Here is a 70,246-nt window from a genome sequence, read left to right as displayed (position 1 = left end):
TTACTTTCAGAGTGTCCCCGGTACTCTGCTTGTACCAATGGACTTCTTTACGAATGGTCTCAATCGCTGGCAGATTACATGGAATGGTTACAGTCTCCCCAAGTTGAACTGTAGTTACTGGAACAAGTGTATCTAATTTCATAGAAAACATATACACATAAACAAATATAAAGGAGTAAGTCGTAAGGAAAACCACCACGCAAACAACATACACGTATGAGAAAACCTACACAGAATAAGTAGATACTTACATCCTCGGTGAAGAACAAGCAGTATAACCCATAACACGATCATCTTGCGAATGTCTTTTCTTATATACATTGTAGGTTTTTCACTGACTGTAGGAGGTATTATGACTTTTATGTCACACTGTCAGATGGACCTGACTGGTTATGAAGTGCACTTCCTGTCATACTGGTTCCTTCCAGGTCTTTGAGGAGTATGTCACCTCTTCTTTATCCAGTCACTCACTTTTTTTCAATTTAAATCCTTTTTCTAATTCTCATCTTGAAGTTTTTCATCTTTGCTAAAAAAAACAAAAACATCAGCTCTCTGCTCTTATCATCATCTTTCAGCAAGTTTTCCAACTAAATGATTTCATTGGTTATTTGTTCTATGACTGGCAACAACTCATTACAGTTTTTTTGAATCCATTAGATTCTTTCAACTTAAAAATAATAACAATGATAATAATAATTATCTTAAAATGTAGTTATGTTTGCGGGTTTAAGTCCTATCTTGGAAAATCTTTGAGCTTTTTTCAATCACTGATTCCTTTCATATTCACTTCCTGAATGATTTAGCCAGTAAAACTAGGTTCTGTAAGTTCTGTTTTCATATTTACAGTTCCTTTGACTACGATGACCTGGATGACTGAGAACCTTCACAGACATGTTTCATATTTACCTGGGTTTCCATGCACTGCCTTATCTGAAAGTGAAGACATTAGCATACATTTTGAATTCTCTTATAAAATCATATTTATTTCTCAATAAGATCAGTGCTGTCCATTTCTGGCTAAGTTGTCAGCACAATTCCAGGTCATCTACAGAAATAATCTGATCCTGCAGTGGTTAAATATTTAAGTGATAGTTAGGAGTTAAGTCAAGTCTGAAATGCTTTGTAGTGTTTTTATTTCCCTCTATATTATATTCTGTTTACACAGGACATGATCAAATTATTAATAGATTGTTTTCAACTTCATTGTTTATTGAATGTTGTCATTGTGCAAAGCATATTTACAAACTCCACATTATCAGTGAAGACCCACCCAGTCAGCTTGTCATTCACCTAAGCAGGAAGAAACATATGTACCAGCATATAGATCTGACAAGATAGTTGTGGTCACACGCTCCATCCTCTACACTCACTTCAGAGCACCACTCAGTGTCAGAAAAACACAGTGACCTGACAAGAACACCTGACAGTTCTGATTCAACTGAGATACAAACACCAAAGTGATAGAAAAATCTTATGTACTTAAGAGAAAGAACTGCTGGAAACCTAAAGACCGCTGTGTTTGGGCCTTCAAGCAAGGGTGTAAATAAGGTCTCAAGGAACCATACTGAGCACAGTTAGTTGTTTCCAGTCACATTTTATGACTTCAGATATGAACAGAAGTAGATTTCTGATGCTGAATGTTTTTAACACATGATTTGTGAATTCACTTAAATGTCATGTCATATCTGGTGAAAGGTCATAGTGAGATCTGTTCTGAGTAAACAGCTTCAGTGGTTGGTAAAAGCATGGAGAAAGTGCTGCCAACCTTCATCCATCATCGATGTAGCTGTTAAATCTGGGCTGACTTGTTCTTGTGACAGTGAGAGTCACCTCTCACTCATGACACTGTCGTGGTCCTGGGTCTTCAACACAGTGTTTTGAGTTTTGTTTTGGATCCATGATTGACTGTATTTCGGTTCAGGCTTTGTACAGTCTGGTCTTCAGTTTAGTTCTTCCTAGTGTCTCTGAGTTTGTTATGTATATTTGCAGTTCATAGTTTCTTGTTTGATATTGTTAGTTTCCTTTTGTGGCTATGCTTTGTCTCCTGTGGAAGCGAGTTATGTCTCCCCAGGCATGTTCCTGTTTCTGTCTATTCTCTCTGTGCTCTCCTGTGGTTGTCTGGTCTCCCTGTTGTGTTTAGTGAGTCTTGTTCTGACAGGTTAGTTGTGTCTCTGTGTTTAAATAGCCTGGCTATTGATTGAGTTCAGATGCAACATTGCGCTAAAGTCTTTAGCCAAGCTTTATTTCTTTAGAATTTGTTAGGAAAGTGGGATATAAGTAAAATGTTTTTTTAAAAAGATGTGCAAACATTCATGGAAATACAGTTTAGAAGGCATAAACTAAGTTTGTATAATTCTCACAAGCTTGAAAGACAATTGGTATGACCACCCTTATACTTCAACACAACTCTCTTAGATGAACTCTATTAGATATTTAAGTTGTCTTCAGGAATAGTTCTCAGGTTTCTTGAATGACATTCAATGCTTTGGATCTTGGCTGTCTTTTGCTTTGCTTTGCTTCTGCATTTTCTGTTTTCTGTTTTTTTTATTTTTGGGGATAAATGGTTTATAATACACAAAGCAATTAAATATTAAGAGTTACAGTTAACATATGTAACTTCTTTATGCTGACAGAACAGCGAGTTCCACTGCTCCGGTCCATTTAAACTCAAAGTGGGCTGTATGTAGCCCACAATGTAAAATGAGTTCAACACCCCTGCTGTGGTGATTTGATGCTAAACAAATTTGAGTTGAACTGAAAATTTTGAGATATTCATAAATGATGACAAACACAATAACAAGAAAACTCTTAAGACATTTTAATACAAGAAGAATACAACAATAATAAAGCTATGGAATAAAGCTATTTTTAACAACTTATTGCTGTACATTTATGTATCCTTCTCTGACATGTAGTTCCTCTGGTTGAATACATCAGCAATTACCTGTCCATCTTTAGCTCTATAGCAGATCATTAAAGTACAGTTAGTAGTAATATAAAACCAAATTAAGCCATGTAATAAAACTGCATGAATGTAAGCCGATCATTTAAAAAAAAAAAAAGTTCATATCAATGAGAATCTCAACAGGAAGCTTGGTTAAACAAAAAAACAAACAACAAGAAAATACAATCTACAATTTTCAAATGTTTGAAAGTTGGACAGAGAGAAAAACAACCAAGAAAAGCAATAAATGTTCCCAACCAGACTAGACTGGCAGTGTTGCAGGTCAGGGCTTATCCTGAGGCATATACATGTGCGCACATTTATATTAAAATGCAGTTAATCTCAATACATTTAAACCCACCGCTATGATAGGCAGTGACATGTGTCATGACGACATGATTTATAAAGAAAGATAAGATATAAAAACCAATTAACTCTAAACAAACATCCGCTACATAATTTCATAAGGAGGGTAACTAGAACTAATCCAATCCAAAAGCCTTGGCCATGTAGATCTGCTTCTCAACTGCCTTTGCATCCTCTATTTTCCCTCTGTCAGCCTTCATCATTGTAAAGACAACAGCAGAAAACATAGACGTGTCCTTATTGTGGGGAAATAGGGTACATAAAAATATTAGAAATATCAAAATGTAAAAAATCTTAAAAAATCACTTAAGATTTAGGAAAATAATCCGACCATTAAATACTTTACCTTTTGTCTTTTCTGATCGCTGCATTTTTTCTGCAGGACAGTGGCTTGATTATAGAACATACACATTACAATTAATTCAAATGTAAGATTAATTAACTTTTGTTTTTCATAGAGAACTGTGAGTAACTTAAGTTACCTTTGCAATGATTACTGCTGTTTTTTCTAATCGAATAAGTGAGGACAGCAGTAACAATGAGAACGAAGACAGTGCACAGCAGAAAAATAACTATACTGGCCATCAGAGAGCAAATGTTGGTTTCTGGAATGACAATAAAAGTGAAAAACAAAGTTAGAAATGACTAAAAAAAATGATGTTTTATTTCTCCTCATGATGAAATGACAGTGAGCATAAAATCAAATTTTGTAATGCCTATTTAATGAATTAATAATCACTTTTAATTAAACATACTCGCATTATGTCATGATATGTTTTTTTAGAAATCATACCTATTTGCAGTTGAGTTCCATCTCCAAATAATATCGTTCCACATGTGACAACAGCACAGTAGTATGTGCCAGCATCAGAGGAGCTGACCTTCTTAGAGAAGTGATAAACACAGCTCCTCTGAGTGTCTGATTGCTTCTTACATTCAGTTTGATTCTTTCCATCAACATAGATGATATTTGGATGAGAGTTTTGTCCTCTGAACCAGAGGACATTGAGATCTCCAGGACACATCTTGTTATCAGAGTCTGAGAGGACTGAACAGTTGAGAGACACAGAATCCCCTGCACGGACTGGATCTAATACCGTTGGCCACTGACGAACAGTAACGTTTCTCTGGGTGTTCCCTGTGTAATAATAAAAAACAGTGTTTAAAAATTACCTCCAAACACAATTTCAAATTTTATCGAAAAATAAATGATAAAGGTGTTTCTTTAAAAGGAAAACGTGGAATCAATTTGCAAACACATTAAAATACCTAATATGATGTTTAAACTTGACATTTTAAATTCATATATAATCTACAGTTATTTTTCCCACCATGTGAAAAAGTTATTTTCACTAAGATTTATTACCTTTACATTGTTTTAGGTGGTTAAGTATTTACAGTGAATCCAAAAGGCTGCAATCACATAATTACCTTTTAATAACAAATACGTCGCACTCCAAGTATTCACATTCCATTCCATGACTGCACAGTGATACATTCCTTCATCTTGTGGGATTGTCCTGAATATGGTCAGACTGCTGATGTTCTTATTGTCTTTTACTTCCAATCTTGAGGCATTAAACCCTTGTCCATACTGAGGATGTGCAGTTTGCCGCAGTGTCGCAATCAATTTGAGAGTTTCCCCTGCTCTCTGCTTGTACCAGTGAATTTTACTGCTTAAATCACCAGGAGGTAAAACACATGTCAAAGTTACAGGTTCACCAAGCTGAACTGTGGTCACTTGATCCAGCGTTTCTGAAGTAAACATGTAAAGAACAAAACATGTGAAACACTATAGGAAATTAGTCCAGAATGTAACCAAGTTGGACACAAAAAAACATCATTAACCATTACACATCTAGGTGCATTGCAGATTCCTAAATGACAAAAAGAAAATAGATCATAATTAGACAGAACTCACCTCCTTGGTGAAGAAGAAAGACAAGTGTTACCCAAATCAGAGTCATCATGGCAATGTCTTTACTTGAAAACATTTCAATATTTCAGTGACAGAGGGAGATGATGCGACCCAGACCATCACTTTCTGATTGGTTATCGCAGTCTTTACAGTCAAAGCCTATTTCCTGCCACACGGGTATTGTCCTGCATTGTGTGAAAAGAAGGAGAGACTAAAAATCTGTGACAGCACAAAACTGTTTATTACTATTGTGGTAACACATTTTCTTTGATTCAAGTTTTGCAGAGCCAACTAAACCATCAAAAACCCAGTACTGTTGAGCATGCTTTGTAGTAGACCACTCTGTGGGGTTTTAGTGTAACATGAAAATCTTTCATTTTGAGTTTGTCATTATTTTAACTTTGAACTTATAATCCAATATGAGCCAAATGTGATTAAACCAAGGAGAGATGTTTAAAGTCTTATCTAATACCATCATTTCACCTCTTTCACATAGTGAAATGCCAATAAGGTGTCACATCGGCTGCAGCAGATGGTGGAGAATGGAGAGTGAGTGGAGACCCAATTGCGGACAATGGAGATTGAATTGAATATAAACAAAAGTGAGCCTTTATTTCTGGCTGCACAAAAAATAGAAAAAAACAACAACAAAAGGAGACCAAGATTAAACTAACAAAACCTAAACTGGGAAAAGCTAAACCAAAAACACTGGGTGCATAAAGAAAAGTACAAAAACCTTAAATGCAAAACCTGACACTTGGGAAACATGAAGAAAGATGAGCAGACAGTTCAACAACAGGCAGCAGAAAACAGAGGACTAAATATACAGAGGATAAAAAAGGGAAAACACATAGAGTATAGCAAGCCGATACATAGCAGAAAGCAAGCAAAGCAACAACCTTAAGCACAGACAGCAGAGCAACACAGAGATGGACAGAAAGTAGCAGCAGGAAAAAAGAGTGCTGGGGTGTCCTCTGGTCCACTAATATATAGGGACCAGTATCCCCACCCCCTCCTGCTGGGTAATTTTCCCACGCACCCAAAAACAGCAGGTGCAGGATAAAGTACGGGCCAAGGCCATTTCCCAGAGGGGCACCCTTAGTTTAAACCTTTGCTTCGCTTTCTCATAGTAGGCCACAACATGGTCAAAAGTTGCACATTAAGCCTAATTATTAAATCTAATTATTAAACAAGCAGTCACTAAGTGGCATAATCTGATATTAAACATGTACATAACACTTGACCTAACTACAAAGGTTACATGCTTAACATGACGACTATCACATATAAAACACTCCAGTGTAGGTTTATAATGTGTGTGTGTGTGTGTGTGTGTAGGTGTGTGTGTGTGTGTGTGTGTGTGTGTGTGTGTGTGTGTGTGTGTGTGTGTGTTATATTGTATGATTCTTAAGGTGATTTTATCGTGATGTGTTCAGTATCTCTGTTACAATGTTACTGTTTTGGTTGTGCTGCATGAAAGACGTTGAGTGTGTATTAGGGGGGAATTAGTTACTGGAGCTGGAGAGTGAGTTATTCAAGAGAGCTCAACAGCATTAATTGCCCTGTTATTGTACAACCTTAATAAACCATGGTGAAGAAAAATGTCTTGTGTGTGAGACTCTATGTGAAAGTTCAAATATATATGTTCAGTGCAGATAGTGTATATAGTTACATAGGTATACATGTCATCCAAAAATCCACCACAAAAGCAAAACTAAACACAAGAGACTATCAAAATAAATCAGGAAACATTAGCCACACACTAAGATGTTGGCTTGACACATGGTGCGGGGAAGAAACAGACATGGAAACATAACTGACTGGGAAGACAAAAAGGAAACGCAGAAAACAGACACAGGAGATAAACAAACATGAAGACAAGGGAGACTAGGCACGAAACGTGGAATACAGGGGAGGCACAGTAACAGAACCTAAAGACTAGAAACTACAAAATATAATCAGAGAATAACTGAGGAAACTAGAAATACAAACAACTACATGAAAAACACTATATCAAAGAAAATTCATAAACCAGAAACACATAACACTAGGTCCACAGACACAGGACCATGACATAAGGTCCACAACAAGTACAAGCCTCAAGACGGCTTTCTAGGCTCCAGTGCTTTTTCTTCATCAAGGATGTGAGAGCTCTTTAATTTTGCACAAAAATGTTCTAAAGTCAGAAGTTACATGTCAAATAGATTTGTGGAGAATAACAGAAAATAATTTTGCATTTGAGAATTCCCACATTGTACAATTATTTATTTTTTATTTAGTTCATTTATAAAAATCCAAATCACAACAACTATCAACTCAAGGCTCTCTGTATTGTAAGCAGTGTTGGGTGTAATGCGTTACTAAGTAACGCGTTACTGTAATTAAATTACTTTTCCACTGAAAAAGTAGAGTAACTAATTACTGTTCATTTTTAGGTATTTTAATTACAGTTACTTACAATGTACTTGCGTTACATTGTAAAATAATTAAACTCGCTGAATATCATTATTTAATTTCAATAATTTATCTTCTAAACGTAAAAGTAAACTCTGCCGCTTTAACATCGCTGTAGTGCAGGTGCACGTCATTTTGCGCCAGTTTGCTGCATAGTCGTATTCTAAAGCGGAAGATGTCGGACTCGGCTGAAGCGTGTGGCTGTTTTATGAAATGGACATATTCCCGTCTCTTCACTTTTTTGAAACAAGCAGACAAGAATATTACAGTAATATGTAAGCTATGTCCTGGGGAGAAAAAACTATCGGCCGCTGTTAATAGCACGAGTAATCTACTGAAGCGCCTGACACAGAGCATAGACGACCACTTCTGAGTGATCCTTGTTCATCATCCATGGATAACACCGCGGAAACTCCTGCTAAGCAGGCAAAACTTGATTTTACTTCAGCAGCACAGAAAGCGTCTGAAGGTGAGCTTAAAAAATGATTGCAGGCTACATTGTGGAAGAGATGCTACCGCTGCGTGCTGTAGAGTCTCCGTCTTTAAAAAAAATTATTTATTATTTAAAGAGTTTAATTACTATTCTTTGTACACTCAAGATTTATAGGGATTTTAATGAGTATTTAGTTTAATTACTTATTTAGTAATTAAGTTACTTTTCTGACACAGTAATTAGATAAGTATTTTAAATACAATATTGACTAAGTAATTAGTAATTAGTAATTAATTACTTTTTTAAAGTAACTTACCCAACACTGATTGTAAGCGCTTTATATTTACATTAGAGAGAAAACCCTAAGAATTACATGACTCCCTATGAGCACTTGGTGATATTGGGAAGAAAAAACTCTCTTTTAACAAGAAGAAACATCCACAGAATCTTTCTGAGATTTCTGATCTTATAAATCTCATCTAAACATTGTCTACAATAGTGAGAGACGCAATTAATAGGAGAAAACGCTGTCCTTGAGAAGGGATGTCTTTGTTGCATCTTTGCGACTAAACTAATGTTGGGACTTACTACTGCCTTTTGGCCACATATGTGAAGAAATTATTTGGACAGATTTGCAAGCTGCAAATCCATGATGTGAATTTCCAAGTGATCTTATAGTACCACTAACAGTCAGACGTTGCTGCCATGTAATGTGGCCAAAGAGGAACAAAGGGGAAGGTGTATATACTGTATGTCATATGAATTCATATTTTGGATTCTAAAACATTTTGCAGTTAAAATCACACTGTGGATATTCTAGATATGTATGTCTAGAGATGTTTCTTGCATAAACACATGTTGATCACATTATGTGTTTATCTAAACTTACAATGAGCAAAACCTTCCATGGACAGAAAAAAAACTAAAGCAAATCAAATACATCTGTTTTGAAGGAGATGGTCATAGACTTCAGGAGGAAGTCACCCCCTACACCACTGGTGAACATCCAAGGAAAAGACATTGAGACAGTGGACTCTTACAAGTACCTGGGTGTTCACCTCAAAATAAACTGGACTGGACTACAAATACAGACGTCCTGTATAAGAAGGGCCAGAGTCGACTCCACCTGCTGAGGCAACCGAGGTGCTTCGGAGTCTGCAGGACTCTGTTGAGGACATTCTATGACACTGTGGTAGCATCCACCTTTTTCTATGCAGTGGCCTCCTGGGTGAGCAGATGCACGAACAGGGACAGGATTGACAAACTGGTGTGGAGGTCTAGCTCTGTGCTGGGATGTCCACTGGAGTCTGTGGAGCTGGTGGGCGAGAGGATGTTAGTAAAGCTAGCATCCATACATGTGTGTGTGCACGTACATGTCTGTAGTTATAGATACTTTTAGCTATCTATTACTTACATAGTAATAGTAGTGGTAGAATAGTTACATTTATTTCATATCCATAACGCATACTATTTATGCGTGTACACAGAGCCTAAGCTACCGTTGTATATAGTGTATTATCTTATTTATTTTGTATTTTTTCTTCTGATGTCTGTACCTGAGCTGAGATAACCCACAAATTTGTGCCAATTTCTCATCTTATCTTATTTTATCTCTGTCAAAGGCCCAGGACCAAGACAAAAGTGTTTATATGTGACTGTGTTGAGTGCAATGAGGTGAAATCCTTACTCAGGAAAGCGTAGTAAATGTATTAAAAAGAATAAAATAAAACATTTTATTCTTTTGTTTTATGTTGCATGTGCTTTTCCCCCAAAAATATACAAGCCTTTTTTTTAATTGTGCTATTGAAGCACTTATTTAAGGTATCTGTCACTTTAAGGTGTGATGGCTGACATAAAAACAGCTAGTTCTGTCATGGGAATGTGAAGGCTGAGGTGAATCAACCACGGCAACTATTAATTTGAAGTAATTCACAATCAGTGAGATGAAATCATCATAATATACTACATAATACCACTCATTTAATAAATCATAATTTTATACATAAATTATACATAAATAATGAGGACAAACAAGCAAACAGGAAACATCATGTTTTCAGTTTTTATATTAGTTTACTTTTAGATGAAGATTACTATAAACCAACCCACAGACACTCATAGATACACTTTTACATTTTGCATTTAACTTGAGAATAAACACTTTCTTCAGTTTCCAGTTCATTCTTCTTCTTTCCTCTTGTACAGGTAGCTTTCCTTCCAGAGAAGTGAAGAGCAGCATAGTTCAGATCATGTCCACTTTCAGCCTATACAAAATAATATAATATTTTTTTTTTTTTACCTCATAGAATCATTTTAATAAAGTTAAAAAAAGATTTGGTCATAGTACTTACACTGTTGTCCACTGTTTGGCATAAATCACTTTGCCTTGCTTGTGAAGAGCTGTTATCTGTGTGTTACAGTGACAAAAATAGGCATATTATCTATTTTGTCTGATTTAGAATTTTAAATTAAAGGAGTATTTTGTTTTTCTCACATTAAAGGAAAACTTGCTCCTACAACAACATTTACTTTTAAATTGTTCGCATGATGCTCTTGGGCTTCGGCAACAGATCAAAATAATATTGACAATCACAGAAATGACCAAGCAGGCTATTGTTATCACCAGTGCAGGAAATTCAGAACCTCTTCTTTGTTCTAGAAAACCAATAAGAGAAACAATAAGTAATTCTGGCAATAACAAGGAAGCTTATATGTCATGATTTACTTTTTAAAAAATAAAATCATACCTTGCAGTTTAGCTGCTTTTCCAAACAATATCTTCCCACATGTGGCCACAGCACAATAGTATGTCCCGGTGTCTGAGGAGCTAATATTTTTACTGTACTGATAAACACAACTCTGCTCTCTCACAGATCTCTTCTGACATTCATCATGTCTGTTTCCATCAGTGTAGATGATGCTAGGATGAGATGGATTTGATCCTTCTCTAAACCAGAACACACTGAGACCTCCGGAACATGTCTTGTTATCAAAATTAGAGAGGAGTGAACAATGAAGAGTGACTGAGCCTCCTGGAGGGGCTATCTTCTCTTGAACAACAGAATAGTTTGATGTTCTCTGGGTGTTTCCTGTGTAATATAAATATATTAACAAATGTGATTATAAAGTACACTGAAAGACAAATAGTTTGAGTTTTAAAAAATATAGACCAAACGTGTCTTACATGTAAATGTAATGTTTTCAAAACATGCTCATTCATAAACTATTTTCTTTAGTATTTAATTTTAGCTGCTGAAGCAAACTTTTATAGAATAATCACATTATTACCTTTTACTAACAAATATGTCGCAGTCCATTTGGTATCTTGGAGCCACGCTGTGAATCCACAGTGATACATTCCCTCGTCCTCTTGTCTTGTCCTCAAAATGGTCAGGTTGCTCAAATTCTTGTCATACTTAATATCCCATTTTGAGTTGTTGAACTCAGGTGCAAAGGCAGGTGCTGCAGAGTCCTTTACTGTCCAAATTCTTTGCAGAGTGTCTCCAGGACTCTGCTTGTACCAATCGACTCTACGGCTGTACACGGTCTTAGGCAGGTCACACAGCAAAGTTGCAGGTTCACCGAGCTGAACTGTAGTTACTGGAATAAGTGTGTCTAATTTGAAAGAAAATGTACAAAATCTAAAACATTAAGTCACAATGATGCAGGAAAACCACCATTGTAACAGCATACATGTATGGAAAAAACACCCAGAATATAAAAACACTTACATCCTCGATGAATAGCAAGCAGTGCGACCCATATCACAATCATCTTGGCAACATCGCTTTTTAGGGAGCTTGTAGATATTTCAGTCAGTGTAGGAGGTATTTTAGCACAAACCTTTTATGTCACATGTGTCAGATGAATCTGATTGGTTATCACAGAATATAGATTCAAGGGCACTTCCTGTCACATTGCTCTCTTCCAGGCTTCTGAGGAGTAAATCATCTCTTCCTTATTCATTTGCACATTATTTCATTGATGAAGTAAATTTCTTTCCCAAAAAAATGTTAGGCGCTTATTTATAGTTATTTCACCTTTCCTATCCAATATCCATTTTCTGCTTTAATCTGTCAGCAAATTTTCCAAATGATTTTACTAGTCTTTTGTTCCCGCTACTGTCAATTTTCATTTAAGTGTTTCTGAATTCATTTACTTGATTATTTCCACTTGCAAAGGCAAAAAAAAAAAAAAAGGAAATACAAAAAAATCAAAGTTTGCTTTCACTTATAGATTACCGAAGTTTTCATTTCCTGTGTGGTTAACTTTATTCAGCAAAACTAGGTTAAGTTATGACGTCAGCTCAAGTCGACAATTGTACAATAATAAAAACATCTTAGAAAGTTCATTTTCTAGGTTTATCTGGGTTTAGGTGCTCTGCCTTACCCAAAAGTGAAGACACTTACATACATGTTGCATGCATTTATTTATACAGCAATTAAAAGTTCCTGAATTCTAAAACTTAACTTGGTCTTAACTACAGCTTGTACAAATTACTCATTGCCATTTTCTGATGACAGATCGTTTATTGAATCTCAGAGCTACTTAGTGGGCTAAACATATTTCCAGCAAGAGATATCCTGCCATTTTGTTTTCTTGTAATTCACTCTGGAAGTGTGAAAACTGCAGTGGGAAAAAAAAGTAACATATTTATGGTTTGTGGTTTACAAATCACAAAAAGATAAAATACTTCACATATTCTAATCATTGATTCAAGACTAGGGAGGAGACACAAACCCAGCCTAAGATGGTCACATGCTAGTTTACTTCTAGTCTACTCCCAATGCCGGAAAAATGGATGGGCTGCATCAAGAAGGGCACCTGGTGTTACAACGTTACCAAATAAAAAATGTGGACAGATTAACATAATTGACATAAAATGTCTCTTTTTCAGAAATTTCTGTAGAAGATACTAAAAGAACAAGAACTTTTTATGTCACTTAGTTGTTTATCGATTAGCTAATTACTTCACACTCACTGGTGTAGTGTGAAGGGCCATGATAGAGCAGAAGTTCACATTTTGCATAGCTCTAGTGTGGGCCAGATAGATGTCTGTGCTGTGTCGATGCTGGGGCCCCAGGCAAGATAGCACACAGACACAGCGAATCACTGCTCCTCACGTTGGGTGCTTTGTTTTTTACTTTTTCTACGTGTATATGTGTGGGTGTGGGTGTTTTTTACTACTATACATCGAGTAGATTCTACTTAGAGGACCTTCTGAGTTTGGGATTACGCTGTGCAAGGAACATTACATCAGACTATCACCACTTCCACGGCATTCCGGAGGACATAATAAGAACTCCAGGGTCTCCATGGTTGGTTCTTCCCAAAGAAGAAACGTAAACAAAGGAGGCAGAAGTGTGGCTTTAGCCCGCTAGCACGGCTAAAGAAACAACCATTTAAGCTACTGCTTCCGAGTATCTTCCTCTCCAACGTCAGGTCCATAACCAACAAAATAGACGAACTGAGATTACAGACTGCAGTCAACAAGTGTGTACGGGACAGCAGCATTGTACTACTCACAGAGACTTGGCTGCAGCCATAATTCCGGACTCGGCTATTGAGCTAGCAGGCCGCATGGTCCATGGTCACAACTAGAATGGCTACCCTGCTGCTGCAGGGCCAGGGGCAGTCTGCTTGTCTCCACCCCGGGGAAAAGGGTAACATCTCCTGGGTCTAAGTGCAATTTCCTGCTCTGGGGGTGAGGTACCTGGACCTGGGGTATAGAGTATGTTTGGGGAGTGTGATTGTGTGTACAATGTCCATTTGTGTCTGTCTTTACGTTGGGTGAGTGCTGAGTATTTGTATATGTGTGCATGAGCGTGGGAATGCCCGTTTGTGTCTATGTGTGCCTGTTTGCCTGTATCTATATGTCACCTCTCTGGGAACATCTCAGGCCCTCCAAAGTATGGAGGCCTATCTCCCCTCACCATACTTCCTGCCGGTGGCTGATGCCCTCAGGGGTCGGTGCGTTGGTGGTTCTTGGTGTCCGGGGCTGGGCGCTCAGGTATGTACCGGCTCACTCTCGGTGGCTGCATGGCGGGGCCTGGCGCCCGTGGCTCGGTTGGGCCTCTTCCGGGGTGTGGGGGGCCGTCAGGCCTCCAGCCTCTGGCTCGGTTCACTCTGGCACAGCTGGATACCGGCAGAGTCCGGGGGCATGCCACTGCAGCCCCCTCTGACTTCTGCTCCGTGGTTGCTGGGTGACCACTCATCTGGGGCTCTCCTCAGCTCCTCCCAGGAGGGTGGCACGGATGGCCCTCCGATGGTCATCCTTGGGCTCTCGCACTCCGGGGCCTCTGGATGTCCGGGGCCTGGACCTCCTCCATGCCTGCTTCATGCCCTGGGCTACGGGGCTATGGCTCCCCACACCCTCTAACAGATCGTTACGTGGAGAAACCTTTTGAATACAAGCGCTCTGATCCACACAGATGTACACAGACACAAACTACACCTTTGTTGGCTGCTACCTCAAAGCACATTGTGCGCTGTCGGTCCTGCGTGCTGCACAACAACATTCAATATTTAGTATTTACTGTTAGTTACTGTTAGCTAGATTAATGCAATGGTGCTGTGTTTATTATGTTGCTCTCTTTTTTTGCTTGTTCTCTCTTTTTTTCGTTTTTTTCTCTCAACAGGTAATCTGGGAGATTTTTTTTCATTTTAAGTGCCCTTTCTCACTGTCCCCCTTCCCCTCTGTTTTTCTGTTCCTTCAGCTTTCTTTCTCCCTTTCCTATCCCCCAGCCATGTTTATCCCATCTGTAACAACTGAAAATAAAATAAAATAAATTATAACAACAAAGGTCAATCAAATGGACCAAAACAGCAAGGCCATGATGATCCACTTGGTATAGTAAATCCTTTGGGTATCTTTGTTAGCTTTCAGACATGGACTGGTAAATGGATCGGTTCTTATATGGCGCTTTTCTACTCTTCTGAGCACTCAAAGCAACGTGTGCATTCACCCACTTTCACACAAGCACATTTTCTTAATGCTTTCTAACTAACATTCACACGCACATACTCCGATGGATGCATCGGAGAGCAATTTGGGGTTTGTATCTTGCCCAAGGATATTTGGCATGCAGACTAGGAACCACCAACCTTCCGATTAGTAGATGACCTGCTCTACCTCCTGAGCGTATGGGTGTGGGTCTCCAGCTGCACCACGGCACACAAAAAGGTGCTTCAGAGGGTCGTTAATATGGCCCAAAAATCATTGGACATCCTCTTCCCTCCCTGAAGGATCTGTACAGCACTCGCTGTCTCAAGCGGGCACAGCATCCTACTGTACACACCCAGGACACCAGGTGTTGAAGCTGCTGCTGTCTGGCAGGAGATTCAGGCTGCTGAGGTCCCAGACAAACAGACTCAAGGACAGCTTTTACAACAGGGCAATAGCCCTAATCAGTGCTAACACCTGACCTGTTTGGCTACCTCCCTGGACTTTTTGGGGGTTAACAAGAATAACAATAATAATATTTATATTTATAGCAAGGTGCAATAATAATAATAATAATGTGCAATAATAACACTGTGCAATAAACATACACTTAGTCTTTTTTTTTATTACTTAAGTTACTGTGTTGTGTTGTGTTCTATTATGTTGTGTTGTACGTAGTCCCGACGTGGGACAGTTTTCCAATTTCATTGTACTATTGTAGTGTGTATGACTGTGCAATGAAAATAAAGTTATCTTATCTTTATGTTTGACACACAAGGCATACAGTCTTATAATGTTAATTTAGTAACTTCTGGTTCTATTCAGAGTAAAATAAAGCCAATTCAGTACCATTTGGCAACCTTATCAGCTGTCCATATTATAATGAATATCGTAAAGGAGTTTAATATAGACATTTTTGTACCACAACAGAATTTTATTAAAATGCTACAGATTCTAAAATCTACAAGTCACTAAGTCACCACAAATTTAAGGTGGACACCATAGATTTTAGATTTACCATTAAAAATCTGATAAAATATGAAATATAGGACAAAATCTATTTCTCACTTTGGTTATGCTGTTGGATCATGGGGGAAAAAATGTGTGGCGAGGGTGTGGTCACTGGCTCAGCTGCAGGAGATGGGTGGTGCAGTGAGCTCAAGGGGCAGTGCCAGGGAGGTTGGTGGGGCAGGTGTGTAGGGTTTTGTTAATGAGCTCGTTCTCTCTTCCTTGTTGATTTAGTGAGGCTGGAGTGTAGTGGATGAAAGTGTGTATGGGAGTGCAGAGGAAAAGCTGCATGCGTAGGTACCAAACTTAAAGAACTGTCATCAAGATGTGGGACAAAAATAAAGAAGCAATAAGCACGGACAGTGTGTGTATTTGTGGTCCTTTCACAAAATGTATTTTCAAAACCAATAAGATACTGCAGTTAAATTGACCTTTTAACCTTTGCAATAGGAAACCTCATCATTTTACTTAATATGTTCTGTAGGGCTACAGAGAGTCTTTAATCACAAGAAAACTAGTAAACATCTTTGCTTTCTTAACCACTCATAATCACTAATAACTTAACTTATAACCCATGCAATAAAAACTCTCCACAGAACACACTATACAGGACACAGGATGTTACAAATGGGCCTTACAGGCTCAAACATATTGCCTGCACTACACAGTCAATTTTTTTGATAGCTTAATGTATGTTAGGTGGTCTTGTATGCCTGTCCAGAGGTTCTGGCGGAGGATATATAAAGACCGAGCGACATTGTTTAGCTGCTGTATTCCAATTTCACGCAAGCTGTGCATCTTAGGTGACGTGAGTGAATTACATATGGAAGCAAATACATCACATACAGTGCTTATTGCCCTATGCATTGCTAAGAAAATTATGCTCATGAATTCTCATGTTTCACCTCCTGGTGGGACATGTTTGGGTTCAGTGGTGGTTCGGTGGTTCGGGCATCTAACAACTGGCTCCTTTCGATGTGAAGGAGCAGTGGCTCTACTCTGAGCCCCTCCCAGATGGCCGAACTTCTCACCCTATCTCTAAGGGAGAGGCCAGCAACCCTTTGGAGGAAGCCCATTTCTGCCGCTTATATCCACAATCTCGTTCTTTCGGTCACTACCCACAGTTCGTGACCATAGGTGAGGTTAGGGACGTAGATCGACCGGTAAATTTAGAGCTTCGCATTTACACTCAGCTCTCTCTTCAGCACAACAGACCGGTACAGCGTCCGCATGACGGCAGCCGCAGCACCAATCCGTCTGTCCATTTCCGGCTCCCTTCTCCTGTCACTCGTGAACAAGACCCAGAGATACTTAAACTCTTCTACTTGGGGCAAGAACTCGTCCCTGACCCAGAGTGGGCACTCCGCCCTAAGGACCATGGCCTCAGACGTGGAGGTGTTGATTCTCATTCTGGAGGCCATCACCCGATGAAGCCAACAGAACCACATCATCCGCAAAAAGCAGAGATGAGATTCTGAGACCACCCAAGTGAAAGCCTTCCGCCACTTGGCTACGCCTAGTAATTTTGTCTATAAAAATTACGAACAGAATTGGTGACAAAGGGCAGCCCTGGTGGATCCAATCACCCGCCAGGAACGAGTCTGACTTATAGCTGAAAACCTTTAGGACTGTCTCTGGCTTAAGGAATACAATTTGTTTTCATCCTGGCTTTTTTTTATTGTTTAACTTTTTTGTGTAAAATAGTTAGTTTAACAAGATTTAAGTCAGTAACTTAAATCTTGTGACTGAGATGTGTTCAAAATACAAAGCTTATGGCTAAAAACATACAGGTTAAAGACCAAACCCCCACAAACATTAACATTTTGTGTTATTTTATTGTAAGTAAAGTACCTTTCGGGGTCAGCACATCAGATCATCTGCCTCCATCTCACCCTGTCCCTAGTATCCTACTGTGTGTCACTGGATGACCTCTAATTTCCTACTTCTAAATGTGTCGAACCAGATGCTTATTTTGGATTACATTAGCTTGCTCTCCAGTAACAGTTTAGGAGTCATTTTTGATCTGTGTATGTCTTCCAACATCCACATTAAACACATATGTAGAAAATAGGTAGAAAATTAGAAACCTCCTATATCAAAGTGATGCTGAAAAGCCAGTTCATACATGTATTACTTCTAGGTTGGACTACTGCAATATTAATATAATATGCATATTAGTATTTGAACTATTGAATAAATGCTCTCTGGAAGGCCTTCAGTTGATCCAGAATGCTGCAGCAAAATTAGTGACTCACATACAACCTACAATAAATAATTTCCTTTGCCCTGGCCACTTCTAAACAACAACAAATGCACCACTTAGACATGCTTTTACCTTTGCTGATTCTTGATTCTTACAGTTTATTTATTGTAAAGTCCCAGTACCAATATTTTAACAATATTTTTTTTTACTGTTTATTAATAAAAACTGGTTAAAATGCAAAAAGTATCCAGATAATAAAGTTTATTTATATATATTTATAACAAAAAAGGGGAAAACAATATTCACATAAAAGATCTCATAACAGATGTTACTCCAGGACAGGAGCCTTGACAGCAGCATAGATGCTGTCTTCCTCTGTTGGTTTTTTATGTTTTTCCGCTGATTTACTCACTTTTTTAAAAGTTGCTGTAGAATATACCAACGTATCCTCATCTGTCTGAGGAAGCAGAACATGTTAGAGATTAAAACATGCATGTAACTAACAGCTTTTTTATATATTTAATTACCTGTGGAATTTCCTGATCACCACCTGAAATTCCATTTGTTTCCAGAGCAGCTGCAGTTGTAAAAAAAAAAAAAAAGAGAGAGAGAGAAGGAAATGAAACATTAAAATGAGCTAACTTTTGCCAAATATGGTTTGACAGATTGATGTACAGTGTGTGTAATTTTGCCTACCATTAGAGTACACATGTGAATTCGTCTTTAGTTTTTTGATGGAATAGAGTAGAAAGGCTATAACAATCACACTTATAGCCAGAGTAGCGATAAACAGGTAAAAAAATATGTTGTCCCTTTTTGATTTGCTCCTGTCGACTGCTGCCATGGAAAGAAAAGACGTAAATCATAGAAATTAAAAATGATTAATAGTATTAAAAAGTTTGGGGGGTTTCGTTTTGTTTTGGGTTGTTTTTGGTGGGCGGGGAGTTGATTAGGTATTACAGAATCTTGGCTGAAAAAACAAAATATAATCAAATGCACAGATTTTCTATTTCTGGCATTATATTAAAATGTGATAGAATTACCTGCAGTATCGCCTTTTTTATCCCCAGAAGATGACTCTACACATGTGGCCACCGCACAGTAATATCTCTGAGAATCAAAAGAGCTGAAATTTCTGAAGTAGCTGTAGAAACATGTCTTTGCTGAGAGTTCCTCTGGATTCTTTTCATATTTATCTTCACCATTAACACAACTATAATTTAAATCCAGGTGTGACTGATGTGATTTGGCACTTAAACAGAATATCCTCTTATCAGTGGGACAAGTTTTATTCTGAAAGTCACGGAGAATCAAACACTGCAGTGTCACTGTGTGATCCAGATGAACAGGATCAGATGGGAGAGCTGTAGTGAAAGCAGGTTCTGGTCCTGAGAAATGGAAACAAATAAAACAATGTAAAAAATTGCTTTTTTTTAAAGATACCTTGCATGACCAGCCATTTCATTTTGTACAAATTCACTCTTCTTCCACAAAAAACAAGTTTGTGTGTTTCCGTCTGACCAGATGCCAGTTTTCTGCACCACTTTTCCAATGTCCTTACACTTATCATGACACTGTGTTTATGTGCTAAAAGAGTCCTTGTAGTCTTTGTTACTAAAACCAAAACTGTACTCGCTACATTTCAACTTTTCCCCTTAAAATGGTATTAGGATTGTTTTCTCCAAAAAGATGTTTAACTTTGATCTCAAATTTTGACTTCAATCTCAAAGTGATCAATAATAATATTGGGTATTTTTCTCAATGTGGACTTAATATTCTGTTGTAGTGAACTCATACATAGACACACATATAAAGAAATAATCTATGAAACCTTACACACACAATGTGCAAGCATGGATTTAGGAATTTAAAAAAATCTTAAATTTTTTGTCTACTTACCTTCTATTTTCAGGAATGTTCCTTTTACAAATATTAAGTCTCGACTTAATGTTTTCACACAGAAGTAAACTCCTGTATCACTTTCCTGTACTTTTGAAATATATAAATCAAATATTCCATCCTCTGTTGCAGTTCTAATGCGCTGATCAACTCTCTGAGAGCTAAATGACCTTCCAAAGATTTTAGGAAAATTTCCAGAAACAAGCTTGATCCAAAATAAGGTTCCCATAGACCTGCGGGGGCATGTCAGCTTTATATTCGCTCCAACATGAGCAGTCTTTGTCTCAAAAGTCTGCTCTTCTGAGCAATCTGAAATAAACCAAACAAAAAGTCAGCCCAGTCAGTCATTAACAAGTAATGGAATCATCTACACTTCAAAAATATATCAGCAGCACAGGCCTTTACTTATACTTACACACAACACTGAGCATCAGCAAATAAAATATAATCCTCATTTCTGATGTTCTTTCTTGATACTGCTGGGATGCAAACTTAATTAAATGATTTGTCTAAATATAATCATATCGAGTGGGAGGAAACAATTTCAGAGCACTCTGATTGGCTTCTTGTTAAGTTGTTTCACTGCATTACAGGAGTGGAAACAATGTCAAATGTGTTTCCAGCATAAGCACATGAAACAACACCAATTGTAAGCCGCGTCATCTTATATTTGTGGGTTTCTCAACCTGAAACCTAGAGAAAGCAAGAAAGACAGATTGGTTTAGACTGTGCCAGCTGGAAGCATATGTGGAAGAAATGATATAGAACTTCACACACACCTACAAATGAGACAATATGATAAACATAAAGTACATTATGTATTAATGTTACTATGTCAACTACTGTTTATAGATTAAAAAGATCTCAGATTGAGATTCTAGGTGGATTTTACGCTTTATTATTCCATTCATATTTCCGTGATTTTAAGAAGCCCTCACGTTTTACAGTCTACGTGTCACTGTTCAGCCAGATTTTTCAGATTTTCCATGCAGTTTTAAAAAAGGGTCCTGTTTTGTTTGGCTGTGGAACTATGTTAAAATTGATACTGATGACTGAACTTAATCCACAGATCTGTTTGGTTAAGTTCAGTGATCTCTCGCTCCCTAGCCACCAGCTAGGGAGAGAGAGATCAACGTGTCCAACTTGTCCTATGTCAAAGTTAAACAACTAAATTAAAATAAAATAAAATATAATTTTTAGACTATGACCTTTGCCATGGCAAACAATCCATTATGAAAGCATGCTACATGACAGGCATGCTATGAAACTAATCATTAGGTTGTTGGTTCAGTGTTTTAACCCATCCATTTTCTTCCACTTATCCGGAAGTAAAAGTGCTTAGGTTGCGGGGGGAGCAACCTAAGTAGAGAGTCCCAGACCTCTCTATCCCTAGCCACCATCTAGCTTGTCTGGGGAACAGACAAGCTAGAGATCTCCAGCATGTCCAGTGCCCTGGGCCTCCTCCCGGTGGTACGTGTCCAGATACTTCACTCAGGAGGAGCCCAGGCTATCTGATTCCCAGGATTGTCAGATAGCCGAACCACCTCCTTACTTTGATGTGGAGGCATCGCGGGTCTACTCTTACTGTGCATCGCTGGAAGTGGATGAGATATGCATATGCCGAACTCTGATTGGTTAACAAGTCATCCAGATTAGGGAAGGGAGCCACAGTTGAGTTCATAAAATATATAAAACACAGGCAATGTAAACTGCCTCCATCTGGGAACAGAGCTCTCTGCAAGCAGATAAACCATGCCTGGACTTTCAGCAAACTCTGAACACACTCTCACTGCTTAACTCCCATTTGGATTTAAATGTACCAGAAACATGTTCTGTTTTTTTTTCTTGTGCTAGGTTTAAGCTTAAATTTCAAAACTTAAATTTTAACTACTGATTTTATCTACTGTTTTTTTTAATCAATTCTAATCATGCTTTTTATTTGTTTTTGTTTTTAATGTCCCTGTAAAGCACTTTGAATCACCTTGTTGTTGAATTGTGCTATATAAATAAACTTGCCTTTCCTTGCCTAGGTTACTTTAGTGAAACTCAGCGAAGTAAGTTTATAGTGCCAGCATTAAAAGGTTAAAGAAAAATAATTGTTAGAATATGCAAATCTCCCAAACAGGTCAGGTGCATTCATGGACTGCCTGTCAGGGCATCAAAGAACCAACATCAATGGACACCTTATCAGTATTTGGTGCCCTGGGTTAAAAAGATTTTTCTTACAGAATGGATTTACAACTCTTAACACTCTATCCAGTCTTTAAGTCTGACATACTTAGCCATGTCTGGTCAAACGATTACTGCGGCATCACTGAGAGTTGAAAAACTGTCTAAATTCTTTCATCTGTAATAAAATGATCAGCGTTGCTGCTCTACGAGTAAGTTTAACATCCAGGCATCCATGAAAACAGAATTTATGAAATTTAACAGAGTTAGAAGTTAGCAGGGAGTTAGCTTGCTAGTTTCCATCTAAATATAATATACTGTAATGGGAAAATTCTAGTTAACCCTCACATTTACAGTAGGTTTAGGTGGTTAGAATTTTACTGTATGATTTTTGTATAACCTTTTGTATACCCTGCTTAAAATGAAGTATGTGTCAACATGACCTTGTGAAAACTGCTTAGCTAGGCCTAACAATGTTTCACTATGTTATCTGCTAACTGTTTTGCTCAAAAGGATGAAGTGCACGGCCAGCGCCAGGTGCTGGCCTGGGAAAGGATAGTGGGAGTCTTCATTGTTCAGCAATGGCCCGGGTTGGATAAAAGACTGTTGTAAATGAAAAGATACACAGAGTTTGTGCGATGTTATAAAAAGGGCGCTGCGACGCCCCAGGGGCAGAATGCTCATTACTATGAACCTGTTATGTTTTGATGTGTATGTGTGTTCTCCTGAGCGCAGTAGTTTGATCACAGCTCTTTCAGTGTTGCAGACTTTATTTACAAAATTCCATGACAATACCATGATCTGTGTGAGGGATTTCTGAAACAAATTAAGACATACAGCTCTGCTATCACTTCCAACATAACTGAAGACAGAAAACTAAACAACAGTGACATTTGTAGGGTTACTAAAGTTTGGCTAGCTAGTATATAATGATGCGCTACCTGATCGCTAGTGACACAGCTATGTTAGCATAATATAAACAGTGAAGCTGGAGGACGAACGCTAACTTTTGTGAGGTTAAGGTGTGGTTAGGGACAAATGCAATTGCATGGCAGGATGCTGTAAATGCACCAAACTTCAGTCAGGAGAACAACTAAGATAATCCATCCATAATACAAGGTTAGTCATTAATATACTGCTGCATGGGCTGGGGTGTAGTTACATTGTAAGGTTTTAAAAACTGAGCTTTAAAATGAACAGTGATGATAAAAACCGAGAGAGGCCGACAGTGATCACCTACTGTTTTTAGGGGCTTCAGATTAAATAGAACAACATACAAAGCATTAAAACATGTTAAAAGCACAACAGCCTTATTAAACACAGGAAGCAGGATTCATCACGTCATCACTTAAAGACCAGATAACCTGTAAGACTGCTCCAGATTCTTGAGAATCCCCAAAGAAGGAGGAAATCTGATGGAAAAAAATGTGTTGATTACATGTTCATTTTAGTTTATGTACCACAAATAGGATTTTCATACATATATGACCCATCAAGAACTGTAGATGTATGATTCCCCCAGTCAATAATCAAATAGTATATAAAAAGAAAACAACAACCTGGGTTATGTTTGTACAAAACAGAGGATTTAAGTAAAATTCTCATTTATCAAGTCAGTGTAGCATTGTACAAAGTTTGGTTTTGTTATCTAACTCAATTTTCCCTTCAGCATAGCTGTACAGGGTTTTGCTTTCTTTTTTCTAACTCATGGGTTTAAATTTTATGAGCACTTCAAATGATGTAGTTTCTCAAGTTTTGATATACGGCTAAGAAAGTTCTTAGATTTAACGCAGAGAAGGCTGCTAGCTGGCTGCTAGGCTTTAGCTTGAACTAATGTTAGATACTCACCAGTTCACTTTTTTGTCCCACTGCATCTGCAAATTTACTGGGACACCAGTTATGTTAAACAGAAATAATAAGATAGAAGACACTCAAACTCTCTTTCATCACTATCAAGCAATCATACTTATTATATTATTTTTAGGACAAAGAAAGCAGCAAAAAGTCTGACACTATAAATGATTCACTTGCATCAAATAATTCCCAAAATTATGTGTGTAGGTTTGAAGCAAAACTACTCTGTACCTACAGGCAGTAAAAAATATAATAAACTGTAGACTGTAGAAAACTGTAGAAAATCTTTAAGTGTGGAGTATTTTGTGTTAGCACTGATGTATTTTTGACCACAAGCCATAATGGTCTGACAGTGTAGTTGTTTATAAAAGGTTGTGCAAAATCACATCATCATTGGTTCAGTTTCAGTCAAAGCTAGAAATCTGAATGTTGTATCTCACAGTCCCGCTCACAGCCTACATTTTTAGTCTGCCTCACCACTATTTACTGCCAAAGAGAGAGAGAGAGAGAGATGAATACAAGCTGGAGTTTTGCTATGCAGTAAACTGGTGATCCACTGACACTTTGCTGTGCCCAGCTTCTAATTATTTTAGGATAATTGTAATGAACAACACTGAATATCTTTGTTTAACCCACCCCCCAAAAAAGATTTTTCTTTACATAATCTTTTGCAGCAAAATGCAGAAACAAATTCACAGCAGTCGTCACTGACAAACAAATGATGCATGGAAACTTTGCAGCATGCATTTCTGTGGTTGGGCTTTCAAAAAAGGTGTGAGTACAAAGGGGCTTTTCTTCCTGTTTCGCTCTCGACCATCTCAGGAAGCTGGCCTTGAAGCACTGTTTTATCAGTTTTTAAAAAAGCATGTAGAATGACGTTATATAACCGTTACAAGTATTATCCATACCAAAACAGCACAGAAAAGTAGTTAAAGGATAAACAAAAAGTGCACATGATCACCTTCTCAGTTACACTGACCACTTTTATCACACTTATTTGTGGTTGTTCATAGCTGTTGATGGAAGATAGGAAGTGTCAATCACTCCCCCTACCCCAACTGGGCCTCTTTGTCAATATCTTAAAATGTTTGCTTCATTGCTGACTGTAGGTATGAAGCTTTGGTATAGTGTGTTGTCACACACCTCACTTAGCACAGAGGTGGGCAAGTGGCTTGTCCAAACTATTGATGAACAAATCAATAAGTATACATTTAAAAAATCCGTTGTTTAGCTAAAACGAATCTCCTGAAGCCTTCCTGTAGCTCTTCTCTCACTTCATATCCTGTTTAAGCTCACAGTGAGGCCTGTTCTGAAGAAACGCCTTCAGTGGTCGGTCAAAGGGCGGAGAAATGGCTTACCGCAGCATTTGTCTGTAACAGTAGCTGTTGCATGTGCAACTGCTTATTATTCTCATGAAAGAAATGTAGAGGGCTTTCAGAGAGTGCGATGAAACCTAAAAGAAACAAGTATTTTAAAACATTTTTAACAAAGAGATTAATTATTTTAATGACACAAAATGTCATGTGTCTATTTACAGCTGTGGAAGTCTGTGGTGGATATATCTGCAATGCTTCAGTCAAACCAAACTCTTAAATCAAATAAATTATTATCCATCATGGATCATTTTAAGCACCCTCTGAACCACTTAATGGACAGGCATTACTTTCTCTAATAGACTGATTCAGTTCTGCACACCAAGGACAGAAACAGCGAAAGTTACTTAAACCAAAAGAAGCACAAGTACCAGCGTACAGAGTCAACGAAGTCATTGCGGTCGCATTTTAATCCTCTGCACTCGCTTCAGAACACCATTCTTACGCAAAGAACAAATTAACCTGGAGGTCATAAGAAATTTTTGACTAAAGTGGGGATGCATGTTTGAATAAATCTATAAAAGCAAAGTAAACAAAAGAGCTGAGACTTGGATAAAAGACAGTACAGATTCAGTCAGACTAGGCTGTGTCCAGCCTGCGTTCCCATTTTTTCTGCAAACAGGAAAGGTAACACGTGCAAAATATAATTTAAAAAGTAACAATTTTTAAATCTCCCACATGTCCGTTTTCTAATCTGTTTTTTTTTCTTTCATTGTTGCTTTTTGTTTTTTGTACACACACTACTTGCACCTGAAACCCACAGAGATAACTATAGACAAACTTGTTGCATGACAACTTAGTCATTGCTGTGGTTGAGCTTTCAAACAGAGAAGTGAATACAAAGGGGTTTTCTCTCCGTGTCTCTGTTTTAATCTCAAGCAGTTGGTCTTGCACCAGTGTCTTATTTATTTTAGGAAACTGAAATAACACTATATTATTACCATGAATCATATTTAAATTAGAACAGCCTAGAGGAGCTGTTGAAGGGTATCTGAGAAAAGGACACACTCAGACTGTTCAGTCATGCTGGGACTAGTTTTACTTTACTGTGGTTTGGTTTTTTTTTTCCTATGTAGTTGCAAAGAAATGAGAGGAGGTGCTGATAATTCACCTTACTCTTTTTTCTTTCTTGTTTTAATAATAGCAGCATTTTACAGCGTTGTGCAGGAAGTTTGACATCATCAAAGAAATATATTCCAGTGTGCATCATTTAGTACAGTTGTGGACTTTCACCATGTCAAGATTAAAATGATCTACATTGTACAACATTACTACAGCATGAACAAAAACAGAACTATACACTACAAAATTGCAAAACTATGGTGTTTATTTGTTGTTTTAACCTTAAGAGAGCAGCATTTGTCCCTGTATAAAGGTTTAAAAAAGCCCACTCAAGTGTCTTGTAGCTCTTCACTTGCTTTATATTTGATGAAAGCTCATAGTGTGGTCTGTTCTGAGTCAACAGCTTCTGTGGTCAGCCATAGCATGGAAAAATGGTACCTAACCTTGGTCTGAAAGTAAAGATGTTATGTCCTGCTTTGCTCATTGCTCTTGACATGCAGAACAGCATTCACTGAAACCACAAGTGAAAAGCTGAAAAGAACATATTCAGACTTCTAAAACACACATTTAGTCCTTAACATTAATAATAGTTAGTAGCTGAGACGTCTGTCTTGCTCTGGAGTTATGTGCTGCTCCTGCTAAAATAACCTTTTGGTTCGGAATCTTTTTGAGTGTAAGCCTTTATTACCTTGCGTTTGTCATTGGCACATAAAAAGATAAAAAGAACATTTTTTTAAACACAAACCTTTGCAGTTCATCCTGTGTTTTCTCTATATTTATACCAGTTGCTAAAATGACAAAGCTCTGCCTCAGTGACTCAATACTTCCTTCCTAAGAACCTTACACACAAGGCATCACTCCTGCCCTCACAAAGAATCTGGCTCAGAGTTCATGTTCACTTTGCTGTCCAAGTGCAAAGGTCAAGTGTTCGAATCCTTTCATTACCCAGACTATTTTTTCTCATTTATTATATTAATTAGGTTTACACTTGATTATACTTTGACTTGAATTAACCTGATTAACGATTAGCAGAGTCACATATAAATAAACTCTGATGTAACACTCTTTATCACTTTTTTATTATTGGTTTACTACTTTTTTTAGTCCTTTTATCCCTCTTTTGAATGGAGATGAGTCAGCCAGGGGATCTTAATCTCTCTGACATGATAGAAGACATGTATCAAGCTTAACAGTGAAGTGTAAAATGTCTTCATTTCTAGATGACTTTTAGTAAGATCGCACTGCCTAGAACATAGCTCTCTCTCTTGGTTTTTTTTTTTTTTTTTTTTAGGGAAAATAAATGCCACTCACAAAGCCAGCAATTTGGTAAATTTGGCTATTGGGTATTAGAATATTTCCCGAAAGAAAAGTGAAGCAAATGTTTCTGACTCCTGCATTATTCCCAGTTAAATAAAATCTGAAATGCCTGTCATTTCAGACTGTGAACTACGTAGGAGTGGATTACATTCGGACTGCCTGTAGCTCGGGAGGTAGAGCAGGTCATCTGCTAATCCGAAGGTCGGTGGTTTGAGTTAAATATCCTTGGGCAAGATACTAACCCCACATTGCATCCGATGCATATGTCATGTGTGTGCATGTTAGATAGAAAGAACTTGTTTAGAAAAATCACAGAAAAATTATTTGGGTGAATGAGGGAAGTTGTATAACGAGCTTTGAGTACTTAGAGTAGAAAAGTGCTATGTAAGAACCAATGCATTTGCCATTGCTTCACAAGGACAGAAAGTCACCACCAGACCGTGTGCATGCTGTTAGATTGGACATTTACAACTCTCAGTATAGGCCACCTAAACTGCTTTCATTCATGTTGGTGCAATGAAACAAAGAGTAACTGAACTAAATGCATTTACTTTGATTCATTGCACCAACATACGTGTCATTACTTAGATGTGTTTACCACATGTCCCCTTACATACATACTATGTCACTTATATGGAACAAAAAAAAGAAAAGATATTTCATTACAACAAGACTGCAAACATTTGGTCAAAATTCCTATACAATGATGCAGAAAACTTCCTTTTAACTGCTCACTGTTGCACATTTCATTGTCTTTTGTACAGATGAAAATAGCTGTTCGCTTTATATAAAGTTAAAACCTGTAGACTTGTATGACATGTGATTCCCCTGGCTGAAACCATCCATACTGTTCAATAAATCTGAAGCTTCATTAATAGCGGGACATAAGACAGGAAGTAAGAAAATAGGACAGAGAAAAGCAACAATCAGACCACAAAGGATCACACCACGATAGGAATGTTAATCCTTTCAGTTCTTAGGTGTATATCAACACATAATAAAACAATTTAAAAAACCCATTCCCAGCAGGTTTCATAATGAGCTAAATACAACTTCAGTTGAACGACAAAACATATTACATTGTATCATTTTTATGTTACAAAAATTAAGCTAAAATGCAGAATAAAAAACTTTGAATCCTTCCATAGGAATTAGGAGGAAAAGTAGAAGCAGGTACTGAAATTGATCTTTAGCAAGTTTGCTACCTCTAAAAAAGCAAAGACCATTGAATTTAAAGAGGTATACTTTGTCACTATAGCTGTATGCAGAAGTCAACATTTTCATTATCAGGATGCATTTGCTATAAAACACATTTAAACTCTAATATATATAGAAAAACAGCAAAAACCCTACTATGTCTAAGCAAACATCAATTAGGTAATTTCATATCAAAGGATGGTAAATATTCCTAACCGAAGACAAAAGCCTCGGCAGCTGTGTAGATCTGCTCCTTCTTCATAGGTTTTGCATACTTTTTTGTGCATCCATCAGCTTTCATTGTGGTAAAAACAACAACAGAAAACATCCATGTGTCCTTATGCTGGGAAAACAGAGTAAATATAATGTATTAGAAATCTCAAAATATTAGAAAAACAAAAAGCTCAAAAAAGTTCTTTACCTCTTGTTTCTTCTTATCAGTAAAATATTTCCTCTGGATATCAGCTTGAATATAGAAGATACAGGTAACAATTAATATAAATGTAAAATTTATGTGGTTCTTTTTCATAGAGAACTATACAATTTGAATTACCTCTGCAATGATCACTGTTTTTCTTGATGATGAGGGCAACTATAACAATCAGACTTATAGCCAAGACAGTGCACAGTAGAAAAATTATGCTGCTGGCCGTCTGTGACCACACTCTTGTTTCTGAAACAATATTAAAAGTAAAAAATCAAGTTATGTTTGACAAAAACTAAGTTGTGTTTAATATCACCTTCAGATTATATTACTGTTAATGTGAAACCAAAGTGAGTTAATATTTAATCTTCAAACTATAGACTGATGTTCTGGACTGGACTGGTGAATATTATCTTTCATTAATGTAATCACAGGTACCTCGACTGTCCAGTTTTGTTCCATTTCCATATAATATTTCTCCACATGTGGCCACGGCACAGTAGTAAGTCCCAGAATCAGAGGAGCTGATGTTCTTAGACAAGCGATAAACACAAGTCTGCTCATTTTCAGATCTTTTCTCACATTCATGATGTCTGTTTCCATAGGTGTATATGATGCCAGGATGAGATGTATTTGCTTCCCTGAACCAGAACACACTGTGACCTCCTGGACATGTCTTTCTGTTAGAGCTGGAGAGGACTGAACACTGAAGAGTCACAGAGTCTCCTGGATGGACTTTCTCCTCAACAAAAGTGTAGTTTGATGTTCTCTGTGTGTTTCCTGTTTAATATAAATGTGTTAACAAAGCACATTGTGAAGGATTCATGTACTTCATCTATAAAATGTGTCTTTAAAATGAATTAGATGCAAATTAAATGTAAATTAAAATAAATTTGTATTAGTATATTAACTGTTTTCTGATCATGCTTTTGACAATTAACAAGCTGTTGTTATAATTTATACTGTACAATTTTAAAGACTGAAGCATGTGGCAAAACTCCATGAAGGTAGAGAACATCATTACCTTTTACCAACAAATACGTCCCGGTCCATTCAGTATTCTTACGCCATTCTGTGGATCCACAGTGATACATTCCCTCATCCTCTTGATTTGTCTTCAAAATGGTCAGGTTGGTAAAGTGTTTATTTTGATTTACCTTCAGTCTGGAGTTATTAAACTCAGGTGCAAACTTAGGTGTTGCAGATTCCCTCATTGTCCAAATTACTTTCAGAGTGTCCCCGGCACTCTGCTTGTACCAGTGGACTTCTTTACGAATGGTCTGAATCGCTGGCAGATTACATGGGATGGTGACAGTTTCCCCAAGTTGAACTGTAGTTACTGGAACAAGTGTATCTAATTTAATAGAAAACACACAGAAATCTAAAACATTAATTCACAATGATACAGGAAAACCACCAAGCAAACAGCATAGATTCAAAACCAGATCAGAAAAAGCACTTACATCCTTGATGGAGAAGAAGGAGCGTAACCCACAACACGATCATCTTAACTTGTCGTTTGTTATGGACTTGTAAGTATTTCACTGTTTGTAGGAGGTACTTGGACCTTTTATGTCAAACTGTTACATGGATCTGATTGGCTGATTGGTTATCACAGAATATATAGATCAGAATCACAGAATGAAGTGAACTTCCTGTCACTTTGTTTCATCCAGGTCTTTGAGGAGTAAAGCGTCTGTTGCTTAGCCATTTCGCCACTCATTTTAAGTATAATACAAGGCATTTTTAAAGTTTTTCAGCAAGTTCTCCAATGATTAATTTGTCATTTGTTTCTACGTTCTGGCAATAATCCATTTCAGAATTTCTAAATAGACTTCTTGAGCTTCTTTCTACTTTAAAACAATAAAAAATATAATGTTATAATCTAGGTATGTAAGTGGATTCAAGTCCTATCTGGGAACATCTTAAAGCTTTGCTTTGACTCAGCACATGTTTTTATTTTCGCTTTCTGCCTGGTTAGGTTTAGGCAATAAAACTAGGTTAGGTTCTGCATTTGAACAGACCATTTTACACCACTAAAATGCTTTAGAAAGCCGTTTCTTATGTTAGCTAAGTTATTGTGCACTACACTATCAAAAAGCAAATGCATTTATTTTTATAGCAGTTATAGGTCCCTTTATCTGGCAGCATGGTGATCTGGTAGTCAGCGCTTTTACCTCACAGCAAGAAGGTTCTAGGTTTGAATTGAGACCCAGGCGGAGTTTGCATGTCCTCTCCGATTACACCTTACTTTCATTGGCTTAGTGGAAGAAAACAGATGGACATATCTTCCCATGCAAACTTTAAAATTTTGTTCCATTTACAACAAAAAATAAAGCAAAGTGATATGGCCCACAAATAACTATATTTACCAAATGTTGGGGAAACCTTTTTTAGGCGATTTAAAAAAATAGCTGATGGATCTGATCTTTTGTAGGTCAAGCTCTAATAATGTTATGCTTGCTCCATGCAAGGCTGTATAGCTCCAAGGTTTACGTTATAAGTAGCAACTGCTAAGATTATGATTGCCAAAACTGATTAAAGAAGCATCTCCAAAGGAAGTGACAATGTAGAGCAGCGACCATAAAAAATCTATAAAATTTGCATTTCAACATTTCAGGTGGCTACAGCTTAAATATTTGTTGGTTACATGAAAGTAGTGGGTCTAATGTTAATATTTTCTCGAATTCAAGTAGGCGATTACAATGAGATTGAAGAATGCCATTGATTGATATGTGAGAGGGTGGTAAATACATTAGAGGGTTACCTAGCTAATTGTAACTTGGATTGTCCCCTAGAATGTTTTCACACCTATGAAAAACACCTATGAAAAAGGTGGGATTTCACACTCTCTTATTATCTTATATATATATTGGTCAACAAACTCAGTGTTGTTTCCATTTCTGTTTGTCTTGTATATACTTCAAAACAATTCTAGGTCATTTTCCCTATAGACGATGCTGCAGTGATGTATAATTGACAGCCAGGTGGAGGAATGCCGAACATTAGAGGAATATTTTGTGGTGTGCCTTGAGAGAAATCATCTAATTCTACATAGGGATAAAATCAAAGGATTAATGTTCAACTTCAACGAGAAGAGTACTATTATAAAGCCCTTGTCTTACTGGAACAGGATGCTGATGTCGAGGAGGAATCCTAACCTGAATGTCCACTTCAACAACAAACTGAACTGGAAGACCAATGGAGAGGGTACATTTAAAAAAAAAAAAAAAAGGCAATGAGTGGACTGCATTTTATGTAATTGTAGGATTTACTGTATCAAAAACCTAAAACTGCTCTGCCTGAAATACTTTGCGACATTTTTCATTTCTGTTGTTTTCTACTTTTTATTGCACTTGATCAAAATATTAAAAGACTCGAAATCTTGTCATTTGATCTTTTTCCTTACAAAGGACAGTTACAAACTCTACATTATCAGTGACAACCCACCCAGTCTGCTTGTCAGTTACTTAAGCGGTAAGATACAGTTGCACCAGTAATGGTTGTGGTCACACTCTATCCTCTACGCTTACTTCAGAGCGCCACTCTCACTGTGTCACAAAAGACACACTGATCTGGAGGTGTCACATAAACACACTGACCTGAACGCTTCTTACTCAACAGAGATATTTGTATCAAAGTGACTGAAAACCCAAAAAGCAAATAAAATGCTGCATCTCAAATTCAAGACTTAAATATTTGTACAGACAGTAGAAAGATTTAGGTAATAAAACACAATATTTAAGAAGCTAGCCTATCTACAACTGCTTCTGGACCTTTGACAAATATGTCAGAGGTTCAATAAGTTTGAGTTCAATGAAGTAATTTCTTGCAATTTCCTGACCCAGTGCTGTGTCCAGCCTATACAAATAGCAAAAAGTAACACCTGAACATATAGTTTAATATAGAATATTATGGTTGTGATTACACAACAAGGAGCTTTTCTTCCCATCTCTTTTTTGTTTCAGCAAGTTGGTCAGACCATGCTTTATTTAAAAAATGAAAGTGGAATGGCTTGTAATATTAGTAAGTATTATATGTGAGAAAAGGACACATGGAGACCTCCTTAGTCATGCTGCAGTTACAGATTTATGTTGATGAATAATAATAAAAAAAACAAACTATTTTGCTGAAGTGTCTTATAGCTCTTCTCTCACATCGTATCTAGAGAAAGCTCACAGTGATATCTGTTCTGAGTTAACAGTTTCAGTGGTTGTTCAAGAGGCAGAAAAATGGGCCACCACAACATTTGTCTGTCAGTGTATCTGCTGAATGTGGCTTTGCTTGCTGTTTTCTTTTGACATTCAAAAGGACATTCACTGCAAAGCCATCTTCTGTCTTTTGTATTTGTTTTGTTATTATCTTATACCTTCATAATAGGAAATAGTAGAAAGACACTTGTAGTTCAGATTCTAGTGTTTTTATTGTGCTGCTAAGGACAATAAGACAATGTTGAGATGATCTTGAAAATTTGTAAGTGTACATTTTCCTACATATAGATAATATTTCAAGTTGTACTTTAAGGTGTGGTTATGAGTAACAGGTCTATCCTATGGATGTGCATTTTCCCTTAATGAGTGGTCCTAAAAGTTAGCAAGGGATTTACTTATAATTAAATGTTTAGAATGAATGAATTAACTTACATTATATAAACGTATAACTTACAGCATTGAAGTAAATGGAAGGGAATAATATTAAACAAAGCAAATTAATATCAGTATCTCTCTCTCCCTCGCTTTCTCTCTCTCTATATAAGAGAATATCATGCATACATATACTGTATTATGTAGATGTTTCATTTCATTTGATTACTGATATTGAAACCATTTTTCTTTTTAATGAGGTTGGTACAGCTGCGGGTCACATTAAGAGAATTGATTGGACAATACAAAGTCAGTAATCAAAATGGAAAAAAAAATGGGCTGTTGTCAGTGTGTGTAGGCTCGGTGTTCAGCGGGCCTTCAAATGACCCGTCGGCCCAAAAGTGCATCAGCTCACCAGGCAAATGCTCAGTAAGCCAGATTACCAGTTCAGCCCTGGATGTGTGAACACTGCCAAGTTCTGAAAGAAAGCCGACACTCAACTCCATATGACAGAAAATGAATTAGGTTCTTCAAAAACAACCCAGGATTCTCCAACAAAAAAAATGTTGGCATAATGAAGGAGGACTACCTCCAAATTCACCAAAAATCAACAGCTGGATGGCTGAAACAAAGATGTTCTAAAAAGAAATGATCCCATATGCACACTGAAATTGGTTTTAGAATGGATAATGCAGACTAGCATTAAGTTTCTGGAATGGCCTTCCCAAAGCTCTGACCTCAGCCCTATTGAAAATTTGAGGACTATGCTTAAAAGCTGGGTCCATGCCAGGAAACCAGAGAGTTTAAAAAGACTACCATCTAAATCTTTTTTTTTTAAAAGTCAGATTTCTGCACCCAATTTTTGCTTTTGAAAGTCTTTAAAGATCCATGCTGCACAATCATTTCACCCTGGAAAAAGAACAATTCAGTGACATAATTAAAGCCAGCACTCCTGGTTAAGAAATTTCTTACATTTTTCAAAATCTTACAACCACGTTGGAATATATTGTTAAAGAAAAGCATAACATTACAACTTTGCACTAGTTACACTTTACCTGATGTTAATAACATAAATTCAACCATATCAGGTTTTCCAGTTGAACTCGCCTTTTCCAGTCACTTTTTATTTTTAACAGAATGGGAAGACAGCAAGGGAATGATGCGAGCATCCATGTGGTATGCACTTTAACTACTTTGACTTTTCAGTCATGGTGTAATCAGCTTCAGTAATGTCTGTTTTGCACTGATTTCTTAAGTACTGGTTTCAATATAGACTTAAATGAAATGAGAAAAAAGAAACAAAAACTCATCATAAGACTGCACTAGAAATGTTGCAGTATGCATGTGGTCACATTTTTATAGATAGAGGTATAGAACAACAACACATTATAACCCATTAGCTTTAAGCAAATATCCACAATGTTATATCACATAAAGGGATGATGGGGTGGTAAACAGATCTAATCCAGTCCAAAAGCCTTGACAGCCATGTAGATCTGCTGCCGCTTCACTGCACCCTGTCTTTTATATTTGTCAGCCTTCATCATCGTAAACACAACAGCAGAAAACGTCAATGTGTTCTTTTTCTGGGAAAATACAAGACAAAAATATTATAAACATTAAAACTTGAAAATCTAACACACTCTATCATTAGGTACTTTACCTGTTGGCTTTTCAAATCACCAAAGTTTTTCTCCAGGACAGCAGCTTGAATATAGGACAGATAAGTAATTAATACAAATGTAAGATTCATAACATCTAGAACCCTGAATGACTCCAATTACCTTTGCAATGATCACTGTTGGTTTTCTTGATTGTGTAAGCAAGGACAGCAATAACAATCAGAACCAAGACAGGACACAGCAGAAAAATAACTGTACTGGCACTCTGTGACCACACGCTGCACCCTTGAACAATATTGAAAAATAAATATATGTCAAAATTAAAGTTACACAATCACTTATTTTTCTGATTTTCTAAACAATAGACAGAAAGAGAAGCTGGTAGAGAAACTGGTACCTTGAATGTCCAGTTTAGTTCCTTTTCCATATAATATCTCCCCACATGTGGCCACAGCACAGTAGTAAGTCCCAGAGGAGCTGATGTTCTTAGAGAAGCGATAAATACAGCTCTTTTCAGTCTCTGATCTTTTCTCACATTCATGATGTCCGTTTCCATCAGTATAGATTACACTAGGATGAGATCTATGTGATCCTTCTTTGAACCAGAATACCTCAAGACCCCCTGGACATGTCTTGTTAACTGAGACTGAGAGAACTGAACACTGGAGAGTCACCGAGTCTCCTAGACGGATGGTCTTCTCCTGAACAACGGTATAGTTTGATATCCTCTGGGTGTTTCCTTTGGAATATGAAACCGCATTAACAAATGATACTACAAAGAAAATTTGTATATATATATATATTTCAAATATAACTTTAGCTGTAACATTCAGTCTAACGATTACATTGAATGTATTTAGAAGAAATTTGAGAAAATAGATGATGTTCAACTGGGAAAGAAAAATCTTACTTAGAGATAACACTTCTTAACATTTATAAAGTGTATTTATAACATCTTAAAATTGCATTAAAGGAAATCATATTATTACCTTTTACTAACAAATATGTCCCAGTCCATTTAGTATCTTGGAGCCACTCTGTGAACCCACAGTGATAGATTCCCTCATCCTCTTGATTTGTTCTCAAAATCGTCAGGTTGCTAACATTTTTATCATAATAAGCTTTCCATCTTGAGTTATCAAAAGCAGGTGCAAACTTAGTTACTGCAGATTCCTTTAGTGTCCATATTATTTTGTCTCCAAGACTCTGCTTATACTAGTGGATGTCCCTGCGGAGCGTCTCAATCTTGGGCAGAACACATGTGAAGGTTACAGGTCCCCCGAGGTGAGCTGTAGTTACTGGAACGAGTGCAGCTAAGTAGAAAAAGAAAATCTACAAGTCAGACAAAGCAATGCAGGGAAACAGCATACATGTGTGCAAAAAATTTGCATAAACACTTACATCCTCGATTAACAAAAAGCAGTGCAATCCATAATCTGATCATCTTGTAAAGGTCTTGTGTTATGGACTTAGGTGCTTGACTGACTGTGGGAGGCACTGAAACATGGGCCCTTTATGTCACCCTTCAAATAGATCTGATTGGTTATCTCTGAATACAGATTCAAGAGCTCTTCCTCTTACATTGGTTGCATCCAGGTATTTAAAGAGCAAATTAAATGTTCCTCATTCAGTCACTAATTTAAATTATAATCTAATTCATTTTCTATTGAATGTTGTGTTTCATCATTTTTCACTTTCTGCCTGGCTAGCTTTAGCCAGTAAAACCAAGTTAGATGCTGGAGATAAACAGAGCATTTTATACTTAATGCACCTCAGAAAGTTCTGTTTTTTATGTTACCTGAGTTACTGTGGGCTGAAGACACAAGCAAAGATTTTACATGCATTTATTCATACAGATGTCAGAGGTTGCTTACTTTACAATTGGTCAATCACATATTGCACAAGTTATTCTTTTTGCGAAGTCCCACACCTAGACTCCCTCTGTATTCTTTGTAATTCTGTGAAAATATGAAAACAAATGTATAGATCTTTTTTTATGAATATTATTAGAACACATAACTGCATCTTTCTAATCAGTCTAAAGTCTTCAGATGTTGGGCAGCATGGTACGTTGGTGATTAGTACTTCTGCTTCACATGAAATAGGTTTTGGATTTCAAATATATGTTAGGGCCTTTCTGTGGGGAGTTTGCATGCTCTCTCTGGATACTCTTGCTTTATCCTCCAATCCAAAGACATGAATGGTGTTAGGTTAATTGGTCATTCTAAATTCAGTAACATGTGTCAGTATGATAATGAGTGGTTGTTTGTCTCTCTGTCAACCATGTAAAAGGCTGGTAACCTCTCCAGGGTGTACACCACCACTTGCCCTGTGACAGCTAGAATAGCTTCCAGCCTCCTGTCACCCTGAAGTGACTAAGTGGAAGAAAATGGATTGATGGATCTTATAGGGCTAATTTTATAATCTTGTTTATTTGTAGTAAAATTAAACAGGGTACGATTTATGGCATGGCTACCATAATCACCATACAGTGATATGGTGGCCAATATGGCCAACATGTTCAACTTGAGCCTTCACAGCAGTAAGATCACAAACCAACAGGTGGCATGACAGTGGATATAGCAATCTTGTCAAGTGTGGTGGTGTGGATACAGGACCCAAACGCAGGACTCTCTATACGGAATTACAGTGATTTTATTTACAGTGAAACAACACTGGTGAAAAGTGCAACAGTCCTCTATGTGTGAGTTCCTTTTCCCCTTTCGTGCTCACTCTCCGTTCCCATGCTGTGACTTCTACTGTGTCCATGGTGAGTGGTGTTTATGTACAAAAGTGCTCAACTCCCTCCACTTGTGTCTGCAAACTCTGAAAAACAAACAAGCAATCAATGAGTACACGCCAACTCCACTCTGAAACTCTGTCACACACTTGTTGATGTCTCTCAACGATCCAGCTTCGACTGAAGCTCAGCTCTGCTGTTAAATAACTCTTCACATGGGGTTGATCGGCAACAGCTAAGTGTCACTAACTTTCAGGTGTGGCTGGCTTGGCAGTGGGAAACTCCCTGAACCTGACGTCTCCATAAAACCGCTGTACCCACCCCCACACACACCACCAACTCGCACAAGGGGAAACGAGAGATGGGGACATGGCTGGTCACTGAGCGAGGACTGCGGCCATGACACATCTTACAGATACTGTAATTTGTAAAGACTGATGCCGATAACTCAGACAATATTTTTAAACTGCATTGTCATATTATCTTAGTAAAAACTTGTAAATAGTTAACACATAAATGTCAGGAAAATCTGTTTCACTAGTCTACAAAAATAATCAGATTTTTAAACCACCCAACAGCAATATGTGTATAATAATAATGAGACAGAAAATAATCCTAACCCGATTTTTAGTAGGGGATCCTCTCAGTTATTCCATTGAGCACATTCCTCCAATTATAAGCAGCAACTACTAAGATTTAGGTTACCAAAGGCAATTAAAGAAGCACATTGGATGACATGACAACAAGCAGAGGAAAACACAGGGCTGAAATACACAGAGGAGTAACGAGGGAAGTAGAAACACATGGGGAACACAGCTGGGAGAAATCAAACACAATGAGATGCGGAGGAAGCAAAACTGAATAAACGAACATAAGATATGAGACTATAAAAGTTAAACAGGAAACATGAGACTGGCCCAGAGACATGGATTTGACACTGAGACAAGAAGACATCACTGGGGAGACAGAGATTACAGAGAATTACAGAACACGGAGATTTTACAGTATAACAAGCTTAAACTCCCCTGCCTGAATGCTTTGCAATTTTTGCTGTTTTATAATGCACTGGATCACGATATTAAGATTACATTTTCAACTTTATTGTCACTTGAACGTTGTCATTGTGCAAAGAACAGTGATGACAAATCCAGCCTGCTTGTCCGTTACTTAAGCAGGAAGAGATGCACTAGTATACAGAGCTGAGGAGGTGGTTGTGGTTACACTCTCCATCCTCTACTCTCACTTCAGAGCACCACTCTCACAGTGCCACATAAACAAACTGACCTGGAAGCTTCTGGTGCAATTGAAACATATGTGCCAATGTAGGTAGTGACAGAGAAATGTTATGTGAATCATAGGAGAACGTAAAGAAACCAGCTGAGACTTCAATCTGTACATCTGTACATACAGTGGAAGATTTAGGTAAATTTACAAAGACGATTAAAGAAAGAACAAAGAAAAATATTTAAAGAGCTAGTCTAACTACACTTGCTGCTTGACGATCATACAGTTCAATCAAGTATTTACCTGCAAATTCCTGAGACAGTCCTGTGTCCAGCCTATACTTACAAATGTAGAGACAGCTGCAAACAAGAAATGTAACAACTGAAAATATACTTTAAAGCATAAAAGCAAATAAAGACTGAATAAAAGCTTAGACTCTTATGTCTCCCGTGTGGTAATCAGTATTTTGTTTCTGTGCACAAAACTATTTGTACACGACGCATGCGAAGATAAAGATAAACAGAGCTGATGCACAGAAGCAGCATTGCTGTGTTTGGACTTGCAACAAAAAGGGTGCGGTTACAAATGGACTTTTCTTCCTGTTTCTTTTTGGTTTCAAAGAGATGGTCTTGTAGCACTTCATGTATTTTAAAAAGGAAAGTGGAATGGCACTATAATAGTAACTAAGTTTAACTCTTTTTTTACATCAATACAAGGAGCTGTTAGAGCATATTTGAGGAAGGCACACACAGAGACCTGCTTAGTCATGCCGCAGTTCTTGATCACAGTCTGTCTGCAGATATAAAACAGTTAAAGTTTTTCTTGTTGATTTTTTTTATTTATTTTTTTTTTAAAGACACTTTTGAAATGATCAGTTCTACTTGTTTTCTATAACTACCGGTAGTCTGTTTAAGTGCCTTATGGCTCTTCTCTCACATTTTATCTAGGGAGAAAGCTCACAGTGATATCTGTTGTGAGTTAACAGATTCAGTGGTTGTTCAAGAGGCAGAGAAATTGGCCATTACAACGTTTGTATGTCAGTGTATCTGATGAATGTGGCTTTGCTTGCTCTTTTCTTTTGACATGCAAAAGGACATTCGCTGTAAACATAAGACATAAAAAGATATAATAGCAAGACACTTATAGCTCAGATTCTAGTGTTTTTTGCTTGTTTGCTTTTCGAAGCAGCAGAAATTTTACACCGTCTCAGTGACAATTCGCACCAGTATCAGTGCTCTATCAAATAGACCTACCTTTGTGGTTTTTGATACATTTTTTATTGTGGTGCTTAGCACATTAAAAGGAACAAAACATCACGTACCCACTCCACCAGTTCCTCTTATAAGTTAATATTATATCTAATAAATCAGTGGAGATATGTTTAGAGAAAGTTTTGAATTTATTTTGGATTTCCCAAAGGCTCACGTTTATGCAGACTCAGTTAAATCTTTTAATGAGTTGTGTTGAAATTTCTTCTATGCTTTTTAACTTCTTGTTAGCAATCATGATTTACTGCAACTAGTATTTTCTCTTTGCCAATGTTACAACCCCACATCTGATAAATCTCAGGGCGACACAGTGTAAAGTATCAGCAGACGTCCCACAAGCTGAGCATCCAAAGAAGATAACTTTACAAACAATGAATTTATTTATAATTAATATTTACAATAAACTTATACCATTAAGTTTAACAGAAGTAAATAATAAGCAAAAAGGCAAAAGTACAAACACAAAACTCCACGCTCTGGCCAGGAGAAAAGTAGCACTAAGCTATAAGTTGAAACAAAACTAAAATGCCAAGAATTTTTTTTAATCTTAGACTCAAGTTAGAATATGTCATTAAAGAAAAGTATAATTCTGCACACTTGTACTGATCTCACTCTACCTGCTATTAATGATATAAATTCAAACATATATGTCATTTCAGGCTATGAACTATGCAGCTTTTGGTTGCTCCACAACAAAAGTAAAAGAAAAAAAAGAGAGGAGAGAGTCACTAGAAGACCGTGTACACTGCAGGTTTTCTGTCTGATTAGCATCATCAATCCTCTGTATAGGCAGAAAAAGGCCGGAGCAGCAGTCCTTTAACAGACGCTTAAAAACCGATGGGACCCCTGTTTTTTTGTTTTTTGTTTTTTTTAAAGTTAAGTTTATTTTGGAGATATTTAATGATGACACAATAAGCTTACTTGTGATTGAATGAACATGCTATTATTAACAGGAACAAAACAAAAAAAAATGAAATACAAAAAAAAATTAAAGTTCATTGGCTCTAAGGAAACATCCTCAGTGTTATGGGGGTAAGCATGGGAAACAAATCTAATCCGGTCCAAAATTCATGGAAATCTGCTGCCTCTTCACGGCCTTTATGTTCTTTTTATCTTGTATCATAGTAAAGATGACAGCAGAAAACACTGATGTGTCCTTTTCCTGGGAAAATAAAAAAAGAATATTAGAAACATCAAAACCAGAAAAACTAGTAATGCACACACACTAAACAATTTTGTACACTTTATTTGTACACTCTTGGTGTTCCTGGTCAAAAATGGCCGATCATTCAGTTACACCCCCTTTTGTAAGACGAACATACATATGCATGCATGCATATGCATAATGCATACACATATGAGCACATACACACGCATACATACATATACAGACATACAGACACCTTCCCTGGCAGCCACTATGGGAACCATTGCCCAGTAGGGCCTCTCTACAACACTAGTTATAGTGTCATTTATATAGCACATTTAATTACAACAGGAGCGTGCTGTACAAGAATACAACATACCTAATAAAATAACTTAGAGTATTGATAGCAAACACCAAATATGAATTAACAAATAACTCTCATGCTGTATTAAAAGGCAGTAAATAAAAATGTGTTTTAAGATAAGATTTAAAAAGATTGACAGTAGGAGCCTGTGTGATGTATAGGGGTAAATTATTCCACAGCTTAGGTGCTACAACTGCAAATGCTCGATCACCTCTATGAACCAGCCTCGACCTTGGTACGGCTAAAAGAAAAAAGGTCACTTGATCTAAGAGATCTAAGGGGAGTTCAGACAAATACCCGGGAGCCTGTCCATTCAGGGCTTTGTAAGTCAACAATAAAATTTTAAAATTAACTCTGAAGTGGACAGGGAGCCAATAAAGAGAGGCAAGCACCGTGGAAATGTGTTCACATCTTTTAGTACGTGTCAGAAGACGAGCTGCAGCATTCTGGACTAACTGCAGCCTTGCCAGGCAGGTCTGGCTAACTCCAGCATATAAGGAGTTACAATAGTCCAGCTGAGATATAATAAAAGCATGAATCGCCCGTTCAAAGTTTTTAAAAGATAAAAATGATCTCTCCTTAGATAAAAGCCTCAGTTTGAAGAAAGACCGCTGTACGACTGAGCTAATCTATCTTTCAAAGGTGAAATTGCTGTCGAATATAACCCCCAAATTTTTGGCATGCGATTTGACAAAAGGCTCAAGACTGTGCAGGTTAAAATTAGAGGCACTAGGGAACAACTCATGTGTTGACAGCTCTCGTAGACCGTTGAAACATTGTTTCAGTAGCATCAAACTTTTTCTCATAGGTTTGGTATTTAATGCTTTTTTGAGGCCTTGCTCACAGGTCACTGTGTGACAGCATCATGGCAGGTTGATATACCCTGAGGGTGGCTCTTTATTACGTATTTGATTACTAGACAGGTGATTAGGAGAGAGGCCACAAAACTGGCAGTAAGGATGGATTAAAGGAGCAAGTGTCAGAAGCTGAAGACAGCATGGAATATAATCCAGAACAAGAAATGACAGATGAGGAGGAATTCAGTGATGAAGAGGTAGGCCATGATGAGGCCATCACATTTAAGTCAAAGAACGAAACGTATCAACACCTGAGAATTAAATTAGGCCTTCAGTTGAAAAGGTCATCAGGATGACGACAGGACCTAAAAATATGCCATATGCTGGATTGGTGATGTCAAATTCTGCTTTGAACAGTTTCTAACTGAGTCCATCAAAACCATAGTGGTAAACTTGACCAACTTGGAGGGGAGACAGATTTACAAAGATAATTGGAGTGCCAGCCACTCATCTGTATCAAAAGTCCAAACGTCACAGTGGATGTGCATCTGGTTGGTTTAGGGGATGCTGACCTTTCAGACAGTATATGTCAAGCAAGCAGTTTAAATGTAGCATAAAGAAATGGACAACATGTGATGCCAGGACAAGTTAAGGCTGGAACATGCAGGTTTGTACTCGGTCACCTGCAAATGATGTTCATGAAAATAACTAATTGAAATCTGTGGAGATTGAATGGAGGTCTCAAGGGACATAATATTCTTAATCTCCTCTCTTTCCTCCATACAAAAATAAAAATTTCCGGTCACTTTTGACAGGGAACACAGCAAGTGTTACCTTCTGTGACTGTATAAAAAATTTCAATTGTTTCAAAGCAATTGTTCATGGTAACTTTAGCCCAAAGCAGTCTGTAATGTTTCATCTGATTATTTCTTATAGTCAAAGTAATGCACAAATTATGCTTTTTAGAATATGAATTCAAGGCATATAAGCTCAGCTTTTGTGATGAGTCCTAATGAAAAGGTCATTTTTGATTGGGAACACAAAATTGTTTAACACAAAATGAACACAACATGACCGATGTACCATTATTTACTTTACCTGTTGTCTTTTGAAATCACCAGAGTTCTTCTCCAGGATAGTAGCTTGAATATAGAACATGTAAATAATTATTAGAAATGTAACATTCATACGTTTTGTTAACTTCACAGACAGCTATGAACTTTGATTACCTTTGCAATAATCACTGTTGGTTTTCTTGATTGTGTAAGTGAGGACAGCAATAACAATCAGAACCAAGACGGGACACAGCAGAAACATAACTGTAGTGGCACTTTGTGACAACACGCTGCATCCTGGAACTAAATTAAAGAAAAAAAAAACAACAACAAAAATAAATTTAAGGACAATATAAATGACAAAATTACCTTTTTTTTAATTTTACCTTCAATGAAATCACTATGAACGTGAAACAAAAGGCACTTATTTTTCTGATATTCTAAGTAACAGATAAATGAAACCAGTACCTTGAAGTTTAGTTCCTTTTCCAAACAATATCTTCCCACATGTGGCCACAGCACAATAGTATGTCCCGCCGTCTGAGGAGCTAATATTTTTACTGTACTGATAAACACAACTCTGATGAGTCGCAGGGCTATTCCCACATTTATGATGTCTGTTTCCATCAGTGTAGATGATGCTAGGATGAGATGGATTTGATCCTTCTCTAAACCAGAACATACTGAGACCTCCGGAACATGTCTTGTGATCAAAATTAGAGAGGAGTGAACAATGAAGAGTGACTGAGCCTCCTGGAGGGGCTATCTTCTCTTGAACAACAGAATAGTTTGATGTTCTCTGGGTGTTTCCTGTGTAATATAAATATATTAACAAATGTGATTACAAAGCACACTGAAAGAAAAATAGAACAATAGTTTTAACATATGTTAGTTAAAAGGTATATTTCACTTAAGGATCACTGGAAACATTTAAAAAAAATAGACCAAATGTATCTTAAAGGTAAATTTAATAAGATTTGAAAATATTTAAATTTAAAGTTTAATGATTTTTTTTTTCTAAACATGCTCATTGATAAATTATTTTCTTTAGTATTTATGTGATAAAGTTTTAGTTGCTGAAGCAAACTTTTATAGAAGAATCACATTATTACCTTTTACTAACAAATATATTGCAGTCCATTTGGTATCTTGGAGCCACGCTGTGAATCCACAGTGATACATTCCCTCGTCCTCTTGGTTTGTCCTCAAAATGGTCAGGTTGCTCAAATTCTTGTCATACTTAACATCCCATTTTGAGTTGTTGAACTCAGGTGCAAAGGCAGGTGCTGCAGAGTCCTTCACTGTCCAAATTCTTTGCAGAGTGTCTCCAGGACTCTGCTTGTACCAGTCGACTCTACGGCTGTACACGGTCTTAGGCAGGTCACATAGTAAAGTTGCAGGTTCACCAAGTTGAACTGTAGTTACTGGAATAAGTGTGTCTAATTTGAAAGAAAACATACAAAATCTAAAACATTAAGTCACAATGATGTAGGAAAGCACCAGGTAAAAGTGAACGATAAAGCCAACGTACATATATGCTGAAAATAATGTAAATAAAATAATAAAGCACTTACATCCTCGATGAAGAAGAAGCAGTGTGACCCACAACACATTCATGTTGGGATTGTCTCTTTTTAGTGACCTTGTAGAAATTTCAGTCAGTGTAGGGGGTAACATGGACCTTTTACACCACACTGTCAAATGCATCTGATTGGTTATCACAGAATAAATATTCAAGTGCAGTTCCTGTCACATGGGTCTTATCCAGGTCTTTGATGAGCAAATCGCCTTTTTCTTTATCCAGCTTCTCACTTGTTTTAAATATAATATAAGCCTTTTGTAGTTTTTGTTAGAGACAAAATTTTACTTCAATTTTCCCTGCAGTGTCTTAAAAGTTTACAATAGGATATAGAGGAGCAGTTGTATGAACACCAGAGATGGGCAGTAACGCGTTACTGTAATCTGATTACTTTTTTCAAGTAACGAGTAATGTAAGGGATTACTATTGCAAAAACGGTAATTAGATTACTGTTACTTTCCCGTAGGAACGCTGCGTTACTGCGTTACTAAAACCATGATTTTTTGCGAGAATGTCTCATGACAGTTACGTAAGCGAGTGCGACGTTCGTGACAACAGCTGTGTGCAGATCAACAATGGATAATATATCGAGTGCGGGAGAGAGTATAGCATGCAGCGTTTAAAGCGTGGAAGTACTGACCTTATTTTGAGTTTGATTCCATAAGAAGTGACAAAAACATTAGTGTCCGTTGTGCGTGGGAAGAAAACTTCTTTTTACAGCGAAGAAAACCCCTAAACTTCCAGGCAAGCAGCGAGTGCGCTACGACTGTAATGTGAAATTCACAGAGAAACTCGCAGATTCTTCAACTGACCGCTGCGGCACACCTGCACCAATGTAAACCTCCGCCCACCCCAGTCCTGCTTTACAGGTGAAAATAGAGCAACAGGACCGCTAGTCTTTGATTTTATTTATTTTCTGCTGTGTTTTACTTTCATCTATTTGAAAGAGTGAGTGTCAACACAAAAAAATATTTTATTTTATATGCTGGAATGTGCAGAAAATAGGTTTAAATGTTAAACAAATTTCTTCCAGTCAGAGAATGTTGCATATAATTAAGTTTTTGCTGGATGCATAAAGTTAAAAGATTTAAAGTTTAAAGTTGTAAAAAGAGACGTTTCCATTTGATTACATTTTGTATGATGGATTATGCAGAAAAAGTAGAATTGGGCTGAAAGATCTATCGCTTTATCACCTATTCAGGTTGTAAATCGTGTTTTTAAAAAGTAACTAAGTAACTAAGTAATTAATTACTTTTGAAAATAAGTAATTAGTAAAGTAACGGGATTACTTTTGGGGGGAAGTAATCAGTAATTAGTAACTGATTACTTTTTTTAAGTAACTTGACCAACTGATGAACACACCTGACTTTCACTCAGAAGACTGAAGTTTGAGTCTTATCTGGAATATTTTTGTATTTACTCACTGAGTACTGTTAAGTTTAGTTACTTGGTGTTTTTAGAAACCAAACCTACTTAGTTGGGTAATGACTTGGATTCCCATAGTGTCACCTTGCTGGGTCTATGACCCAGTGTTTCCAGTTTTCTTACTTTTGCATTTTACTATTGTTTAGTTTCCTCGTTCTTCCTGCTTTAATCATTTGTATTTCTGGTTGTGACTTCTCGTTCATTTAATCTGTTCTCATTTGTGCCTCCCTGTGTAGTCTATCGTGTATGTTTAGTTCTGTCTCATTCTTCTGTGTGCCATGTTTCTCACTTTGTTACTCTTGTCTCTCTGCTCCAGGTTCGTGCATCCAGTTCTCCATTTAGTCACATCTCCCTGTCTCAGTGTCAAGTCTGTGTCTTTGTGCATGTCTTGGTTTCCTGTTTTACTTTGACAGTCTTGCATCCTTTGTTAATGTTTCCAGTTTTTCTTCCTTCCCGTCTCGTTATGTGTGATTACTCCCAGCTGTGCTCTCCTCCTGTGTCTCATTCCCTTGTTATCTCTCGGTGTGTCCCTCTGCCTGTTGTTGCGTTGTACCTCCTTAGTGCTGTGTGTTTCCTCCGTGCTTCTGGTAAATTCCTAGTTTTCTGTTGCTGGTTGAGATTTTTTTTAGTTTTCTAGTTAGAGTTTCATGTCTCTAATTTCTGGTTTAGTTTTCTTGTATTTAGTGTTGAGTTTTGTACAGCAAGATAAAGCTGCCTCCTTTAGTTTATCCTTCTGTGTCTTGAGTCCTGCATTTGGGTCCTACATCCTGCCTGTCACACAGCTAAACATGAAACACAGAGCATTTTACAATTTTGGAAAGGCAGTGTTCATGGCTTTTCATGGCTACCAGGATTTCCATTCTCTGACTTCTGTAAAAGCAAAAACACAGGAATACATTTTTCCATATCATTAGAGGTTGCTTAATGTTACAGTATGTTATAAGTTATTACTATGTTTAAGTTATTACATTTTACACAAATAACTTTTTTCACAAATCTTGTCTGGGGGAGGAAAATTTGCAGACACAGCTGTTTGGAGACCTAAACACACTTGCATCAACACTGGATATTACAATAAGACTTACCGAATATATTGTAAAAATGAATGAGTATAGCCAAATGTTTACATAGTTAACGAGCATGCCCAAAACAGCAGTGTCCATAGTTCAAATCTTAACAATGAGTTTTGAATTTCTAGACCGGTATCGGTCCGTGGCCCGGGTGTTGGTTCTAATGTGCTGCATAGTAAACTCCACCCACTCCACCCTGCTGCTATCATTTTGCCACAAATCGCCCCTGACACTTCCCTCCACCCACTCCACCCTGCCTACACTCTGTTCTTCAGCTCTGTTGTGCACTCTCTATTGCTTTGGAAGATTGACCCTAGGTTTTTAAACTCATCCACCTTCACCACTTCTGCCTTTCACTTCTCATTTCTACTATTTCTATGTCACTGCTCACACATCTGTGACTCTGTTCTCATACTTGACTCGCACAACTTGCATATTAAAAACTAAGAGAGCTATTAAAATGTTTCCAGGTCCTGATATTACACATTGCCATTTGCTGTCATGTCACATCTGTAGTTTTTTTTTTTTTTCTACAATTATCATTTTAATTCATTTTAACTAAAACAACCATCAACAATATGTCACATGAAGTTAACTTTGTGTTAAAGTATATAATCTAGTGTGGTCTTACTGTGTTTCTTTGATGGTAGCATGTCTGTGAAGGTTCTCAGTCATCCAGGTCATTGTAGACTAAGGAGCTTGGAAAGAAAAGCGTCTGGACTTCTTGAGTTGCTTGAAGACATTTCACCTCTCATCCGAGAAGCTTCTTCAGTTCTAAGGCGGGTGTGGGTCCTAATCAGGTTTCACAATGAGCTCACCCGAAACTCTGGCTGATTAGGACCCACACCCGCTTTCACACCTTGGTTCATATGATTAGGTAGAGGATCATCAGGGGTTCCTTTGTCCCCCTTTGGGGGGGGAACTCCCACTAGGTTTAAATCTGGGACTCTCCACCACTGACCCTTAGAACTGAAGAAGCTTCTCGGATGAGAGGTGAAATGTCTTCAAGCAACTCAAGAAGTCCAGACGCTTTTCTTTCCAAGCTCCTTAGTCTTCTTTGATGGTAGTATATGTTTTGTTTTTTCCACTACCATGTAAGTAAAATAATTTAATGGTAAAGTAAATGAACATTATTTTCTGTTAAGACAAATGTTTACATAACACCCCATGTTTTCCAAGCATTAATATAAAGATGAAAACACTGCTGTCTAAGCCTTCAAAATCAATGCAGTTTTTTATAATGTGATGCAACATAAAAATGTCCACATGTCACTGAGTACCCATTTTGAGTAGTCATATTTCACAACAATGTCAATTCTGTCTTCCACAGTTGTGAGGAAGAAGTAAAAACCTAAATGTAGAGTCACATTGCAGAGTATTTAAAAAAGAAATAAGAACTAATATAAATCTAAAGTTAAACAGAGTCCAAAGAGTGACAAATAAAACAAAACAAAACAAAAGGAACCAGGATAAATGGATAACATGCAGAATAACTCATAGCAGCACATGAGGAAAATGAACTGACATTTGCACAAAGAGGAACAGAGGATTATATAATATGTACAAACAGAGGACTGACTTTACTAATGTAAGATAGCTTTTATTAGTCCCGTAGTTGGGAAATTCACAGGGCACATAGGCAGGGAACACATGAAGTAATATTTAACACTATTAATAATTGTGTTAGTAATTAACGAACATTAGACAAAAGAGGGATATGAAGCAACCAAAGAGCATCACACCCTCTTCCCAAACCAAAAAACCCCCCAAAACAAACAAAGCAGAAAACATATTTAAACAAAATAGCACACACAAAAACTGGACTTCTACAGAATACAAATGTGTGATATTAGAATTGAGGAATTGCATAGTATTCAGTATGACAAAGAAATTCTTCAGAAGGGATATCAAGCCTCAATGCTGTTAAGTCCTACAGATTCTAGTTTGCCAGAACAACTAATGAGTATACATTATTCAGTACATGAATAGTTAATTTATGGCTAAAACACTGACATCACTGTAGACTGTTTCTCCCTCTGTTACTTTTTCATTCCTTCGCTCTACTTTGCCATTTTTCCTTCTGTTGAAAGTTGGTACAGTATAAACCATGAGGTCCTCTTCTGTCTGAGGAAATAGATGAAGTTTATGATGAGATGGGAATGTTAATTACAAACACGTAGCTAAAACATTAAAGCATTTTAATTTTTTCAGTTTTACCTGCTGACCTTGCTGATCACCATCACTGCCTGTTTGGAAGACAGAGACATTTAAGATTAAAGATGCTGTAGGCTGATTACAAAACAAACAAACAAACAAATAAATAAATAAATAATGTCTATTACCATTCCAACAATCACAAGATTTTTTCTTAATGGTATAGATGAGGAAACCTATAACCATCAGACTTGTAACCAAAGCAGCACATAACAAAAAGAGAGCTGTGTTGGCTGTCTGCAAATCCCACATGTCGGGTGCTGTAAAAATATAATCACCCAATAATTGTGATTATTTTGTTAAAATTATCAATTAAAACAAATGTACTTTATTGATTACATTGGTATTTGTACAAAAGGGTTTAAATTTACCTTTAATGTCCAGTTTTGATTCATTTCCAAAAATGATCTGTCCACATATGGCCACAGCACAGTAGTAAGGCCCAGGATCAGAGGAGCTGACATTCCTTGAGAAGCTGTAGACACATTTACGTTGTGAGGGAGTTTCAGAGCTGCTCTCACATTCATCAACACTGTTTCCGTGAACATGAATGGAATGGGATTTGTCTGATCCAGCTCTGAACCAGTACACACTGGGATTTTCTGGACAAGTTTTCTTCTCATACTTAGAGAGGACTGAACACTGCAGAGTCTCTTGGGCTCCTGAATGAATGCGATCAGAAGATCGCATTTGTATGACATCAGGTTCTGGACCTTTTGAAAAAGATTAACATAAATAAATAAATGAACTTTATTGAGATGCCATTGAATTGAACATTTTAAAATGAGACTCATAAGCACATAAACTTTTTTTTACCTTTGATGGTCAGAAATGTTCCCTCCAAAAAGGTCATAGCAAGCTGTCTGACTTTTATGCAGTAGTATAAACCAGTATCACTTAGTTTAGTTTTACTGATTTGCATAATAAAAGTTCCAGGTTCTTGTTTTACTGTAATATGAGACGTATTGTTAACATTGTCATAATCAAAGGTGAATGTTCCTCCCAAGAATTCAAACTGGTTTCCAGAAACAAGTCTGATCCAAAATAATGTTTCCTGGTGCAAAAGTGTTGACTGGCGAATACATGAAAGTGTCACAGTTTGTCCAACATCAACAGTCTTTGTCACAAAATTGTGATCATTTGTGCAACCTGAGAAAACAAACAAAAAAATAAAGTTCTGATACTTGTTAACAAATAATATTATAAACAAGAGAGATAAACTGTCGTCTGCCACGTGCTAAATTACTGTAAGAACATGATAATATGCATGGTACTTTAATTATAACTGCAACACGTCTTTTCTAAACACTTACCCCCCATTCTGGCTGTCAGCAGTAAATAAAATAGGACCATCATTTTCTTATTAAAACACATTTACATTGGAGCATATCATGATATGACCAGCTTTAAAATAGACATGTAATGTGGGAGGGAACAATTTTAGATCAGTCTGATTGGCCTTGCTTTGCTTTCTCATTCACTATATTACCACAGTGGAAATATCAACTATATTTCCTACATAAACACATGAAACAACACCAATGACTAGAACCAATCATGTTTAGTGTGAAGCATTTCTTTTGTGTTGTGTAATTCACACACTTTAAACATAAAACATTCTTTTCATTATATATATTTAGAAAGTCTGATGTTTTCAGCTGAAACTAAATAGGTCTGTCTGACTGGGGCAAATACAAATCTACAATGATGTGAAAGAGAAAGTACACCCCCTTTCAATCGTAATGTGTTTCACTCACTATTCTGAAACATTATTTATCAATAGACCCTGAGATTAACAACTCAGACACACAATTTCATTATTTATGTTCAAAAAACTGGGTTAAATTTAAGCAGAATAGGATTCAATAGCTGGATCTGAAAACTTTTAAAACCACCATTATGTCTCTGTGGAAGAATGTTGGCACACTTTTCTTTACAATACTGCTTCAGTCGTTCAGTTCCTTGAGGTTTGTACTCTTTGACTATATAAAGCTCTCTTGATGTCTGAATTTTGATGAGCTATCGTAAGATCTTGACTCTTGTTACATCTTGCAGGAGGTCTCCTCTCTTCAGGAACTCACTCTGCAGTAGGGGGAGATATAGGAGGTGGAGGAAGATCTCAGCCTGGGCGTCTATTGTCTTGTGTAGTCTGGAAGATGAGTGGATGATGAGGTGGGTGCAGTTTTCTCTGTGGTGGGGTCGGGTGGGCTGTCCCGGGCTCTGTGGGGCCGGGCGGCGCTGCTGCACTAGGCCCCGGTCCGGATGGGCCTGGGCCCCCTTTCCCTGGCGGTATGGGGGTGCCTACTAGGGTCAGCGGGGGAGCTGGCCCCAGGGAGGGGTCACTTGCCCCTCATTTCCTTCCCTCCCCATCTCCAGCTGCCTCCCTCTTCCCGCTCCACCACAATCACCCACACATGCAGGGCCTTGGGGTAAAGGTGTGTCACCAGGGTGCAGAGGAGGCATCCCCCCCTCTGTCCCCTTCTGGCTGCCTGTGCCTCAGTTTTATCCCACAACTTAGACATTCACATTACTCACACTCTCATTACACATACATATAGGATCTTGGGGGTGGGCACGCTACATGGTTTCCAAATGACCATCAGGGTGTACACCTCACCCCTGGCGTCGTTGCCCACCTCTCAATTTTAAATACATGTAGACATTGAGGGCTATCAGGAGGGGCTATGCGCTTACCTGCTGCTCTCTGGCAGGTAGCTCCATGCCCTCCTGGGTTTTAAATGCACCTTAGAACACACATGCATCAACACTACATATGAGCGGGTGGAGGGAGGTTTGGAGTCTTCACACACCCTCATTCTCTGCGGCCTGCTGGAGCGGGGGGGCTGGGAGGAGGAGTTGACCGTCCGACTGGGGTCTGGAATGTGGGGCCTCCCTGCTGCTGCCGAGCCGGGGCGGTCTGCTTCTCTACACCCCAGGGAAAAGGGTAACACTACCTGGGTCTGGGTGCAGTTTCCCCCTCCGGGGGCAAGGGTACCTAGACCTGTGGCTTAGAGTACACTTGGGGAGTGTGATTGTGTGTACAGTGTCTCTTTATGTCTGTCTCCACGTTGGGTGAGTGTTGAGTAATTGCACATGAGAGCATGAGGGTGGGAATGGATGTTTGTATCTGTGTGTGCCTGTATGTCTGTGTCTATATGTCAGGTTGGGTATCAGACGCCACCTCTCTAGGGACATCTCAGGCCCTCCAAGGTATGGAGGCCTATCTCCCCCCACCACTTCCCCTGCCAGTGGCAGACGCCCTCAGACATCGGTGCGTTGGTGGTTCTTTGTGTCTGGGGATGGGCGTCCGGGTACCCACCGGCTCACTCCTTGGTGGCTGCTTGTTGGGGCCTGGAGCCTCAGGCCACTTCGGGGGTGGGGTGCCCTCGGCCTCTCGGCCTGGGGCTCGGTCACTCTGGCACAGCTGGCTGCCGGCGGAGCTCACGGGCATGTCACTGCAACCCCCCCCTGGCTTCTGCTCCGCGGCTACTGAGTGACCCCTCATCTGGGGCTCTCCTCAGCTCTTTCTGGGATAGTGGCGCGGCTGCCCCTCTGTTGGTCTTCCTTGGTCTCTTGTGTTCTGGGGGCCTCTGGATGTCTGGAGTTTTGATCTCCTCCATACCTGCTTCATGCCCTGGAGGATGGGACTGTGGCCCCCCACACCCTCTAGCAGATCATTACATGAAGGAACCTTTTAAATACAAGCGCGCTCATGCTCACAGGTGTACACACAGCTGATCACACACACAAACTACACCCTTTTTGGCTCCTACCTCAAAGCACACTGTGCGCTGTCGATCTTACGTGCTGCACAATAATGTTTAATATTTAGTTTTTACTGTTACATTCCCATAGATCATTATGATGTTGTTTATTATGTTGCTCTTTTTTTCTGCTTGTTTTCTCTTTTTTCCTTCTCAACAGGTGATCCAGGTGATTGATATATGTATTTTTTGTCTGCTTATTTTGTTGTTTTTTGTTTTTTGCCCTTTATCCCCGTCCCTCTTCCCCGCTGTTTTTCTTTCCCTTTCTTTCTCCCCTTTCTTTTCCCCAGTCAAGTCTGTCCCGTATTTAACAAGTGAAAATAAAATAAACAATAAAAGGTGAATCAAATAGACCATTACGGCAAGGCTGGGATGGTCCATTTGGTAAAGTAAATCCGTTGGGCATCTTTCTTCGCCTTTAGACAATAATTCTGATGGCAAAAGAGCCAAACGGGACAGGCGCAAAAAAAAAAAAAAAAAAAAGATCTTGACTCTTTTCTTTTTCAACCATTCTGTGGAAGATCTGCTGTTGCAGGATCTTTTTGTTGTTACATGATTCAGCTTTGGTCAAGCAGTTAGATGTTCGAGAGATGGGCTTACATCGGACTCTAGATTATTTTGATATACAGTGGTGTCCTGGCTACAAAATAAGCCCAAATTATTACCCCTGCGTCACTGTGCTTGACAGCTATTATGAGGTGTTAATGCTCATATGTTCTGTTTGTTTATCACCAAACTCATGGCACTGTCCATTATGGCTAAAAATCTCCAGCTTGATCTTCTCTGTTCAAAGAACATTGTTCCCGAAGTTTTGTGTTTGCTGAGATGAACAGTACACAGTAGAGCAGCAGTCTGCATGGTATTTGATAAAGAATAACATCAATTATAGAATCATTTATAGGAAACATGTTATCTACCCACCATGGTCACAGAACACAATCAGAACATTCTATGTACAGGATAACTGGTACTTACAGATATATCTTAAAACGGAGGATTGTATAGACAAAACATAATACTAGCCTAATACTACTAGATAATACTAACCTTTCTGTTTGGCCATCAGAGAAGGTCAAGGCTCTTCAGTTCATTTATAAGACTACTGTCATGAATTCCTAACAGCCCTGTTTTGTAGTTTCTCTGAATATTGCACAGTCTGACCCTGGGGTGAATTTGCCAGGGTGTCCATTCATGAGAAAATTAGAAACTCTCTCAAATACTTGGCAATTAATCTAAATGTGTTCAACTTTTGAAAGACTTTTCTTTTTCACTAGAGAATGATAGACTCCTATTTTTTTTTGAGGTAGGGGGGCTTCCCCAAGACCGATGGGCAGCAACAACTGCTTCACTAAGATAATTAATTATCCATTAATTACAGGTGACCAATTTGTTAACAATTCTCAGGGTTAATATGAGTTGGGGTTCTTTGGGTTGTTTTTCTTTGTTTGTTTGTTTTTGTTTTTTCTTGTCTTGTTGTGTTAATGTCCTAAACAACAGAAGAAGAGAACAGGAAGCATTCATGTTTAATATAACCAAACCTCTAAATACAAACTGAGTAAGATATTGTGTCAAAGTCATGCAATATGGTATCCACAGCAGTATACATTGCAAATAAAGTTAGGAGTTGTCATCATCCCCTGAGCAACCTCTAAACCACATTATGCTTGCTCAGAATTAAAAGGTATCATAATGTTGTATTATGGAAATAGGTAGTGGCTGTACAGGTTTTATTGCTTTTTGTTTGCTTGGTTTTTACTCATGGAAACAAAAGGACTGGTTGGGCTTTCAAACAAGGGTATAAATACAAAGGGGATTCTCTTTTCTCTATTTAACATCAGATAGCTGTTATCACTGTTTTATCTATTTTAAAAAAGCAACTAGCAATTAGCATTAGCATTATTTCTATGATTATCTGAGCAGTTAAATGCTATAAAAGGATTTGACCCCATGCCTTATTTAGATTTCACATGAATTGCTTTCTTTATTCAGGGACTTTTCATCAGGCAGAAAACAACTGACTGGCTTTTTATTATTTGAGCCTACCTTTCTGCATCCTTAGGATTTGGTTTGTCTCACCTATACACACTCCATTTAGACCATTTTGGATTCAGGAGACAGACATTCTCTATAATTCTAAGATTAAGCTTAAAATTTTACCCAAAGGTTTATACAAGTCAGATTGGATAACGGCTTCGACCTGAGATTGGTTCTGACAGAGGTCTCTTCCTGTTAAAAGAGAATTTGTCATTCCCACTGTCGCCAGCCGCTTGCTCTTAGGGCATTGATCGTTGGGATTTTCTTTTAATGTAGTGGAGCCTTTAACTTACAATGTAAAGCACCTTGAAGTACACTGAATAAAAGACCATGTTTAAACTCACCCCTTTACAGTTTCAGAACTGTGACTCTTGGCCTCATATTAACACCTACCAATGTCTCAAACCACCTCTGTGGTTGGTCATGCCACAATAGGTGTGTCCAGGAGTGCATTTTTCCATCACACATAAAGACCCATGCCACACAGTGTCACATATACTGATGCTTTGTCCTTGAAATCACCATCTATCCCCTTTGTGTAATTTTCTGCTGTCACGTGTACAGCTCCCAAATGCTATTTTCAAAAATAATGAAGTGTAAGAACTAAGAAAAGTAAGTGATCTCACGGTTTTCACCTGGGAGACAGATATTTTCTGACTTTTGTTTCTGACTCTGTCACTGTTTAACCTTTGGAAAAGTTGTTAGTTTAATTTTATGTAAATAAACCCTTTTATAAATTAACCGCAAATTCGAAGGCACAGTTCTCATGTCTGCAAGAGGAATCTTTTTGCGCAGTGGCTACTATTAGCCCTGCCTACTCCAACACTGGATGATATATTACAAAGTGGATTAAAGTGATAGACAGAGCAATATTCAAAAATACTAGTCTCTCAAATAGTGTTGCAAAATCCCTTTCATTTCACTTATAACCCACTTCTATATAGCATATTTGTTATCCACCCAAGTGTTATCATTTTCCCAACAAACCTTGATGGATAGGATACATTTAATTATTTGAAGGTTAATTTTGGTCATAGTTCAACTGTTTTTGTTACAGACTATTTAGCTTTGTAGGGTTAAAATAAGTCATAACCTAGTATTGCTATTTGAGCATCTCAAAGTAATGTATTGTTTTTGCTGTAAGCAAACATTAAAAATCTGCAGTTAGCCTAAACATGATAGAAACAAAATAACAACAATACAATCGAAGAAATATGGACTGGTTCTTAAATGGAGTGCTTCTTCTACTGCGCTTTTCTACTCTACCTGAGCACTCAGAGTGTTTAAATAATGTTGCATGTAAAAATGAAATAAGAAGGACTTGTTTTTTATCTGAAAGCAAATCTGTAATATAGTCAACTTTATTAGATCATTGTTTTTGTGATATATTTAAAATTTTAAGGAAAGATGTGGATCGCTATCATTTAGTGAAAATGTTTTACACTGAAGATCAATACTGTTAAACATACATATCAGACAAAGGTAAATAAAGCTTAAACATACATACTCTATCAAAAGCTCCTCAAAACAGAAAGAATGAACTTCAAAACCAATGCAAGAATGAATTACCCCATAAAATTAAAATAGCACACAGACTATGGCATGATTTTAAAATATTACATAGTGTCTAATATTACACTACTAGTAAAATAGAAGCAGAGGTGATAGCTAAATGCTAGCTTTCCCACAATTTATGAGAAAATTAAAGTTCTAGTTGGTAAATATACAATGTGTGAAATATCTGGCCAAGCACTGACATGAGTCAGTCTGCTGCCTTTCTGTCATGCCTTTGCTCAGCTTTCCACATGGTGAAGGCTGCCACAGAATAGGTCACCAAATCCTCAGCTCTCTGAGGAAAAATATGAGACATATATATATATATATATATATATATATATATATATATATATATATATATATATAGAGAGAGAGAGAGAGAGAGAGAGAGAGAGAGAGAGAGAGAGAAAATCTTAGACTTTAGATGTTAATTACAAATGCCACGAGAAAAGTATGAAACCTTTTCAAGTCTTGGATATACACTTTACTTGCCAACTTCTCTGTTGAACACTACTGGATCTTCCAGCTTCTATTAGTCAAACAAAGAGAGATAATGATATGATAGGCTAATTTAGATTATAATGTAAACCTGTGAAATTAAAACAATAATGATCGAGTAAAGTAAGGTAAAACATCTGTTACCATTCCAACAATCACAAGTTTTCTCTTTGATAGTATAAATGAGGGAACCTATAACTATCAGACTTGTAACCAAAGCAGCACATAACAGAAAGAGAGCTGTGTTGGCCTTCTGCAAATCCCACATGTTGGCTACTGTAAAATTAAAACAACCATTATTTTGGCAACATTATCAATTAAAACAATTATATTTTACTGATATTAACATATGTATGCTATACAAATGTTTAACATTTACCTTTAATGTCCAGTTTTGATTCATTTCCAAAAATGATCTGTCCACATATGGCCACAGCACAGTAGTACGGCCCAGGATCAGAGGAGCTGACATTCCTTGAGAAGCTGTAGACACATTTACGTTGTGAGGGAGTTTCAGAGCTGCTCTCACATTCATCACCACTGTTTCCATGAACATGAATGGAATGGGATTTGTCTGATCCAGCTCTGAACCAGTACACACTGGGATTTTCTGGACAAGTTTTCTTCTCATACTTAGAGAGGACTGAACACTGCAGAGTCTCTTGGTCTCCTGAATGAATGCGATCAGAAGATCGCATTTGTATGACATCAGGTTCTGGACCTTTTGAAAAAGATTAACATAAATAAATAAATGAACTTTATTGAGATGCCATTGAATTGAACATTTTAAAATGAGACTCATAAGCACATAAACTTTTTTTTACCTTTGATGGTCAGAAATGTTCCCTCCAAAAAGGTCATAGCAAGCTGTCTGACTTTTATGCAGTAGTATAAACCAGTATCACTTAGTTTAGTTTTACTGATTTGCATAATAAAGGTTCCAGGTTCTTGTTTTACTGTAATATGAGACGTATTGTTAACATCCTCATAATCAAAGGTGAATGTTCCTCCCAAGAATTCAAACTGGTTTCCAGAAAGTCTGATCCAAAATAATGTTTCCTGGTGCAAAAGTGTTGACTGGCGAATACACGAAAGTGTCACAGTTTGTCCAACATCAACAGTCTTTGTCACAAAATTGTGATCATTTGTGCAACCTGAGAAAACAAACAAAAAAATAAAGTTATGATACTTGTTAACAAATAATATTATAAACAAGAGAGATAAACTGTCGTCTGCCACGTGCTAAATTACTGTAAGAACATGATAATATGCATGGTACTTTAATTATAACTGCAACACGTCGTTTCTAAACACTTACCCCCCATTCTGGCTGTCAGCAGTAAATAAAATAGGACCATCATTTTCTTATTAAAACACATTTACATTGGAGCATATCATGATATGACCAGCTTTAAAATAGACGTGTAATGTGGGAGGGAACAATTTTAGATCAGTCTGATTGGCCTTGCTTTGCTTTCTCATTCACTATATTACCACAGTGGAAATATCAACTATATTTCCTACATAAACACATGAAACAACACCAATGACTAGAACCAATCATGTTTAATGTGAAGCATTTCTTTTGTGTTGTGTAATTCACACATATTAAACATAAAACACTGTTTTCATTATATATATTTAGAAAGTCTGATGTTTACAGCTGAAACTAAATAGGTCTATACGAAGACAAGATAAGACAGTTTTCAGCTAAAGCAAACAGGTTTGTTGGACGAGGCAAAGACAAGCCTACAGTGGAACAGAAAGTTCAGTCTCTTTCATTTCTAAGTCTTTTGTATATCGTGAGATAATAAATACTGTGTTCTTACCATTTTCTAAAATGTATTAAATACAGTCTTAGATGAACAACAACTCATTGTATATTACACAATTTCATTATTATTTCATTATTATTATTGTAGCAAAAATTAAAAAAAAATGCAAAGGTTAACCTCACCTCATTCTAATATATTGTGTTTGTTATTCATCAAATGTGACACTGTGCATTATGACGATACATCTGTACTTTGGTTTCATTTATCCACAGGACATTGCGAATAATCTTTTTCATTATAGAACGATGGGATTGTCTGGGAATGGCCTTTCTCCTTGGCACTGTGTTCACACACTAAAAACGACCTCCAAAACTTTTGTTTTTACAGAGGTGGCTTATGATGAACTAAATGTATTTGATTAGCATTACCTGGCTGTTACTTGCTTCGTAATCCCTGTGGAAGCAGTAAGGGTGTGCCAGTGTTAAATAAATAAATGCACAGTGTTTCATGCCTTGGTCAGGAGATTTATGTACATATTAGTATATGCAGTTTTTTTTCACAACTGTAACTCTAACTTATGCCTTTTTTGCCTTTTTAAAAAACATGCGCTCATTAGGTCTTCAAACGTTAAACACTGTCTGTATACAACTTTAGCATTTTTTGCATTCAGTTTTGTTTTCAGTTCAGTATTCATGATGACATCATCTGACTACAATATTACCTAAGCAAGCTAAGTCTGATTACATCATCACCAGTGACCTGTATTTGGATAAAGTTTATTTTGCTTCAGAGCACTACTCTCTGAGACTGAGTGTTTCTAAAGAAAATAGAAATTCGTTTAAATTTTTTTCTCTTTCATGAAAATAATGAGGAAGCAGGGTAGGTACTGAGCTTCAGGTCCTGGAAGGGTAAAGGCCCTTACACCTGCCAGCGTTTCCCTTCATCGCCACACCACGAAGTAAAACATTTTGTGTGATACATGTTTTTATTAAACATTCGAACATAATACCACACAAACTCTCGTAGAGGATATAAAGTCAGCAAGAAACATATTTTGAAATGAGAAGGAGCAGGCGCATCTAGTTCGCGTAGAGCGGCTGCAAAAAAATGACATATAAGCAGAGCTCGGCAGGCAGCACAACAAATTTTGGATCCTTCACTCTTAGTTAGCAGTGAGCGCAGCGCATGCCGCGTGTGATGTGAAAGGGCCTTTATGCTGTGCAATGTGACTCACAGCAATGGTCCCAGGTCTGCCCTGACTTTGTGTTAAAGTAATACTAAATTAATAGTGGTATTTCTGACCATTTGTATAGCACAACTTTATCCTTTCAAAGCTTACTCATATCATATCTCATATAAAGATCCTCCAACTTCAAACTGTATTACCCTACCAGGACCTGAAGCTCAGTAAAGCACCCCACCGACAGCCAAACCCACCTGTTATCTGATTGGATTGTTAAATTTGTGATTGACATGACATTGACCAATCAGCTGAAAAGAAGAAAAATCGGGTCAAAATTCATACTTGCAAGCTGAAACTCACACATAAGCAGAAACTCACACATAAGCAGGGAACTTGAGTCCAGAGTTTTATAGGTAGTTTTTTGCTTTGTATCTGTAAGCAGATCTTAACAAAAATAATTTGTAACTTGTGTAAACATGTTTTACAATCACAAATCTTTTTTACACACACATCAACTCTCATCTACAGATACACAAACAGATCATTTTCAAATATTTTGATTTGCAAGGTTACAAAACTCAGTTCACAACTACACATTTGATTTACAAGTACAAAATATTTATGATCACAATTTGAGCCCATAGAGTCACACATATAAACTTGACACAGAGACAGGACTGAACTCAGACTTACAGACTTACAAACTTACATATGTGGCCTATACACCTTTTGAAAGTGTGAGATGAGAATGTGTGGTTTTGGATACATTTCCTCTTATAGTCCCCTGAAGCTTCGACACTTTTCTTCAACCTCAAAAGTGAACAAATGCAAAGTAGCTCACAGTGCTCGAGAAATCCTCTTTTTTTCCTGTAAGTATTAAATGAGATATCTAATTTGAAATCATCTTTAATCTTTGAAATAAAGGGAAAAAGTTCTCACACAGTAATTCTTTCTAAACTCATAGTATTAGAATTTGGCACATTTGGCACTGTATAATGTCTGTGTGTGAAAAGTAAATGCAGAAGTACCAAAAATCTGCATTCTTCTAAATGGCGAGGAGGGGTGAAACGCTTAGTGGGGCAAACTGATACAAAAACACTAACTCTGCCATTCTTTAAGTAGTCAGAATGAAGGCAGTGATAACTTCTAACACACACCTATGTGTATTTTTACTAAATAGGCAAAAGGCAATTTCTGACATTTCCGCCAATGACCTGTTTCTGCTTTAGAAACACTCCTCACCGTGTGACTAAATGTTCCATTTGGGCAAGAAGAGAACATTAGCGTGAGGCAAGAGTGCTGTGGTACAATGACCTTAAAACTGACTTTTTTAATTCTGTTTTTTACACCAGGTAAGTGCAGTTCTTTTTCAGTGTGAAAGACATGATGCAAATCTTCTGTTTATAATGTGCTGTGTCTGAAAACTCAAATATATCTTAGCCGTGGTTGTGTACTAATGTTTCTACAAGTAATTACATTTATATTGTCCTGTAGTGTTGAAACTGTTCTCATTTTCCTTTGTTTCACAGCCCTGATTCTGACTGCTGACCTTCTTCCACTGATTTCTTTGACTGCTGTTGAACCTGGTGACAATGTTACTTTAGTGTGTAATGTCTCTGGGATGGAAATGAAATTCTTCTATTGGCATAAACAGCCTATTGGACATATGGTCCAAACTGTTGCCAAAGTCATCCATGGCCAAAGCTTTATTTCTGAGGAATTCAAAGATTCACGTTTCACAGTTATAAAAAAGGCTTCTCAGTATTTTCTAACTATCAGAAACGTCAGTAAAGAGGATGAAGCAACATATTTCTGTCACACTGGAACAGATTACTCTCCTAAGTTCAGCAGAGGAACATTCTTGTTTGTGAATGGTAAAATATTTTTCTTTAATCTGTCAGTCTCACTGATCACTTTCAATTTTTAATTAACTAAAAATAGTTCATGTTATGAATTTGTCTGATTCACAGATCACAGTAACCAGAAATGTGTCTATGTGAAACAAAGTCCACAGAGGGCATCGGTTCTTCTGGGACACTCAGTGACACTAAATTGTTCACTTCTCTTGAAGAACAAAGAAACTGCAGTCCAGTGTCCAGATGAACACAGAGTGTATTGGTTGAGAGCTGGACCAGAAGGATTTGATTTAAACATCATTAACACTCACAGGAACAGCAGAATTGAAGATGTGAAGAGAAGTTGTGTCTACAGCCTGTCCAAAATGATACAGAACTCTGATGCTGGGACTTACTATTGTGCTGTGTTCACATGTGGAACGATCCTGTTTGGTAAAGGAACTCAAGTGGAGACACGTATGTAGTGAACATTTGTATTTAAATCAGAAACTAGCTTGCTTTTTTTTTTTAGAAAATTGTTTTACTCATTTCATCAGTAAATCAATATTTGTATCAATATCTTATAGACTGATTTTGAATAAACGAGCATAACTCCCAATAGTCTGTATAAAAAAAATATGATCAATTTCCATAAAAATCAGGACCTGAATTAGAACCTGTTGTCCTTGCTCTTGGAGTACTGCTGGCCTGCTGTGTTTCTGTGATTGCCTTTCTTATTTTCTACATAAAAGAAAGGAGCACAAGAAAGGAGCACTGCAGAGGTAGGTTAATACATACACACACACACACACACACACACACACACACACACACACACACACACACACACATAATACATACAAACACACACCAGTCCATATATATATATATATATATATATATATGGACTGCTCCACCTTTCCAACAGTTATAGAAAAGATCCTTAGCAAGTTACCTTGCCAACTTGGGTCAGCAAATTTCTCTAAACCCTAAGTAAGGAATCCACAAAGGCCTTAGACTCCAGCTATCCTGGCCATTTCACGTGTACTGTTTCATTACATGCTGAATACATCATTCCAGTTAAGCCAAAAGAACTTTATTGCCCTCTAAAACCCTGTCAGTAAAATGTCACAAACAGGACAGGAGACAGGGTGCAACCCTAATCCCCTGATAGCCTCATGTGTGTGTTTAAGTCCTCCGTCGTCCTGTGTTCAGGGTTGCGTTGTCTGTATTACCTGCCACCATGTTTTCACAGTCACAGTCGTCACAGTCATAGTCATTGTTGTTTATAGTTGAGTTTCAGTTCTTAGTTTCTCCAGTTTAGGTTCTAGCTTAGTTTAGCCACTGTCCTTGCTGTTTTGACATGCCATCTTGTATCAGCCATAATAAAGGCTCGCCTTTTGTTTAAAGTTCACTTCTGTCTCCTTGCCTGTGTCTGCTCCTGGATTCACCTCACTCACTCCACTCGGTCTGCCCTGCAGACCGTGACATCCAGGTCCCAACCACTAGATGCATTCTGTCTGTTTATAAGTGGCCCCTAATAAAACAGTGTAATGACAGCTGTAACCATATTCCTCATATGTAAACTCAAAAATTCAAAACTCCTTTTACCTTTTCTCTTTAAAGGGGAAATGCATGCCTCCAGTCATTTTGGACATGACGTGTCAAATGTGGATCAAGCAAAGATTTTGGTAAATATACCTTTGGACATGCTGCAGTATGTCTTGTGGACAGTGCATGCATAATATCATACTCACAGCATATAAGTTATATATTATAATCTAGCCATTTTGTTAAATTTGTTCCAATATCATTATATAATAAACTAGAATAAAGTTACAAGGTAAACAGCACCACTGACTAAGAAATATTGCAAAGTCTTAAATTAAATATATAACTTATTAATAATTATAATCTCAATAATCTCATTTAAATTGATCCTGATTCTCCACCCATGAAATCTGAAATATGTCTCATTTCAGCCTATGAACTATTCATCGGTGGATTTCTCTGCAACAAGTGTAAAAAGAGGGAAGAAGAGGAGAGAGTCACTGCAAGACTATGTGTACACTGCTGTTAAAGACCACCAGCAACGCTCTGTATAGGCCAAGGGCAGAAGCCTTCCATTAACAGATGCTCTGACCTTTTTAACTTTTGCTAACAAAAAGACAGTTTAATATTTGAGACCATTCCCCAGTGCAAATACTTTTTATTTTCTAAAAACTCTGGGGATCAACTCATGTGGGAGAGAACTTCTTCTTAAGTTCCATGTATCTATCCATATGCTTATGCTTATGCTTAGGGTCACATAGGGGATAGAGCTTATTTCAGCTGTCATAGGGTGAGAGGAAGAGCACATCTTGGACAGGTCACCAATCAGTCATAGTGCTACACGTCCACATTCACACCTATAGGCAATTTAGAATTACCAACTGAATTACAGGATGTCTTTTGCCTTTGACTTTAATAAGGTGCAAAACAACCAACATCTGCTTTGGACAACAGTTTGGCAAATGTTTTCTTTATTTACATAATTGGAGACATTTTTACAATATGAATACATTCTGTATGAAAAAGACCGGTCCAGATTTGTACAATAAATCATACAATAAGCTCACTGCTGCAGTTTTTTGTCTTGATACAGATTATAATGTAAGGTTCTTAAAACCACTGATTGTTTTGAAATCTGTAAACGTCTCTGAGATATGGTTACTCTGGATAAAGTGCCTTTACATGTAGAAAAAATGCAGGTGGGATATAAAGTTGCATTTCCTCATTATAATAACCATGACCACAAAAATAGAATAGAAATATTCATTTATTTTATTTAAATCAAATAAAATTTGTAACTTTGTTGTAATAAAAATAAAGAAATGTGGGAAACGGGAGCACGGGAAAGTATGTATATTATGTATATTATGTAGCTGGGCATCTCATCACATGTATTGTTTTAATTTGTTTTTTGAAGTATTTGGAGGATTTTTTTCTTTACAGCAGGCTGAAAGGAGATGGCATGAGATGAGAGAACAACAACTACCACTCATGGCCAGATTAGACAAGAATGTTGTAATTTCTGGCTGATCCTGTGTGAACATTGAAAGAATAAGATTCATTCAGTATAGATACAATACTGAGTACTACAGCTTATAGGCATTAAGGATAAGCAAACATCAGCTAGGTGATCACATACCAAATGATGCTAAACAGGTTAGCTAATTCACTGATCCAGCCCTAAAGCCTTGCAAGTCATGTTGATCTTCTGCATCTTCACTGCTTTTGCATATTTTAGTGCACCTCTGTTAACTTTCATCATGGTAAAGACTGCAGCAGAAAACAGCCACATGTCTTTATTCTGGGAAAAAGATAAATAAAAACATTAGCAATATTGAATGTTAAACACCAATAAATTTTGATTATTTTATAGAGATAATCCAAGCTTTACCTGTTGATTTTTCTGAGCGCTGAATCTTTTCTGTGGAACAGCACCTTGTTTATGGAATATATAGATAAATATTAATAGAAATGCAAAACTTTGTACTTTAATTATTTTTAGCTAAAAAACACTGTGGTAAACTTTAACTGCCTGAGAAATTATCACTAATGTTTTTCTTGATGAGGACAGCTAAAACCTTTTATTTAAATTTGTTGATGGGATAGCTATGATTAACTTATATTACCTTCACAATTATCCCTGCTGTTTTTCTTTGACATGCAAATTAGGACAGCTATAACAATCAGACATATAGTCAAGACAGCACACAGCAGAAGAATAACTGTACTGGCACCCTGTGACCACGTACAGTCTCCTGGAACAATAACAAAAGACAAAAATACAGTAACAGATCAGTAAACCTCCTGATTAGATTCCTATAATTGTGAAATTTTACACCCAAATACTATTTAAGGTCTATACACTTACATTTTCAAATATTCAAATGAACATATGACGGTAGACGTACCTTGAATATTCACTTTAGTTCCATTTCCAAATAATATCTCCCCACATGTGGCCACAGCACAGTAGTAAGTCCCAGCATCAGAGGAGCTGATGTTCTTAGAGAAGTGATAAACACATCTCTTCTGAGTCTCCGAACGTTTCTCACATTCATCATGTGTATTTCCATCAGTATAGATGATGTTTGGATGAGATTTATTTGATCCGGCTCTGAACCAAAAGACACTAAGATCTTCTGGACATGTTGCTTTGTCAAAGACAGAGATGATTGAACATTGCAGAGTCACTGATTCTCCTGGATGGAGTGGGTCTAATGCTGTCGGCCACTGAACAACAGTATAGTTTGATGTCATCTGAGTATGTCCTGTGTATTACAAAACATAAAGAGATCCCTTAAAGCTGACATTATAAACTTAAAAGTTTGTAAAAGTAGCTCAGTCTCACCCTTTACTGACAAATACGTCTCACTCCACTGAATGGGATACATCCACTCAGCTATTCCACAGTGATAGATTCCCTCATCCTCTTGGACTGTCTTCAGAATGGTCAGGTTGCAAAAATTATTAGCATTTTCCACATTAAATCTCTTTCTAGAAAATTCAGGACTATATTCAGGTGGTGCTGATTTTGACAATGTCACAATTAATTTAAGACCATCTCCAGGACTCTGCTTGTACCAATGGACTGTTATACTGCCGAATTCTTTAATGGGTAAAGCACATGTTACTGTTGCTGCTTCACCAAGCTGAACAAATTTCACTGGGACCAGAGAATCTGAAGAAAAAGAAAAACAAATAGAAAAAGTGTTACAAGAACAAAAAGAAAAATCTAAATCATAATTGTATTAATTCTAATTTTAGTATGTAGAGTTTCAACAAAGAAAATTATTAGTGAAAATAAAAAAGCGCTTACATCCTCTATAAAAGCTAAGACAATTATTATAGAGAATAATGAAAAAAACACTTACACCCTTGATGAAGAAAACTCAGTGTAATCCATACCATGATCATCTTGGCAATGTCTTTTGCTAGAGGCGTTCTTCATATTTCAGCTAGAATAGGAGGTGGGATTGTTTTAGCTTAACCTGTAAAATGCATCTGATTGGTTATCAAAAAGGTAATTTCAGAAGTCATCTTCCTGTCACACTAGTCTGATCCTTGACTTTGTAAAACATCACTTTTCTTTCCCCCATATGAAAAAGATATATATAAATCTTATAAAGTTTGTATGTGTCTTGTGTGAAACTTGTATGAAAAGCATACAAGAGTGAAAACAGATATAAGATCCCTTGAAAAATTATATAAATGAAACTTGTATGTTGTATGTTTTATAAAACAATATATGAAAGTAATGAGAAAGTGGCCACTTTCATAAGTAAATCATGTAAGCCTTATATGATTCACTATATGAAGTAGCCCACAAGTCTTTTATTAGTTTTTACTATTTCTTTTCCATATGGGTTAGCTTTCATCACAGTTATCCAAGTTGTTTACTTTTTTCATTTGATGGTTGTTTTGAATGTTTTTGTGTACACGTTGTGTTCTGACTGATTGTTCTTCTGGTCTTTTGACTTGAACACTGGTAGCTTTGTTTTGTCATATGTACTTCATTCTGCTTATATCGTGCCTCAAGGCACTTCATGCTGTAGGTTACGGATCCTACAGCATTTGGAGGAAAATCTCAACAAATGAACCCCTATAAGTAACCACTTTGAGATGGTGAGAAGGATAAACTCAATTTTAACAGGAACAAACCTCTGTCAGAACCAGGTTTAGGTAATGGCAATCTGCCATGACCCTTTCTGTGCCACTATATATTCTGTCACCAGACTGAAAAACTTCAAATAAGTCAATTATCTGCCAATGATCATTTAGTGGCTTTAAGAATACTTTTTCAAATTTAGAAAAAGTTTCATTTTAGAAATAAGAGGAAGGTTGCCGCTTGATTTCTAAATAGTTAAAACAGCTGGATCAAGTAAAGGCTTTCTAAGTAATGTTGCTTTAATTGACCTTGAAAGGCTGTAATAAATAACTTGAAATGGTTTCTCACCGGCTCCTTCTCTGACTCCACCCTAGGGCAGAGCTGCTCTTCCAAGCTTATTCTCTCCCACACCTGCAAGCTATTATACATGTTGAGGCTGCAAACTCAAGGACCAGCTGTGGCAGTGATTCTCTGCCTGATCATTCTGTCCATTTTGGTAATTATTGGATCTGCACCCCACTCGCTCATCAGAAGCTCATCTGCTGTGTGGACCTTCACTGGTGGCTTTGCACCCTGTGCTGACCTCCGTCTCTGTCATGAGGGCCTAAAGGTCAGTACATAGACGTCGACCCAAGAACAGATTCAAAACACAGGAAACAGCAATATAGTTTTTCACAAGCTTAATTGCTAAACACAGGACCAAACAGTGACATGAAGGAGAGAAGCTTGGTGGGGTGTCTGAAACTGTAAACAAAGGGAGAGATTGGTTAGAGAAGAGGCAAGGGGAGCTGAGACTGGTGAAGGGAGGAAGACTGGATTTGAGTCTTACTTGGCAGGTGGAGCATGTAAGGCTCGGGGGGGTGACTGGCCTCCCCCTGAGTGAGAAGGTTCCAACCTTGCTTTTCCTAAGATCCAAGGGAGACAGGCAGGTGGAAGCGGTGGAGGAATTGATCCAGAGTGAGTGCACAGCTAAAAACAATGAGTCTTGCTGTGGAGACCAGTGTCTTAAGAAATTGAGCTGCTAGTGAGTTGAGTGACGCTTGACAAGGTTACTAGGAGACAACAAAAATAAGCTAAGTACGAGACTTTAAGAAGGAGTGTGGAGCATGGTTAAAATTTGCAGTTAGCAAATGGTTACACCTGTGTAAAAGTGTTGCTTCATCTCATGGTTCTGATGGGTTATTCTAGCCCAAGAGTTCAATAGATCCCTGGGGGTATATTTCCCAGGCCTATGGGGCCATAGACAGGTGGTACTGCCCAGGAACACTTCAAGTAAGTCAACTTGTGTAAAA

The 70,246-nt window shown here is 37.5% G+C and overlaps 9 protein-coding genes across 9 annotated transcripts in view; 1 reads left to right on the top strand and 8 right to left on the bottom strand.

The window, feature by feature from the left end:
- The window catches only part of LOC134633761 (signal-regulatory protein beta-2-like), a 7,064-nt gene extending 6,770 nt beyond the window's left edge, over positions 1-294 (bottom strand). The window contains exons 1-2 of the mRNA XM_065472110.1: positions 252-294; positions 1-132 (exon numbers count right to left, since the gene is read on the bottom strand). The exon at positions 1-132 is cut by the window's left edge and continues 198 nt beyond it. Coding sequence (XP_065328182.1) covers positions 1-132; positions 252-294 — 175 coding nt within the window. The remainder of the gene's footprint in view (positions 133-251) is intronic.
- Positions 295-3,426: 3,132 nt separating this feature from the next.
- LOC134633754 (uncharacterized) lies at positions 3,427-5,277 on the bottom strand. Its single transcript, XM_063482779.1, has 5 exons — positions 5,232-5,277; positions 4,742-5,065; positions 4,104-4,448; positions 3,657-3,700; positions 3,427-3,546 (listed from the first exon to the last, which is right to left on the bottom strand). Exons 1-5 carry the CDS (start codon positions 5,275-5,277, stop codon positions 3,427-3,429), a joined length of 879 nt encoding a protein of 292 aa, XP_063338849.1.
- A 4,954-nt stretch (positions 5,278-10,231) lies between these two features.
- LOC134635939 (uncharacterized) lies at positions 10,232-11,889 on the bottom strand. The gene is made up of 6 exons (XM_063485635.1): positions 11,847-11,889; positions 11,404-11,730; positions 10,863-11,204; positions 10,645-10,770; positions 10,467-10,522; positions 10,232-10,379 (listed from the first exon to the last, which is right to left on the bottom strand). The coding sequence occupies exons 1-6, from the start codon at positions 11,887-11,889 to the stop codon at positions 10,245-10,247; spliced, it is 1,029 nt and encodes a 342-aa protein (XP_063341705.1). The 3' UTR covers positions 10,232-10,244.
- Positions 11,890-29,973: 18,084 nt separating this feature from the next.
- LOC134633749 (signal-regulatory protein beta-2-like) lies at positions 29,974-31,070 on the bottom strand. Its single transcript, XM_063482767.1, has 3 exons — positions 31,028-31,070; positions 30,589-30,918; positions 29,974-30,344 (listed from the first exon to the last, which is right to left on the bottom strand). Exons 1-3 carry the CDS (start codon positions 31,068-31,070, stop codon positions 29,974-29,976), a joined length of 744 nt encoding a protein of 247 aa, XP_063338837.1.
- A 4,537-nt stretch (positions 31,071-35,607) lies between these two features.
- LOC134633742 (uncharacterized) lies at positions 35,608-45,981 on the bottom strand. The gene is made up of 5 exons (XM_063482752.1): positions 45,939-45,981; positions 45,477-45,803; positions 44,833-45,174; positions 36,381-36,508; positions 35,608-35,733 (listed from the first exon to the last, which is right to left on the bottom strand). The coding sequence occupies exons 1-5, from the start codon at positions 45,979-45,981 to the stop codon at positions 35,608-35,610; spliced, it is 966 nt and encodes a 321-aa protein (XP_063338822.1).
- A 2,215-nt stretch (positions 45,982-48,196) lies between these two features.
- LOC134633736 (tyrosine-protein phosphatase non-receptor type substrate 1-like) lies at positions 48,197-51,972 on the bottom strand. The gene is made up of 6 exons (XM_063482739.1): positions 51,966-51,972; positions 51,469-51,801; positions 51,024-51,365; positions 50,656-50,684; positions 50,452-50,562; positions 48,197-48,238 (listed from the first exon to the last, which is right to left on the bottom strand). Exons 1-6 carry the CDS (start codon positions 51,970-51,972, stop codon positions 48,197-48,199), a joined length of 864 nt encoding a protein of 287 aa, XP_063338809.1.
- A 6,901-nt stretch (positions 51,973-58,873) lies between these two features.
- LOC134633727 (tyrosine-protein phosphatase non-receptor type substrate 1-like) lies at positions 58,874-59,830 on the bottom strand. Its single transcript, XM_063482724.1, has 3 exons — positions 59,824-59,830; positions 59,330-59,659; positions 58,874-59,226 (listed from the first exon to the last, which is right to left on the bottom strand). The coding sequence occupies exons 1-3, from the start codon at positions 59,828-59,830 to the stop codon at positions 58,874-58,876; spliced, it is 690 nt and encodes a 229-aa protein (XP_063338794.1).
- Positions 59,831-62,720: 2,890 nt separating this feature from the next.
- LOC134635931 (uncharacterized) lies at positions 62,721-65,698 on the top strand. Its single transcript, XM_063485626.1, has 6 exons — positions 62,721-62,815; positions 62,993-63,337; positions 63,434-63,775; positions 63,961-64,080; positions 64,925-64,989; positions 65,281-65,698. The coding sequence occupies exons 1-6, from the start codon at positions 62,773-62,775 to the stop codon at positions 65,401-65,403; spliced, it is 1,038 nt and encodes a 345-aa protein (XP_063341696.1). The 5' UTR covers positions 62,721-62,772; the 3' UTR covers positions 65,404-65,698.
- A 1,515-nt stretch (positions 65,699-67,213) lies between these two features.
- On the bottom strand, positions 67,214-68,263 carry LOC134633721 (signal-regulatory protein beta-2-like). Its single transcript, XM_063482713.1, has 3 exons — positions 68,221-68,263; positions 67,698-68,027; positions 67,214-67,617 (listed from the first exon to the last, which is right to left on the bottom strand). Exons 1-3 carry the CDS (start codon positions 68,261-68,263, stop codon positions 67,214-67,216), a joined length of 777 nt encoding a protein of 258 aa, XP_063338783.1.
- Between the last annotated feature and the right edge of the window lie 1,983 nt (positions 68,264-70,246).

Source organism: Pelmatolapia mariae, linkage group LG2, assembly GCF_036321145.2.
Source record: "Pelmatolapia mariae isolate MD_Pm_ZW linkage group LG2, Pm_UMD_F_2, whole genome shotgun sequence".
Taxonomy (NCBI): domain Eukaryota; kingdom Metazoa; phylum Chordata; class Actinopteri; order Cichliformes; family Cichlidae; genus Pelmatolapia; species Pelmatolapia mariae.
Note: the sequence above shows the minus strand (reverse complement) of the source record. Positions and strands in the feature narration are given on the sequence as shown.

Excerpts from the sequence above, each read along its gene's own strand:
- LOC134633754 (XM_063482779.1), bottom strand. The coding sequence starts at position 5,277 with ATGACTCTGATTTGGGTAACACTTGTCTTTCTTCTTCACCAAGGAG. Across the intron at positions 3,701-4,103 it reads TGGAACTCAACTGCAAATAG|CCACTGTCCTGCAGAAAAAA; the intron begins GTATGATTTCTA and ends TCTATAATCAAG. Across the intron at positions 3,547-3,656 it reads GCGATCAGAAAAGACAAAAG|GACACGTCTATGTTTTCTGC; the intron begins GTAAAGTATTTA and ends CCCCACAATAAG.
- LOC134635939 (XM_063485635.1), bottom strand. The coding sequence starts at position 11,889 with ATGATTGTGATATGGGTCGCACTGCTTGCTATTCATCGAGGAT. Across the intron at positions 11,205-11,403 it reads GACATATTTGTTAGTAAAAG|GAAACACCCAGAGAACATCA; the intron begins GTAATAATGTGA and ends TATATTACACAG. Across the intron at positions 10,380-10,466 it reads GCCAAACAGTGGACAACAGT|GCTGAAAGTGGACATGATCT; the intron begins GTAAGTACTATG and ends TATTTTGTATAG.
- LOC134633749 (XM_063482767.1), bottom strand. The coding sequence starts at position 31,070 with ATGATCGTGTTGTGGGTTACGCTCCTTCTTCTCCATCAAGGAT. Across the intron at positions 30,919-31,027 it reads CCTTCTTCTCCATCAAGGAT|ATACACTTGTTCCAGTAACT; the intron begins GTAAGTGCTTTT and ends CTATTAAATTAG. Across the intron at positions 30,345-30,588 it reads GACGTATTTGTTGGTAAAAG|GAAACACACAGAGAACATCA; the intron begins GTAATGATGTTC and ends TATATTAAACAG.
- LOC134633742 (XM_063482752.1), bottom strand. The coding sequence starts at position 45,981 with ATGAATGTGTTGTGGGTCACACTGCTTCTTCTTCATCGAGGAT. Across the intron at positions 45,804-45,938 it reads GCTTCTTCTTCATCGAGGAT|ACACACTTATTCCAGTAACT; the intron begins GTAAGTGCTTTA and ends CTTTCAAATTAG. Across the intron at positions 45,175-45,476 it reads AATATATTTGTTAGTAAAAG|GAAACACCCAGAGAACATCA; the intron begins GTAATAATGTGA and ends TATATTACACAG.
- LOC134633736 (XM_063482739.1), bottom strand. Across the intron at positions 51,366-51,468 it reads AACATTTCTGACCATCAAAG|GTCCAGAACCTGATGTCATA; the intron begins GTAAAAAAAAGT and ends CTTTTTCAAAAG. Across the intron at positions 50,685-51,023 it reads ATCAAAACTGGACATTAAAG|GCAGTGATGGTGATCAGCAA; the intron begins GTAAATTTAAAC and ends TCTTCCAAACAG.
- LOC134633727 (XM_063482724.1), bottom strand. Across the intron at positions 59,227-59,329 it reads AACATTTCTGACCATCAAAG|GTCCAGAACCTGATGTCATA; the intron begins GTAAAAAAAAGT and ends CTTTTTCAAAAG.
- LOC134635931 (XM_063485626.1), top strand. The coding sequence starts at position 62,773 with ATGACCTTAAAACTGACTTTTTTAATTCTGTTTTTTACACCAG. Across the intron at positions 62,816-62,992 it reads AATTCTGTTTTTTACACCAG|CCCTGATTCTGACTGCTGAC; the intron begins GTAAGTGCAGTT and ends TTTGTTTCACAG. Across the intron at positions 63,338-63,433 it reads AACATTCTTGTTTGTGAATG|ATCACAGTAACCAGAAATGT; the intron begins GTAAAATATTTT and ends TCTGATTCACAG.
- LOC134633721 (XM_063482713.1), bottom strand. The coding sequence starts at position 68,263 with ATGATCATGGTATGGATTACACTGAGTTTTCTTCATCAAGGGT. Across the intron at positions 68,028-68,220 it reads GAGTTTTCTTCATCAAGGGT|ATTCTCTGGTCCCAGTGAAA; the intron begins GTAAGTGTTTTT and ends CTTTTTCTTCAG. Across the intron at positions 67,618-67,697 it reads GACGTATTTGTCAGTAAAGG|GACATACTCAGATGACATCA; the intron begins GTGAGACTGAGC and ends TGTAATACACAG.